The sequence below is a fragment of the Chenopodium quinoa genome, unplaced genomic scaffold, assembly GCF_001683475.1.
Source record: "Chenopodium quinoa cultivar QQ74 unplaced genomic scaffold, ASM168347v1, whole genome shotgun sequence".
Lineage (NCBI taxonomy): Eukaryota > Viridiplantae > Streptophyta > Magnoliopsida > Caryophyllales > Amaranthaceae > Chenopodium > Chenopodium quinoa.
In genome coordinates this window covers 6874548-6939839 of record NW_018742205.1, presented here as the reverse complement: position 1 = coordinate 6939839, position 65292 = coordinate 6874548, and the positions used below count along the sequence as shown (strand labels likewise).

The 65292-nt window shown below is 32.8% G+C and overlaps 7 protein-coding genes and 1 long non-coding RNA gene across 10 annotated transcripts in view; 5 read left to right on the top strand and 3 right to left on the bottom strand.

Annotated features, from left to right (window-relative positions):
- Window positions 1–11209: 11209 nt before the first annotated feature.
- On the top strand, window positions 11210–12443 carry LOC110725943. The gene is made up of 2 exons (XM_021905419.1): window positions 11210–11246; window positions 11351–12443. The coding sequence occupies exon 2, from the start codon at window positions 11587–11589 to the stop codon at window positions 12397–12399; it is 813 nt and encodes a 270-aa protein (XP_021761111.1). The 5' UTR covers window positions 11210–11246; window positions 11351–11586; the 3' UTR covers window positions 12400–12443.
- A 425-nt stretch (window positions 12444–12868) lies between these two features.
- LOC110731054 lies at window positions 12869–13846 on the top strand. Of its 2 annotated transcripts, XR_002513249.1 has the most exons (4): window positions 12869–13111; window positions 13210–13281; window positions 13433–13665; window positions 13762–13846. XR_002513249.1 is itself a non-coding variant. In XM_021910908.1 (3 exons), the coding sequence occupies exons 1-3, from the start codon at window positions 12910–12912 to the stop codon at window positions 13528–13530; spliced, it is 372 nt and encodes a 123-aa protein (XP_021766600.1). In that variant the 5' UTR covers window positions 12869–12909; the 3' UTR covers window positions 13531–13840. The 2 variants fall into 2 exon arrangements, 1 of the variants encoding a protein (XP_021766600.1); XM_021910908.1 differs by having other exon boundaries at window positions 13433–13840.
- LOC110732810 lies at window positions 13569–15639 on the top strand. Its single transcript, XM_021912816.1, has 8 exons — window positions 13569–13665; window positions 13762–13906; window positions 14212–14256; window positions 14487–14570; window positions 14656–14790; window positions 14872–15031; window positions 15144–15272; window positions 15353–15639. The coding sequence occupies exons 1-8, from the start codon at window positions 13569–13571 to the stop codon at window positions 15548–15550; spliced, it is 993 nt and encodes a 330-aa protein (XP_021768508.1). The 3' UTR covers window positions 15551–15639.
- A 5109-nt stretch (window positions 15640–20748) lies between these two features.
- LOC110731046 (40S ribosomal protein S26-1-like) lies at window positions 20749–22980 on the top strand. Its single transcript, XM_021910901.1, has 5 exons — window positions 20749–20952; window positions 21039–21131; window positions 21667–21751; window positions 21862–21992; window positions 22634–22980. Exons 1-5 carry the CDS (start codon window positions 20950–20952, stop codon window positions 22694–22696), a joined length of 375 nt encoding a protein of 124 aa, XP_021766593.1. The 5' UTR covers window positions 20749–20949; the 3' UTR covers window positions 22697–22980.
- Window positions 22981–23160: 180 nt separating this feature from the next.
- On the bottom strand, window positions 23161–25122 carry LOC110732800 (peroxidase A2-like). Its single transcript, XM_021912809.1, has 5 exons — window positions 25094–25122; window positions 24735–24975; window positions 24447–24635; window positions 23985–24150; window positions 23161–23701 (listed from the first exon to the last, which is right to left on the bottom strand). Exons 1-5 carry the CDS (start codon window positions 25120–25122, stop codon window positions 23283–23285), a joined length of 1044 nt encoding a protein of 347 aa, XP_021768501.1. The 3' UTR covers window positions 23161–23282.
- A 1523-nt stretch (window positions 25123–26645) lies between these two features.
- LOC110725939 lies at window positions 26646–29038 on the bottom strand. Its single transcript, XR_002512264.1, has 3 exons — window positions 28297–29038; window positions 27740–27989; window positions 26646–26881 (listed from the first exon to the last, which is right to left on the bottom strand). It is a non-coding gene; the product is annotated as an uncharacterized LOC110725939 (long non-coding RNA).
- A 9208-nt stretch (window positions 29039–38246) lies between these two features.
- LOC110731037 lies at window positions 38247–50582 on the bottom strand. Its single transcript, XM_021910892.1, has 9 exons — window positions 50326–50582; window positions 50162–50224; window positions 49945–50000; window positions 48030–48123; window positions 46363–46423; window positions 42387–42468; window positions 39369–39424; window positions 38677–38740; window positions 38247–38553 (listed from the first exon to the last, which is right to left on the bottom strand). The coding sequence occupies exons 1-9, from the start codon at window positions 50449–50451 to the stop codon at window positions 38493–38495; spliced, it is 663 nt and encodes a 220-aa protein (XP_021766584.1). The 5' UTR covers window positions 50452–50582; the 3' UTR covers window positions 38247–38492.
- Window positions 50583–55888: 5306 nt separating this feature from the next.
- Window positions 55889–65292, top strand: part of LOC110731027 — a 12873-nt gene continuing 3469 nt past the window's right edge. Inside the window, exons 1-4 of one of the 2 annotated variants that reach the window (XM_021910885.1) lie at window positions 55889–56783; window positions 61670–61855; window positions 64101–64193; window positions 65190–65292. The exon at window positions 65190–65292 is cut by the window's right edge and continues 80 nt beyond it. In XM_021910885.1, coding sequence (XP_021766577.1) covers window positions 56556–56783; window positions 61670–61855; window positions 64101–64193; window positions 65190–65292 — 610 coding nt within the window. In that variant the 5' untranslated portion in view covers window positions 55889–56555. The remainder of the gene's footprint in view (window positions 56784–61669; window positions 61856–64100; window positions 64194–65189) is intronic. The other variant, XM_021910884.1, reaches the window with a different exon arrangement.

The window sequence follows — 65292 nt, the reverse complement described above, 5'->3', positions numbered from 1 at the left end:
TTACAATTATGGGCACAATTGAGACACTGTAGTAAAAGTATATTAGCTGAATTTATTTTATTAGTTAGTGGGCAAACTTTTCTTGCTTGTACAATCAATAGTAAAGTAAAAGCTACTGATGGATCAAAGTTAAATTATTTGTTAGTATTTGACTATTTGTTAATACAATCTCATAGTCTCTTTGTCACAAAAAGAAGCTAAATATATTTATAACACTTATTAACACTGAATAATATAATATACAACCACATGAGATGTACGTGTCTTAACTCCTTGTGACAAATATAGTCATAATCCTGGCCTGTGGAGTACGTGTTTCAGCTTAGGAATGGTTACACTAACACGATTGTCCGGAGCTCCGGACAAGGTTCATATGAGATCCGATCAAACGATGAACAACAATGGCGCATAACAACCGGACTAGGTTCATATGAGGTCTAATCAAACAATGAACAACAAAGGCGTATAACAAAAACTGTGCTTGAATTGAGAAACATACATACACCGCGTATATGAACAGTTGTGAGGTTATTTGAGTGCGTGACAAAATCATTGGTGTATTCACCGTTTTATTTTATTGCTCTCTTTGTAAATTGTGTGAGATTATCTTACCCTATAATTGGAATTTCTTATCTAAAATTATCTTTTTACAATTTTCACAAAATACGTAGAGTTTTAGCAGCACATACATGCACTTTTGAGTGAAAGATTGTTGCGGACAACGACGAATATCACCTAAATGCATGTTGTATGTGGGCTTGTGGGGGTGCCGGGTGGTGGTAGGAGCTAAATTGCTAATCGTCGTGGTGGTAGCTATATTAGGTGCTACTCGCGACATTGATACATAATGTGACTTTTAATTTCAGATAGAGGCTAGCGGGACTATATGGTCAAAGTATAATCCACATAATTATTTTTTAAATATTCCGATATACTTTGTATATATCTTGTCTATAGAGAGCAAAAAAGTAGGATGTTGGAACGAGAAACATTTGTATAAAATTGTCTTATCATCATAAGACCAATTTTGTGAGCTACTGTAAGCAATTGACCCATCCCAGTTTTTCTCGTCTCTTGGCCCAACCCACTTATTAGGTGATTTTATGATGGTAACATGATCATATTTACAAATTTGTACGTTCGGAGAAAGGTGTTTCATGAGTATTGGAATCTTTATCTTCTTATTATGAGTAATGTTGTCTCAAAATAGGAGATTGCATTGTGCGGAAGTTAGGAGACCGGCTTATATATAACGCTAATGTGCTATCATATAGATACGGAGTATAAGATATGCTAAGGATGTTATAATTTCCAAATGTATGTGTCACAGTCACAAGCATTATATGTATATAGTTACATACTGTTAATTCATGCTGTTCATATCAAAAATGCTTCCGGAATTTCTTCACTGTTGATGATGGCGGACCAGATTAGTGAGTACCATGATATTTGATCAAAATCTCCAATATCTCACTATGACGGACATTATTCGACATTGACTCGATCTGTTGTAAATTTCCTAAATTGTGCATTTCGTTTGTACCAATTTTAAGTAGTCGCATCCTTGCGGGGTACATTAGATCGTGGTTTTTATCTATGTTACTCAGGCGTCTTTAAATTGACCTATACTGATCACCTTATTTGAATTACACCCTTTAAATTTCAAAAATATCGAGAATTACAAGGTAACTAATGATATCAAACCAACAAACTCATTATAAAAATTACTTTTATATGGCAACTAAGTACACCAATTGCATTATTCCAGGTGTACATCACCTGTAACAATTATAAGTCAATAAAGGATAGACTGCTACTCAGATACGAAGTATGAGTCTATGTGTAAAATGCATGACCCAATTTAAACGTTTTGTTTTTAACCTTCTTCACCTATTGTCAAGCATAGTATGAAAAAATCTTACGAAAACTACTTTAATCATTAATATCTTTCAATAATATTCCGTATCGTACCTAATTTTGAAAATAAAGTTTATAATAATCAGATTAAATTCTGAAATGTAATTCTATCACTTAAAGCCCTAAAGGTCAATATAACTTTTATAAATTATGACCATTTAATCAAAAATACCTATTTCCCCACTTCTAAATCAAAGTTAGCAATTGTTGTACTCCTATCATTTTATACAGAAGTATAGAACTTTGAATTTAGATTGAACCCATCATTGCCTTAAGATAACTAATTAACCTACACGATTACTCATATATTACTTAATTAATTTTATTTGTTCATTATTTAAAATGTCATGTTAAAGAAAGAATATACTCTAAGTATATTATATTACAAAAATACCTAAAAATAAAAGCACTTACCTGAAGGTACCATATTTGTACGGCGTGCAAATTTAAAACAACTGTGCATGTCCAATAAATAGCTCTTAACATGATAAAACAAGAACAATAGGACAAGAATTTATTCTTTTTTTGGAATTTATTTTTTTAAAAAAGTGAACAGTAGAAAGTAATTTTCTTTATTTATATTCTTTTCTTTATTTATTTACATAGTTATTTATTGTTAAAAACAGTACAAATTACTATTGTGGTTTATGAAGAAAAGGAAGATGAATCACATAATATGATTTTGATGTGATCGTTTAATGATATGATGCAAAGCTGTCAAATTTACATTAATACTAATATAAGTAACTAGGCCACTATTTAAGAACAATTTAGCCCTCCCTTTTAGAGCTTATTCTGCCATGTACACGAATTATTGTACATCCATGCATGCATCTTGGCTAGTAATAAGCATTGTAAATATTGAATAAATTATTATGTATACAGTATTACAGTAGATTAAAATGGCTTTTTTGTACACTAATTGTATCGTGTTAGCGATCCTAACATGAACTGAAATTCTTATCTTGGTTTATGCATTAACATATACTTGTATTATATACTCCCTTCGTCCCTATTTTTTTGCTCCCTTGCCACAATATGGGTCAAACTTAGAAAACTTTGACTATAGAGTTCTGTTGTTCTACTAAATGAAATATAGTCATGTGTGATCTTGTTTGGTTCATCTCATTGTAAATTTAATTAATATCAACTTTTTATAATTTTTACGCGTATGAAAATGGAGATATAAACGTTTTAACACATGTCTTGGAAACCGCGCACAGTCAAATAGGGCAAAAATAAAGGGATAGAGGGAGTAGTATATTTCAAAGACTATGGACATAACACAACACATAGTAGTTTATTTATTTATCTATTTTAAAATTCATTCAACTACAAAAATGATCTTACATTAATGTATGATTGGAGTATGCTTGCAATTTTATATGTTAATAAGTTTTGATCTATATATATTTAAGATCAGGATTTGCATTATGCATAGGATTAAAAAAAGATATATAGGATTTAAAAAATATATTGATTTGTTCAAAAGCGATTTTGTGTAGCATATAGGATATAAAATTGTTGTACTCGATAATTATTAATAAATTATGTCCTAAAAAATGGTATACTACTTGCCACTTATATTACAAGACTGTCAACTTCAGTATGGGCAGTTCACTTCATGTGGATGAAAATATTATATAGTCCACAAAATACTTTATATATAACTGTGTAATGAAAAGTAGAAATTTTGAATGATATAGGATGTCACTTGCTACCTTTTTAGTGCTTCCTATAGAGGTGTAAGTGTGTTTTTGGGTCAATTTCATGTTCATCACCCATTGTGGCTTTGACATGTTTATTTGGTTGTCCAGAATCTCGGCGAAAAGGTGAGGCTTGAAAAAAGAGATAATTCCGAACTCTATTTTAATTTTTTTTTTGTTTATGATAAGCGATAATAATAATACGGTTTTCACATAATAAAATATTTCTTCCTTTTTTATTTACTTGTAACACACCATTTCGCTATGCACTTTAAGGAAAATAAAAAATTAGATAACGGATAAATTAATTGATATAGTTTATTTAGCACATAAGAATAAAATTGTTAAGTTCTTATACTATATCTGTTAAATATTAGTTGTAACTTTAGAATTTTCTATACCTCACAAATAATATCCCAAAGTTTCAACTAATATTTAACGGAAGTAGTAGCTTAATTCGTCCATTTACCTTTTCAAATTACTTTTTCAAATAACGTGTCAAAAAGATGTGTTCTAAATATAAAAAACAGAGGAAGTATTTGACTTGTTTTTTTTGACTTTAGCTAACTCTCGTTGCCAATGATATAATATTCAATTAAAAATGTGGAATTTATAGTCATTGCAAAAGCTAAGTGTGTTCGTTACATTCTTAATTTTCTTAGGGAAAATTGGTCACCATTATTGCTAGCTAATTAAGAAATTCAACTTTTTTCATCCAACATAATAGAGGCAGTTGTTTACTTAGCCTCTTTCATATTAGTGTGATTTGCTCGTGGAAGTTCTACTTAATTAATTAATGTGATCAACTAAATTATGATTAACATTTCCATTATAGTGAAAGCTCTAGAAATTACAACTTCTTAAGTTATTTGTAATGGGTGTGTAACTGTATGTGTACTATGAAAGTTTTTGTGCGTGTTTGTTCATAGTGGTTTAAATGACAATTACACACAAAAAATTCGATCAACTTCTCATATTCATTATGCTCCGTAATCTTTTTCTCCTAGACGGAGATTGATCACCAAATAAAATCTCAATAATAATAAGTAGGTAGAACTTTCTACGAATATCGCACCAAAAAAAAATATAATATTATAAATATATATATATATATATATATATATATATATATATATATATATATATATATATATATATATATATATATATATATATATATATATATATATATATATATATATATACTTCATGTCTTCTCCACCCAGTCACTTATAAACTACTGAACTACTCCATTCTAAATAATATTTTTTTGCTGATGTTAAAAAGGGTTTCACCTTATAACTTTGAATGAAATCACGAATTCAATCCCTACCAATTATAATATCAAGGAGTGAAAAAAAAAATAAAAATAGGATTCTCTTATCCTCCCCTCTAATTTCCACGAGACGAAAACTAGGAGACGAAAACACCAAAAGGCTGGATTTATAATACAGTATCAATAGATTCGACAAATCAAGCTTCCACCATTAGTTGTTTTTGTCGTGATCCATGATTACGTTATTAAGTTCATTAATTAAGTAATTAAAGTCTATTTTTAGAGGAATCTGCGGGGAAAAAGTCCGTACATACAGTTACATACACACTAGAGCTCTAAAGTCTAAAGAGTCACCAGCAAATAATACGATGATTAAAAGGGTTGGATCAGCTTCAGTAAGCTCATGGAGAGTATGAAGAGTCAAGTAATTATTTCATGACCTCAAAATTAATAACAATGAAGATCAGCCACTATTCCACCCTTCCATTTTTAATTTATGGAAGGTAATATAATTATTATCATAATTGAATAACTACCTACACTTTAATAATTAAAGACACCATAGTATAAATGTTTTTGAATTTAAATCAATTAAGTACAATACTATTATACATGTGTTACGCTGATATTATCGATCTCTACCTAGCTTGTTTAGTGGACTGGCCAGTACCTAAGACCTTAAATTGAATTCCGTCTGATATAATTTCCCTACATGCCCAATCTATACACCAAATAAAAACAATACTATAAAGATACATCTCATACCTAAGCATACAATACAATTTCTAGTAAAAAAAAAAAAAAAAAAGCATACAATAAAATTTTGCTCAACATTATAATCATCCTTACAATAGTTATATAGCTATTCCAATTCATCATCATCAATCATTCAATCTTAGTAACGTAACTAGTACTCCGTATGTTATACATGCTTATACTTTCACGAATAAATGAAAAGATAAGGAAGACATGATATGGTGCACTATCCACAAAAACTGCCCAAGTTTGATTCAATTTATATTGGGCCTTTGCCCCATGAAAAAATGTTATAGCATTTTCACATGTTTCAGCTCACCTATAGCTAAAACGGGCAAGTAACTCATTTCGACCATGTCAATTCGATCTGGGTATTGTTGTTAAGTCAATCAAATTAAGTTCGCATCTAATTCTAATCATATACAAACTATTGTTCATTCATTTGTTTATGAAAACAACTATGAAGTACAAATCTTAGTCTTACAATTTTCAAATGAGGTTGATATAAATCTTAGTCTTAAAAATTTCAAACGAGGTTCCTACAAGTAGTGTCAATTTTGTCAGATCTACCCATTTCTTAAGAGTGGGGTTATACATTAGTCCGAAACCGGACTAGTCCGGACCAGAACCGGATTGGGCCGGGACCGAAATCTTACAAATTCTTTTATGGACCCTGGTCCATCTAGATTAGCTGGACCCTTGCTAAACGCATTCCTATATGAATGAAACACGGCTTAATTTACTTCTCCTCTTCCTGCCATCTTAACTTCTTATTCTTTTTTTTTTTTTTTTTTTTGGTTGATTTATTGTTTCCTTCTTTACAGAATCTCTCTTTCTGTTTTTTAATCTGATCTCTTTTTATTTCTTGAATTTAATTCATTCTTTTTTTTTCAAATTCTTATTTTCTCTCTCCTTTGTTCTTTGATTTTTTTTTCCCATTAATTTTTTCCATTGATTTTCTGCATTTAACGTGATGGAAATTGTCAATATTCCCGAAGAGATCAATCCAGGTTAGTTATTATGAATTCATTGTGATCAATATTATTATTTTTTTTATTTTTTATTTTATTTTATTTTGAGATGAATTTGTGGATGAAATCATTGTTTTAATATCAATTGAAATTGTTGAAGCTAATCCGATCGATTTCAATTCGTAATCCATTATGATCGATTAATTGATATTTTTTATTGTTCTCATTAATTTGATCGATTAATTTAGTAAAAAAATCCGAACATCGCAAATTTTGAACATTTAGTAAAAATATCTGAACAATCGCAATGTACCACGCCTATACTTTTGAACATTTAGTAAAAAAATTTGAACAGTTGTAAATTTTGAGCATTTAGTAAAAAAAATCTCAACATCGAAAATTTTGAACATTTAGTAAAAATATCTGAGAAATCGCAATGTACCACGCCTATACTTCTGAACATTCAATTAAAAAATCTGAACAATTGCAAATTTTGAACATTTAGTAAAAAATTCGAACATCGCAAATTTTAAACATTTAGTAAAAATATCTGAACAATCGCAATGTACCACGCCTATACTTTTGAACATTTAGTAAAAAAATCTGAACAATTGCAAATTTTGAACATTAGTAAAAAAAATTCGGACGTCGCAAATTTTGAACATTTAGAAAAATATCTGAACAATCGCAATGTACCATGCCTATACTTTTAAACATTTAGTAAAAAAAATCTGAACAATTGCAAATTTTGAACATTTAGTAAAAAAAAACCCGAACACTGCACCACCCCTATACTTTTAAACATTTAGTAAAAAAATCTGAACAATCGCCTATGGTCTAGCTATTCTAGATGGACCAGGGTGCACGATAGACTTATTGCCGGAATCTATGTTTTTCGAGGGTCGGAGACTGGACCTGAAATGTCCGTTCCGATTCCGGTCTAGACCTGAAAAAAACACGTTAACCGGACCTGAATCTACGGGTCAGAAATCTGATCGAACCTGAAACTAGGAATCCCCTATTTTTTAGAGCCGGGAACCAGACCTGAATCTACGAATCGGGTCCAATTCGGTCCAAACAGGTTCGATTCACGTCGGGTTTCATGTCCGGGTCTAAAAGTGAACAAATTTACAAAATGCAAATTCTAGTCCTACTTTTTACTTACGAGTACTACCGAAGCCATACATGCAAAATCTAGTCCAAAATTTACCACTACTCTCACAAATTTTAATTGTTTATGGCTAGACTCTAGTTTAGCCATTTATACCTACACCCCCCTAAACGACGCCGTACCACACATTCCAGTAACTTCCCCCTAAAACTGCCAGTAACTTCCCACTACCCCACCCATATATATATATAATTAAAAAAAAAAAAAAAAACTTTTCAAATAATCACATTTTTCTTTCTCATCCTCTTTCTCCAATTTCTCACTCAACCTCCATTTTCTCTCTCTACTCCATTTTCGTACATGCAATTAGCAAGTAAAATTGTCTAAAATGTCCGACATAAGAGACGATATTGCACAATCTCGACAAATTTCAACAACAACAAACCAAAAATCTAATGAGTAAGTATGTTTTACATGTTTAGTGTAAAATTAATTGAAAATTGCGAAACAAAACCCTAATTTTTTGGTATTTTTTCTTTTTGATGATGCTTCAGGAAAAAAATTGAAAATACTGGAGTTCCAGAACAATCAAAGTAAGTATTACTATTTTTTTTGGAATTATAAGCATAAATTTATTTAAATTTGCTCATATTTAAACAAGTTACTGTTTAATTTCAAAATAAACATAATTTTCCTCTATTTCTGAGACGATAATAAAAATTTAAACAAGTTACTGTTAATATTGGAATGTATGCATAATTTTGATTAAATGATCAACCAAAAAAAATATAAAGTATAGTATTGTGAAATATAATGAACAAATACAAAACAGTATATGTTCAAATTGGATTGTGTGCATATATGTGTGCATATATATGTATACATATGTTCAAATTTGTATATTATGTGTACAGCATGCAATTTATGTTTGTTTCTAAATTGTTCATTTCTAAATTTATGTGTATACATTTACTGACATATTAATTGTTCATGTCTAAATTCCATTTTGTACAAATAGAAAACATATACTTTATTCATCTGTGTAGTAAAATGAACATTTACAAAACACTATATTGTCAAAATTCATATTATGTTATATATATCCATATATGTGTATACAAATGTTCATTGCTACAACTATATTGATCATTTATATGAACTATTATGTACATTTGTCTAACATAGAAACATCATGTCAATTTTTATGATTTACAATATTAATTTACATTGTAGTGATGTACCATTTAAAATGATACACTTGATGCAATTTGACAATGGAATGTTCAATCCTTATCCTATAATTCATGAGAGAAAAGAATGTTCTGAAATAGACAACAAATTGGATAGAAATGAAGTTATAAAAAAGTGGGAACCCTATTTATTAGGAGACAACCTACATCCCAAGTAAGTTGATATACTTACAAATATTCATATATGTAATATTTAATGTACAATCATTTACTTCAATACTTAATCTCATAATTGAAATAATTTGTAAAATTTTAGTGAACCAAAAAAGTTGAAAGTGAAATTTATAATGTCAAGATCAAGGCCAGAGAAAAATCAATCAATAAGGTATAAATACTTAATAAAAATTCAATAATTAATTTTTATACAGTTACATAATCATACTTTTATGTATTAACATTCGAAAAATTTCAGTGAACAAGAGAAAGAAACTTCAAAAATAGATGATGCATCAACAAATCAAGGGTATATTCTACCTCAATGTGTTTAATGTTCATTTATTTCTTAGTTGTCATACATAATCTAATGATTTGCATTCTCAGAAAAAAAAACAACTGAAGAGGAAGCAAAAACTGATCACCTACAACAAGAAAAGGCTGGATCAGAATAAGTGAATACAGGGTATTTGATTCCCATAATGTTCATTTTCATATTACTTAATAAACATTTTTAATTATTTGAAATTAATTGATTTTCAGAAATCAATCACCTAAGAAAGACACAAGAGAGGTTGAACAACTACAACCAAAAAAGGATGCAGCAGGGTATTTTCAGAAATCAACTAATGTTCATTTTCATATTAGTTGATAAACATTTTTAATCATTTTCAATTTTTAATTTTCAGAAATCAATCAACTGAAGATGAGCCTCCAAAAGAGGCTACAGCAAAGGATCAGCCTACACAACAAGTGAAGGCTATAGCAGAGGATGAGCCTCCAGCAGAGGAAGAGCCTCCAAAAGAGGATGAGCCTCCAGCAGCAGTTGAAGAAACACATTCATACATAATGCAAAAGTATGAACATATATAACTTATTAAATGTTTCTATTCCACATTTACAATATTATTGATCATAAATTATCTGTTGCCAGGAAAAAATTAAAAGTGTCAACTCAAGGAATACTAAAAAAACTGACAAAAAACTGGAAAACTGCTCCTGTTAGCAAGGTCATTGATGCTAAAAAGGCCCCTGCTACAACTGTTGATACTGCTGGAAAAGCCACTGCTGCTGAAATGGCCCCAGCTACAACTACTGAAAAGTCCTCTGCTGCAGAAAAATCCCATGCAGCAAGTTCTGCAAATGCACAACAAAAGGCCCCTGCTGAGATTAAAAAAATCCTATTAGGTAATGTACATAATTGTTAAATTAAATATTAAATTTTTTTAATCAATAACACTTATACTGAAAATGTTCATTTACCAATTTGTAAATGATCTAAATGTATAGGTGGTGAAGAAATTGAGATTGAGGATGAAACAGAAGAAGAATTGGAAAGACAAGAAGAATTGCAAAGGGATGAGGAGTTGACAAGAATATTGAGAGGTATAAAACCTGTTGAAGAGTTAAATTTGTCTCAAAAGAGTGAAGAATCTTCACAAAATTCAAAGCAACCAAGAAGGAAAATGCTTGCAAGGAAAAATCAAAAGAAAAAAGGATTGGAAGAAAATCAGAAAAAACAGGAAAATGATTAATCACCAGCAAGAAGAACAAGAAGTAAATCACGAGGTAAATAAAATGTACAATTTCTAATATAACAATGATCATATTAAATAAAATATTACAACTATATTAATATTTATATAACAATGTTTATTTGCAGATGTTAAGTTGCCTGGCATATCAGCTATAGCAACAGCTGCTGCAGCAATTGCTGAAAACCTACCAGCAGCAACAACACCCAAAAAACCTGGGCGTCCAAGGGCTGCAACTGCAGTTGCAGAGAAACCTGTTGAGAAAACAGGGCGTACAAGGGCTGCAGTTATTGGGAAAGCAGGCTAAAAAGGTAAAAGAACATATCTAAAACAATAAATGTTCAATTACAATCTTACACTTTTAAAATGTTTATTTTACTTAATGTAATTGATCAAATAATTAGGTGGTCAGAAAAGACCTGCTGCATCAGCCAAAAGTCCTGCAAAAAAAAGAAAAGTCATAGATCAAGTGCCTTATAATGAACCATCAGAGGATGAAGAACAAGAAGAAGTCCCTGCAACAAGTTCTGCTCTTGCAGAAAAGAAAATTCTTAAAAAGTAGAACAAAAAGGTAATGTACATATTAATAAAGTTAAATGTTCAAATACAAACTAGCAATTTCCACTTTCATATATATATGTTCATTTTACATATTATAATTGATCAAATGTTTAGGTGGCCAGAAGAGGCCTTCTGCATCAGCTAAAGGCCCTTTGAAGAAAACAAAAATCATTGAAGAACAATCAAAGGAGGAAAATGAAGAAGATGATAAAAGTAATACTGATAGTGGATCAGACAGTGAGGATCCAGCTTTTGATGCTGAAAAAGAAGAAGATGAAGAAAGTGAGGAGGTGGAAGTAGTTCAAGAAAAGAAAACAACATTGAAAAAACCAAAAGCTGAAGAAAAAAGAATGGTTCTGTATGAGAGGGAACCAATAAAAAAGATTGTGAAGAGGAAAACTGAATTTTCAGTGGCTAAAAAAAAAGAAGAGGAGGAAGAAAAGAATGAAGAGGAAGTTGGAAGTTCGACAAGAGGAGGCCATGTCAAATTCATGCATTGGGTTAAGAAAATGAGTGATACACAGAAGAAATTAGTGCATGAAATAGGACTGGGGCCGTTGTTGGATATAGAACTTCCTCAGCTTGACAAACAATTCAGCCATTGGGTTTTAGATAGCTTTGAAGTCAGTAGTTGTAGTTTTGAGCTGCCTAAAGGTGAGAAAATTGAAATTGAGGTGGAGGATGTGATAATTGTATATGGTTTGCCAATGGGAGACATTCCCATTGTTGAAGCCAAATCAGACAGAGCAAGTGAAGATTTTGGTGTGTTTATAAAAAATTGGAGGTCAAAATGGCAAGGCAAAACACCATCTGTAAACCAAATTATTGCTCAATATACAAGTGATAAATTCAAAAACCAAAGGCCAGCAGAAGAAGATTTTCTCACCAACTTTTTGGTAGTTGTTGTGAATTGTTTGATGAAGTGTATTTCAAACAACCAATGCCATTTCAAGTTTCTGTTTTCTATGATGGACAAAGAAAAAATAAAAAACTTGAATTGGTGTCAGTACGTGTTTGACTCTCTCATCAGTTGCCATGTGACATGGAGAAAGAGTGGAGGAAAAGGATTCTACAATGGACCACTGCAATTTCTGATGGTAAGTTTACAACACACAATAGTAAATTATAAAATGTTCATTTTAGTAATAATGAATGTTCATTAACAAAATGTTAAATATCGATTTCGTCTAAAATTTTAATCTTTTATATTAATTGTTCATTTGTATTATATTATATGTTCATTTATAGTAATGGGTTTTGGTGCAGCTGTTCTACTTTGACAGAGTTCAAAGATTGAACAAAAAACAACCAAGAACAATTCTAATAATTTCTTGTTGGAAAAGGGATATGTCACTTGAAAGGATAAAAACAGAAAATGATTTGAACTATGGATATGGAAAAGTCCTTCCAAGAATAGAAGAAAAGCCTGCAGACAATCCTAAGGTACAAAATGATCATTTATAAATTATGAAATGTTCAATATCAAAACACATAATGTCTTATATGATTTTTCTTATATGTTCTATAAATGACAGGTCTTTATGAATGAATTTGCATCAATGGTACAAGAAGTTGGTGCATCTTTGGCAAGACTTTCTACCAAATTGGTTAAGGCAAAAGAGTTCTTCCCTGGGAATCAGTTGGTCAAGAAGGTAGATGAAGTGTTGGGAAAGATGGCAAGAGAACCATCAATTCTCAGCCAAGATGAAGAAATATTTGGATCAGAGGATTTTTTGAATGCCATAGCTCAAATTGAGAAGGAACTGATAGAGGCAAATGAAGCGGAAAAAAAGAAAATAGGAAATGAGAAGGAATATGATATAAGGAAGGCATTCAGTTTGGGTTGCAACTTAACTCCCCCAACTCCAACAACTGGTAAATATGCTTAATTAAAAACTGTCATTAATTTGAATATCCTTACTTAAAGAGTATAATATAATTAAAGAATTAAAATTTAATTTATTTGAACACAGAAGCACAGATTAATGTTGCAGCCACAACTTCAACAACAACTGATGCAAATGTTTCTTCTAAGCCAGAAGAGGGTAAAGCTTTAATATCTATGTACAATTATGAAAAGTATAATGTTCATTTATAAAATAATAAGTTTGTTTAGTCTAAATATTCAAAAAAGTATATATTCAGAATAACAAATGTTCATTTACATTAACAATTTCATATATTTTAAATCAACAGAAAGAGTTGGAGGTTCAAATTCTGAAGAACCACAAGATGGAGGAAATTCAAAAAAAGGTAAAAAGTTCACTTATATAGTATTAAATGAATATTTGTGATTGTAAGATATTCTTCTTTAATGATACTAAGTCTATATATGTGTGAATGCAAATTAATACAAAAAGCATTAAACAAAGGTGAAGGTTCAAAATCTGAAGCATTAGAAGAAAATGTTGAAGGAAATTCAAAGAGTGGTACAATGTTCACATATTACAAATAAATGATCAAATTATTAAGTATAATGTTCATTTCTAGTTATATTAAATTTTTTTCATGTATTTTGTTTGCAGCATCTGATTCAAAAGTTGGTGATCCCAAGACACCAACTGAAAATAGGGAAGCTGCTGGAGATATTTCTACAATCTTGAAATCTCCAACATGTTCAAGTATGGAAGATATCCTTGATAAATCAAACAAGAAAGGAGGAAGCATGGGGTAAACATGGAAGACCTATCTTGTTAGAAAATATATAATTTTGAATGGACATGTAGAATAAATTTGGTTATAAAGTGTAATTATTTTGGACAGTTTTTGTTTATGAAGTTAGTAATGGATATGTATTATAAAATCAGAAGGGAATATTTTGCTTTAGGGTAGGAATGCACAATTTAAGATATGTAAATTATGTATTTTAATTTAAATGTTTTAGTAATATTTTAAGTGTTTATTGTTCAAAAAAGGAGAATAATGTTTTTTTTATATTAATTACTTTTCATTACTAACCATGATTAATATTTCAGAGAAGACAAGAAGAAACAGATATATGCTTCAAATGTGAAGGAAAGGTAAATGATTATTCCACATATACATGTTCTTTTACATTAAACTGAATAATCATTTATACTATATTTATATTCAGTGAGACAAAAAAGGATTCAAAAGAAATTGAAACAGAGAAGATTCAAATTTTCAAAAACACAACAGGACAAAGGTAAATGGTCTTTACATGTGTATAGATTTATAATGTTCATTATCAATATACTAAATGATCATTCATAATTCAATATTTATTCAGTGACAGAGAGAAGACTTTGGAAAGAAAAAAATCAAGAGAAGCTGAGAAGGCAAAAACTGAGATTGCAAAGGAAAAAGAGATAAGGTATTACTATTTGTTCTTTATATAAATTATTTGTTCATTATTAAAAAAATTCATATTTGTATTAATATATGGTCACATTAACTAGGCCACAAAGGGAAATCCCAAATGTTCCTCTTGCTTTCCGATCTCCATACATGGTCAAGTACAAGGATTTGTTCAAAGATGAAGACACAATGAACAAACTTGTAACAGACTATGCTTATAGTGGAAAAGATCAAAGGTATACATCACTTACTTCATTAAAACTTTAACATTATGTTTGTTGTAAACTCATAAAATTTAAAAAATTGATATTTTGCAGTGAGCTACTATACTATGATGGAGTGAATTCGATCAATAGGGAAGAGATGAAAACTCTTGAAGGGGATACATTAGTAGTTAACAATGTGATCGATTCATGGGCAGTACTTCTGAATCAAAAAAGGTCAAAGAACAAGTTATACTTTTCAACATTTCCACATGTAAGTCTTTATTGAAATTACACATGTATACATTGGTGTACTAAAATGATCAATTCACTTATACTAGATGATCATTATGAATATTAAAATGATCCTTGTGCATTATTTGCAGCAAATTATGTATGCAAATACAGTGTGTCCTGAAGGATCATCAATGGAGCTTAGAATTGCATACTTCAAAGAAAGAATAACAAATGAATTGAGGTTATACAAAATCAAGAGTGCAGTTGGATATCAACAGGTATTAATGAACAATATGGAATTATAATATGTTCATTTACATTAATGTGTATATATAATAATATTGTGTACTATGTACAGATTTTTTTTCCAGTGGCCATATATGCACATTTCTATCTTCTATGCATTGATCATATCAATGAGACAATGCATATAATTGACAACAGGAAACTGCCAAAACATCAAACAATTGCAACAAAGTATGAAAACCAACCCCAATTGGTGGTAAGTATATTGTTTAATAGATATATAAATGATCAATTTGTTTATACAAAATGATCAATATTGAAAATTAAAATGATCAATATTAATATGATCCTTTGAATTTTTTTTTTCTGTATATGTTGCAGTTAAAAGGATATGCAGAATATTTGAAAGGGTTGGGGTATGAAGATGCAGATTCTATTGAGAAATATAAGGTGGTTTTGCAAAAAATGAAGTGGAGGAGCAACGAAGATTACACCAACTGTGGAGTTTACATTATGAAACATATGGAAACTTTCACTGCTGATCCCAATGAAGAATGGGTTTGTGACCTAAAACCAAACAATGTAAGTAAATTTCAACAAAACAAAAAAATATACTTCATGATCACTTTATAATACATAATGATCATTTATATCCCATTAATGTTCATGTTTATAATAACTTATTTTCTTGGAACAGGTGAACCAAATCAGAAAGCTCAGAGTACAATACACTGCTGAACTAATGCTGAATGAAGGAAACGGGCAGTCACAGAACAATAGAAGAGCAACAAGAAGATTTGCACAAGCTTAATACAATATTTTCATATATAGACATATATATGATCATACTTGCTTTCAGTATTTGTATGGACATAAGTTTTTGTTGTTGTTCAAGTAAAGACAAAATTTATTATCTTTTTAATATTTACAAATAGTAAAGTGTTACATTATAATTGCCAGTTTTAAATCATCTAATATAATTATTCCAATTTAATAATGGTTCTTACTATTTAAAATAGTATATGATCACTTCCAAAAGCAAAAATAATCATTTATAGAACATTTAAGAATAGTTTGAAAAAAAAAAGATTCAAATTACTTAATAAATCAAAATATAAAAACCTTAAAGCACTTGAATCTCTATAAAGTTGAGACAACTAAAAATGTTGATAGTTAAACACCAAAACATAATTGCATATTGATTTACTCTCTTATTTACCATTTGTAGCCAATCTCTTAGCCACACTAGTATCAAAAAACGCTAATAACCTATCATATTTGGTTGAAATCTGTGGAGAACCTCCTTGAGTACTTCTTGAAACAGTAGGAGATCCTTGAACATTCATTGAAACACTAGGAGAAAGTAGAACATTCCTTGAAACACTAGGATAAACTTGCACATTCCTTGAATTTCCTTGAGTACTTCTTGGAACATTAGGAACATCATGCACATTTCTTGAAATACTAGAATCAACTTGAACATTCCGAAAACAGCCTTGAGGACTTCTTGGAACATTAGAAGGAGCTTGAACTTTCTTCGGAACACTAGAATGAACTTGAACATTTCTTGGAGCTTTTGGAGGATTTTGAACAATGCTAGAAACTTTAGAAGGAGCTTGAGCATTGATTTGAGCATGCGCAACTGTGGGAAATTGTACATTTCTTGGTTTCTTTGGTGGCAATTGAGAACTTGTTGGAAAATTATCAACATCATGAGCAATTGCAGCTGTTTTACCCTAATGATCAAAATTAAAATAATTAATGATCAAATTCAAAATTCATAATGACCTTATACAAAATTAAAAGGTAGATGATTAATATTTCACCTTAACAATAGAAGATATGTCTGGATCAACAGTAACGTTTGATTGCATAGAGCTATATCCATATTCCTATAATAAAATGAAAATTATAAAAACATTATAATCACAACTTAAACTACTAAAATGAACAACTACAATTACATACATAATCATTTACATAATACCTGTTCAAAGTCATTTGAAACACTATCATCTGAAGGGATATCTTCTACAATGGCAGTCTTTTTATTACAAACCTTGAAAAAAAATTAAAAGTAAAAATGTTTAATATTCTAAAGAATTTGATAAAAATAGATAAAAAAAAAAGAAAATAAGTTTTTACCTGAGCACTTGGATCTTCAATCACAATTAACTCATTAGGATCAGCCAAAGAATTAGCATAAGATATAGGACACCCATTCTCGTCCAATTCCTAAGGCAAAACAAAAATGTTCAATTCTTGAACATAAATGATCAATAACAAAAACATAAATGTGCATTATTACCTGAACTACTGCTTGACCTTTAGATCTTTTATAAGGAGTGTATACTGACTTTTTCTTCAACCACTGACCCCTGGCTTTGTTATAAGCCTTCTCTAAATTACTCTTAGGCCTATAATTCCTCTCTCCAATAGGTCTTGATTTTGCCGGATTCTTAACTTCATGATCAACAATTTCAATACCTTCAACCGGTTCATTAAAATCAATAGTACCAGTAACACTCTCAATCTTTTCTTTTAAAAGATTGAAATAACATTCAACCTCTGCTCTAGCATTCAAAGAGTGTTGACAACTTGTTACCAACTTAACAAATTTCCTTAGTGTTTGTGTCCTCCAAACACTTGTAGATACTACATTGGTTTTCATTGTAGGTTCATCAAGGCCATGACTACACATAGCAGCCTTAGTCCACCTCTTACATATATAGTCATCTGGAATCTTATGAACACAATTCATATGATAAATTCGAAGAGCATGACAACAAAGCAAACCCATTTCACTAAACAACATGCATGTACAACATATTGCATGTGTTTCTTTATTAAAAACAACCTCGTGCTTGATCATATCTTTCCCAGGTCTCCACAAATGATGATAATATTCAGGAAAATTCACACCAGCATCCTTATGATCACAAGCAGTACCCTTAATGAACTCTTCCTCAAAAAGCACATAAGCTTGAATAGTATACAATGATCTAGCATGAACAAGAATCCCAATGTATGCAAAAGCCAAATGACGATTACCTCTGATTGTATTATAATCTTTCCCTTTTTCTTTGCTTCTCCACTCTTGAACCACATCGAGAAACACTTGATAGAAATCACATAGACCTTGTGTCTTGTTAAGCCTTTGAGAAACTGATTTGTTAGTTGTCTCACTACGTTGAGATGAAAGCACACCTCCTGACCAAAATTTCTTTGAAAAAGTTGGACACCACATCTCTTTGATTTTATACAAATCATTCAACCAATCAACATTTGCACAGTCATATTTCAAACAACATTCTGTAAATGAAACATGATCATTAAGCATAACAGTTATGATCATTATAAATAAACATTTATAAAAAACTAAATGTTCATTTCTGTAAAAATTATTTAAGAAGCTAAACAAGTATAAAGCAGAAGTACCTTTTCCAATAATGCTCAAATTCTGGTGGAGTTTCACATTACTTCAGTAAATAACCAAATAAATCAGTGAAACCATCCAAAGCTCTCAACGCCCCAATGTGTTTCTTAGAATTTTGTTCAATATGCCACACACATAATCTATGATGAACACCTTTGGGGAAAATATTTCTTATCCCAGCTGCAATTGCTTGAGCTTGATCAGTCATAATAGTAATAGGACTTCTCCTTCCCATAGAAGTTAGAAAAGTATCAAATAACCACTCAAATGATTCTGTTCTTTCATTAAGTATAAATCCCATGCCAAACATCACATTATTTGCATGATGATTCATACCCACAAATGGAGCACAAATCATACCATATTTGTTAGTCCTATAAGTAGTATCAAAAACTAACAAATCACCAAAGTAATGATAATCTCTCATCATCCTTCCATCTCTCCAAAAGAAATTAACCAATGCACCATTTTCATCTTGTTCAAAATCATAATAGAAATCTGCTTCATCAATTTGTCTCTTAGCAAAAAATTTGATTAGTTGATTGCTGTCACCTCCCCCAAGTTTAGCTGTCTTTTCAACAGAAATAGCATTATAAGCATCAGGAGCTGTAAAACAAAGGTTAGGAGACCCTCCAACCTCCTTCTTCAAAGCTCTCAAAGAATCAGAAACTTTAACTCCACTCAATCTAAGTGTAGAAATGAAATTAATATGTTCCTTAGAAATATCCCTTTGAGACCTTATTAAATGTCTCTTGTCAACAGGAATCATTTCATGATTATGAACCATCTCATGTCTTGTACATGTATATACACCTGAACGGTCAATGCTAAACTGCACAAAAGCTAAGCAACCAGTCCTTATGTTAAGTCTCTCATACAACCTATTATTCCTGCACTTATCATCTTTTAAACCCTCATTTGTACAAACAAATCTTTTCATAGAGAATGAATCATCTCTTCGCCTCTTACTTTTTCCAATTCTAATTCCAAAGCCCTTTCTAAATGCATATTCATTAAACATTTCATAAGCCACATTTTCAGAAGGAAATTGTTTCCCATAAAATTCAGAACTAGCTGCTTCCTCAAATAAAATAGCATTCTTTTTTTCCACTGCAATATTAAAATGTAACAAATGAACACAAATAATAGCAATAATGTACAATAACCACATGTAAACTGTTGATGATCATTTATCATTACATAAATGAACATATATCAAAATGATAATAAAACATATAAATGAACATTTATGATTACATAGATAAATGTAAATTACAGTAATTACACCTATGTTAACGTAAATGTACATATAATATAGCATACATGAGCATTAATTGAATGCCAAATTTTATAAAACTATAGACAATCATTAAAATGCAGAAAACTGGAAAAAACATCAATCGAATAACAACATTACAAAGAAAAACAATAAAATCACAACAATACATCACAAACTATAAATTAAAATAATCATAAATAAAAATGAAATCAAATATTATAATCGACCATAATTTTGATTTTAATTCATACAATAAGCAATAACAATTAGCTAAACAATAAAATAAAAAATTATAATTGAGCATTATATAAACTATAGTTCATACAATTAGCAAAACTATGAAATCAAAAATCAAAATCGAACTATTACACGCGAAAAACAGAGCATAATCAAAATCGAATGATTGAGGAAAAAATTACTCACATTGTTTCGAAAACGAGTCGACTAAACCAACTCCAGCAGAAAAAATAGAATCACAATCACGATCAAAAGCAATTAAGCTAGAATCACTGTCACGATCAAACGCAATTGAGCTAGAAATTTCCATGGAAGAAGAGAGATAAAAATTTGGGGAAAAATAAAAAATGCAGGAGAGAGAAAATGAAATAAGTAAAATATGAGATAAATAAAATGGAAATTAGGTTAAGAAAATCATTATATAGTTGCTTGAATAGAAAGTTAACAAAAATGAAAAAAGATGAAGAAAAAAACAAATGGCAGAATGGTTCAATATAAAACGACGTAGTAGCATGGGGGTGTAGGAAAAGCTGGCTACCCTAAAGTCTAGGTAAAAATTTGTACACAAATTTACAAAACTGGGCTTAATAAGCACAGCCCAAAATATTCGTAACCCAATCTCCAAAATCCAACCCACCACTTCATCTTAAAACACAACCTCTTTCCATTTACCTTCTTCATTCAAAAACCCTAATAAAATTGCTCAGCCGTTGAGTTTTCAGATCGACATTGTTAGGGTTTTGAAGCTTTCATCGCCATGGTTCGTCATTTTTCCATTTTCTCTCTCCTATTTTTCTGTTGATTTTTTCATTGATTTCTTTCTCTATTGTTATTTCTGTGATTCAGACGTTCAAGAGGAGAAATGGAGGTCGCAACAAACACGGCCGTGGTCATGTCAATTTCATTCGTTGCTCCAATTGCGGCAAATGCTGCCCTAAGGTCTTCCTTTTTTTTTTTCTTCATAATTTCACTATTTTTTTCTTAATTTTGATGTTAATTATACTACTTTTAGTTGGCAATTTTCTTATAAAAGCTCTCCAATTTTATGTGTTTATATATAATGCTGAGATTTAGTTTGATATTTTGATTTTTGAGCTGTTTATTTATTTATAAATTGATGTTTTAGCTTGTTTGATCCAAAGATTGTATTATTTTGAGCATGTTAATTTTAATTTTATTCATGTCAATAAGATGCATCAGTTATAGAACTGTTTCGATTTCATTGTTAAGATTTTGACGTTCTTTACTGAATATATGGGAATGTAGTTAAGCAATTGTTAATTTTAGTTTTTACATTCTTGCTATGCTCCATTTCTTTGACGGTTGCTTGTGACGATTCATGTTAGCTGACCCCAAATCATTTTGGGACTAAGGCTTTGTTGTTGTTGTAGTATTATTGCAAATTTAAGTAATGGTCATGATTTTGAAGTTAAATGTCTTTTTGAAATTCTGTTTTTTGTTGTTATTGTTAAAGGACAAGGCAATCAAGAGATTCCTTGTGAGGAACATTGTGGAGCAAGCTGCAGTTAGGGATGTCCAGGAAGCTTGTGTTTATGATGGTAATTTTTTTGTGTCGATGTCGTTCTTGTGTGCTGGTTTTTCATCTTTTTGCCACTATTTTCCCTTCGGAGGAATGGACTAAATGTGAATTTTGATGTATGTATTTTAGGTTACACTCTTCCTAAGCTCTACACCAAGATGCAATACTGTGTCTCTTGTGCCATTCACTCACATGTTGTCAGAGTTCGATCACGTGAGAAGAGAAGAGTCCGTGAGCCACCACAACGTTACAGACGCAAGGTATTGTCTCTTGACTGGGCATTTAACCCTCAATAGTTTAGTCACTGCAAACTGTTGAGTCTTGTTTCTGTGCTAGTGTTTATGATAGTGCTTGAAATCTTGAATCATACTTGTTACATGTTCATTCAAATTATGCTTTACGCATATAAAATATGGCTGTTCTAATTTGCCTGTATTAATAAAGTCCTGAAGCATGACATTCTCTTCTTTAGGCTGTATAGCTTGTGTTGATGTGGCTTTTGGAATTTAGATAAATAGGTTTAATGCTGCCTTGCTTTCCTAGTGCAGTGACAGTCCTAGTTTGTAGCTTCTTAGGAGTTAGGAGGGTTGATACTTTTGTGTAACTTATCAGTTTGTTATATGTTTTTATCCCCCTATCTGATAGGGTGCTGGGCAATTGTAGAAACAGGATGGATTATATGTTTTTTTTTTTTTTACTTATCTGTTCTTTAATAAACACGCCTTTAGCTGGTTAACTGTTTTATTACTGTATAATGTGAACTGATATAACTTTAAACCTCATTTCCCTGCGGTCCTGCCTCCAAAGGTTTTGGTGGTGTTTGTCCATGTCTTTTTTAATGATAGTAGTTCAGTAGGATTTGGAAGATTATGAATAACATATGTTTCTTTTCATTGATCAGGAGGATGCACCTAAGACTGGTCAAGCACCACCTCGCCCTGGTGCACCACCTGCTAGAACTTGAGCAATTTTTGTCTCCTGAGGTCTCTTGTGAACAGTTGATTCTAGAAATCATGTTCTAATGCTTTCAGCTGACAATTTTGCAATGAGTTCAGCAGTACGTTACTCCAATTTGTTAGTTTTAAACTAGTTCCCGGTTTTGGGCATTTTTGTACTTCTGAAAGACTATTTTTCACTCATATTTTTGCTGGCTCTTTGGCCTATTTGTTTATCATTCCGTATTAGAAAATTACATCAAATACAGAGGTCTGCCTATTGGCGTATTGCAGTGCAGTAGTCTTTTGAAAACAGTGCCTATCTTCGACATATAGAGGCCTATAGAGTAAATGTGAAATTCATAATTAAAATTTTAAGCTCTCAATTTTCATAAATGACTTTAATTAATAAATTGTCTATTATCAAGAGTATACGTAGTACTAGTATATTGATATACAACATGAACTTATTATGCTTATGCATGAATGCATTTATTCTTTAACCTAGTGATAAAATGGTTCATTTTGGCGAGGCTGTTAGGGATAGTGGCATTCTTCTGTTTCGATGCTTCAAGCTCAAATGCAATAATGGAACACCATCTTTCAGGTTCTCTTCTAATTAGCATTATTGACCTTCCTGCAATTTAATCTTATTTCTCCATTGTTCCCAGTCAAGGGGTTGATATTGCCCATCTTGATCATTGAGTGGACGAATTGATCGAAAAACATGCTTTGGTTATGACTATAATTGTTGACAAGATATACAGTAGCGGGAGATCCAGAAGTTGAATATAGATCTTGATCTGTGATTAGGAGGCCTCCATTACTCTGAAGATTGATGAAATAGCTATTGTCAAATGTTCTGGGGCTTCCAAGATCAAGCTCTGTCTCAGGATCCATACCTCCATTTTCGGGACAAGTTTCTTGCAACTTCGACAAGTATAATGGATTCAAACCTGGACTTCCAGGAGGAGCAGAATTATATAGCCGAGGTTTCATTATCGAGCAGTGAACACGTCCAATTGTATGAGCACCTACACTCAATTTCTAGTTAATGACCTTACAGAAAAATGTTGATATATAACTCAGACCAGAATATAGATTTGGTGCAAGTGTGCAGCAAGCAACACGGCCTCTTATAAGATGTGTGTAAAGCGATGATAAAAATATTATAACAAATAGCAAAAGGGGTAAGTCGTAAAATAACACAAATTATAGGTCTGGTGTAACGAGCAACTATGGCTTAAACGCGCTATGATCCTTGACAGGAGGCTAATATTGGCATACGTGCGTCCGTGCGTATAGTGACAGACTTACCAGATAATGCAACAAGGTCAGTGAGATCGAGGCCTTTCTTGAAGAATTTGGAGGCAACATTGCTCAAGTTAACATAGGCAGAAGGAACATCTACGTCGGCTTTTGCTGGAAATGCCGCTGTACCATCCTTCCTTCCTAACATCACAGTCCATGAAGGCCCTCCTGACTGCAAGAGTGATTAAAATGTAGTAAGATCAACAATTTAACGAGCATATAACACGAGCACTTATTAGTGAGTGATGTATTTCATATTAAGATTTTATAGTGAATCGATTGAAATTTAGTACATCTTTCATGTTACTTCATCCAAAATCTTCATTCTTAATGTCTCTGCACTCTGTCGAGACATGTTAATGAACTTAATTAATTGAGTTTATAAATCAAAGTTGATTATTAATCGTAGATACGAGCTGAGTATGCATGCATAGAGCTTATATATGTATAGCTGATGCGATGTTTTACCAAGGAAACCGAAGTCTCAGCTGCTAGAGTCACGATATCAGCACAAGACACAACTCCAGGACAAGAAGCCTCGACAGCAGACTTGATCTTGTCAGTAACTTCGTAGCCTCTTGCAAACTTCAATGCTGGCGAATCTTTCTCACTTCTTATGGTAGGACTATTGTCCAACAAATTTGATGCATCACATCCCTACAACACCAACAACTTGCCATTAAGTGTTATAATCTATTTTTAGAAATATATCATGCACTAATTGTAAATGCAATATAAGTGCATGAATATGCATACATTATCAAAGAAATCATGGTAATGCTGTCGAAGGCGGGCAGCTGCAATGTCAGGATCAGATAACATTGCCTCTTGTACCACATTTCTAACGATAGTTTTAACGTTTGGGCATGAAGTAGCATAATAATCCGGCCTTAGTTGAGCAAATGAAGACGGCATGGTAAGCAACATTAACAACAGCAACATATTGGTAGCATCAATTGTTATGGAATTGAATGAACTCAATTTTATTTGCCTATGTCTTAATTAGATTGTATATATGTTGACATATGTATAGGACATTGAATTAGGTAAGTTTTTTTTGTTATGCTACTAATAATTATGGCTGTTCATGCAAATATTAACAATTTAAGTGCAACAATGCTTGGTTTGGTGTTTCACTTGGCATGTTGATGTTGGACCCAAAACAAGTGTATGCCCAATGTATTAGGCATCTTAATGAAATGACATGAATTGATATCTAGGTGCGGATTTTGGGTTTATTTGTTAGAACAATAAACTTGTACATAGATAGAATAATCTGTTTTATGTTTGTTTGTCGTTAAGCTAAACAAGTGAATTTCTATAGTATTTACAATTAATTTAGTAGCATAGGTGCGGATTTTATGTTTGTTTGACTTTTACCACCGTACCACAAAAAAACACGAAATTGTTTTTTACCATCATAATTTTTAAAAGTTTTAGTTTACCATCAAATAAAAATCTAAAAATTGTTTTTCACTAGTTGTCGATAATATATGAAAAAAATTTAGATTTTGCAAACATGTCAAAAATTAATGTCATGATTTAAATTTGTTGTGTAGGTTATAAAGTTTCATAGTATTAAATATTTTAAATTTTTTACTAATTAATATTTAAATATATTTTTTTGGATGTTTATAAATATTTAATTATTTATACCTAAGGTAAAACTAGTGTATTGACAAGTGTGTCAAGTTTGACAATATCATTTATTCCAAAACATATGTTGTATTTTCTGTGAGATACCACCATTGTTGAACATGATATTAAAGGTAAATGTGTGATTAAACTGTTGAGAATTCGAAGTTTAATGGAAAAGGATTATTGATCAGGATACATGATACATATATAGACTGTTTGTGATAATTCTATCAACAGTACAACAGCGACCCAAACAAGGTAATGAAGTAATATGTCATAGTGAGCTCTAAGGTTAAGCCAAGTGATCACTTTTCTTTGAAATTTCTCAATCTCTAAAATAAAATAAAATAATTTTTTTTTAAAAAAAAAAAAAAAAAAAAAAAAAAAAAAAAAAAAACTTCTTAGTAAATCTTTGTAGAAAATCAAAATATTGTGGATTGTGGTTATAATAGATAAGCTATATATCATATATGGAATGTGGACTTGCAGAGAACCAAGAGTTTAAATTGAAAAGGGTTGAGCATATGTTGCGACTATATCATCTTTAACTGCGGACTTTACGAAAGCCTCCGTTGCACGAGCAATGTTAAGGATTCGATCAAAAATGGGGCTGGACAAGTGATCATAGTCATTAGAGGATGGGTTCAGTGGCGGACCCAGGAATTTCCGACTGGTGAGTCACAATTGATAACCAAATATGTAAAAAGAAAAAATTTACCAAAATTCCCAAGAAAAATTATTTACAAAGATCATCCAAATAGAAAATTGACAAGATTACAGTACTAACTAATAATTAACAAGTTTAAAATTGACAAGACTAAAATTAACAAACTAATAATTAACAAGCTAATAATTGACAACATGACAAGCTTATCTCTCTAATAATTAACAAACTAATAATTGACAAGATTAAAATTTGTACAAGCATTAGGTTCACATTTCATCAAAAACCCAACAACATTAACAAAAGGTTCAAAGTTAGTATTTTTTTTTTAAAAAAAAAAACTTAAAAAATAATTTATTTTTTTATTTTTTTTAAAAAACTTAAAAAATATTTTGGGCCCTGGTGAGTCATTTGACCCACCAGGCATAAGGCCAAGTCCGCCAATGGATGAGTTGGCTCGCAACCCCTCGTTTACTAGATCTTTCCATGCGTCATCAATAATTTTCGTAAATATTTGCAACACTTCTTCCTAACTCGTATTATAATCCTTCATGTAGCATTCCACACTTGAGGCAAGGCGCACACCTCTAGCTAGCTCTGCCTGTTATCAGTAGATACATGTTAAAAAGCATCACCAGAGTTTAAATACAATATAATACATCCCATTAGAAGAATACATGAATGAAATTTTATAATGTTCTTAACAAAAATTGTTTTTGTCCGTTCATAATACTCTTAATATATCGATCTACTTTAATTTATTCCATTTTTGATAATTTTCTTTTACTACATTACCTCTTGTACCCCCACAATGTAATCTAAAAAATATACACATTTTCATTCTCTTACTTTATCGACCTATTTTTTTTAACATACACCCACTTTTTTACACACTTTTTCTCTCTTACTTCATCTATTTTTTTTTCTTCTTTATCCACCCAACTTTCCCCAAACTCCCACTTCCCTTAATTCTTATGCTAACATTAAAGGTTAATTACATTACGAAATAACATTAGTACATCCAAATCAAAGACCTGAAATTGCAAAATAGACATTAAATATTCATTCAACTAAAAACTTAAACTGGTGATTGAAGTTCTGAATTAATTTATTAACTTTATCGTGCGGCCCCTTTATATGAGAGTTAGTTAGACTTAAAATGTGGATACAAAATGAGTCTCCCCATACTCAGCGTTAAATATTTCACTAGAAATGAGGGGTATAGTGGTCAGTCTATGAGTTTTGAACCGCCCGTGACCTTTATTGTCATGCTAATTCTTGGTAACATATATAGACCATCTCAACCAAAATTAAAGTTTAAGCTGATGATGGTTGAAACCCAAAATTAGTTTATTTACTCTATCAATAGAGAGACAAATTAGTGTTGTGCAGTTACTAAAGTTAAGCATTCAAAGGATTGATAATGTAAGGAACGATGTTCAATGAATTAATTTCTTACCTCGCAAGTGGTCATGTCATCCATGAGTCGGCCAATGTTTGCAGTAGCCATGGTCGTCGTATTATACTGCATTAACTGTATATAAAGGTTTAACTTCTGTAATCTCTTCCATACCCATCAAGCATAGAGTTTCAATTAACTGCGAGCAGGAGGTATTCCTCCCATTGAACATGTATTCTTCAAATGTTGGCACATATTTTGACTTGACCCATTTCACCTCAGTAAAGTAGTTTCTTATCAATCTCTGCACCTGAAATCAACGTACAAAATTGTTAAATTTCATTGATCGTTAAAGCCTTCAAGGTTCATGTATACGTTGCACACCTTGCACACCTTGCACTCAACACCCATATATAAAGAGATGGAGCATTGGACAAGTTATAATACTACCTCCCTTTCACATTTTGGGCAATTATTGAATTTTTTATGTCTCACAAAAAACACCCAATTGCTGCACATAATGTGAAACGGAAGTAGTATAAGCCTAATTGAGGATCCACTGGAATCACGACAATATATTAAAATCAAGAATTACTCTTATTAACATAAGGCATTACTTGTTCTCTTGCAAAAATACCAGCGTATGGCTTTCCAATGCTGGTCATCTCCTTGGCAACATCATCTAAAGTATTAATGACAAACTCGTACATGACTTTCATATAATTTGCGGGAAATTTCTCCATTGAACTCAAGTCCCACCTGTGGAATAAGCATGTATACACGATTAGTCAGGCTTTGGCATATAGTTTTGGAGCGACGACAACTAGTACATAAAAATTCATTTGCTATACAACAAATGCTACGATATCATATAAAAGCAGCACTTCATAATTTGTTAATTTTTTATAGAAAAATGTTATTCATATCCCTAAAAGAAAAAAATATTAATATAATATCTTCATTAATTACACTGATTTGCGAGTAATTTTTCATACATTCCTAAATTAATACTCCCTTCGTTCCCTTTTATTTTTTACGTTTCCATCTTAGGTGTTCTTTTTTATTCTTTACATTTAGTATCTTTCCTTTTTTAGTCATAAATTATAAACAAAATTAGCCTTGCTTTACAATTTAAATACTCAAATATCTTTACTTTTCCAAGTGCATTTGTACTTTTAGTACTATTTTAATGGTTTTCTAATACTTATTATTACTTTCTCTCCTCTCTCTTCTTTTTCCTTCTTACTTTCTTCACCCCACATATACAATATTATTTTTTTTAAAGTAAAATTGTACTTTTAATCATTGAATTATTCCAATATACCTCTACTTTACACAATTTTTTAATAACCGCGCATAATTTCAAACGTCAAAATTAAAAGGGAACGGAGGGAGTACCATATAAGGAAACATATTTAATGCTTATTTGTACCCATAAAGGCTACATATAACATTTTTTTATAGGTAAGAAGAACAACCCTATTGATGCAGAACCTTTCACAAGTCACCAAGGTCCGAAATTGTGGTCAAGACACTTTAAGAATGGAATAGCGTTGAAGGATAAGTGGATCCACACAGTCAAAGTTGGAAGGTTACGTTCTTTCCTAACCACTAGGCCAACACTTGTCTAGTTGTATTTCAAATTTTCAACAATATTGAACTAGTAAAAACTCGACATATATTCATTCATCTCAAATAGTATGTACCTCTCAAATGCATCGGTGAGACACTCGAGTTCCTCGAACATATGCGTCATATGTATCATCTAATACCCCGAGAAGAACGTTAAATTTTGGCTAATAATATTCTGGCAAAAGAATATTGAGGCCCGTAATGCACAATAGTTGAGAAGTAGTGACATTCAACATTTCTCTGTCTTATATGAGGAAATTTTCTTGCCAAATCTAAGTCTTTGCACCATCTGTTGAATAGGAAAAGTCATCAATAATTGATTAGAATTGAGGATGATGGAGTAATTTTTAGAAATTCTAGGTTCTTTTGACCCTTTCTTTCTTCTTTGATTCTAGTCAACATACCTAACAAGTTAACAGTAATATATACTTCCTATGTCTCTTTTTTATCTTTATATTTTTGACCATTTATCTCGCTCTCATAAAAATAATTTCAAATGTAATGATTAATAAGAAACATAGGGATTATTTTTTTATTATTATTAGAATAAAATATGCTTTTTTGGGAAACTAAAAGGAGATCATAATTTGACGTGCCTAGTGTATGAGGGGGAAAATAATCCATAGGAAGCATTATTACCCTCGTTTTGAGGATCTATTAATCTAGCGGGATGATGGATAAGTATATTATTATTACCACAAATTAGATTACTAATCCCCATATTAGCTTTGGTGATAAGTTCAATAAGGTCTAATAAGTTCAATAAGGTTTAATAAGTTTCAATAAGTTAAATAGGTCTGATAAGTTCCAATAAGTTAAATAAGGTCTAATAAGTTCCAATCAAGTCTAATAATAATAAGGTTTGATAACGTCCAATAAGTTTCAATAAGGTCCAATATAATAAGTTCTAACAAGTTCAATAAGGTTAACAAGTTCCAATAAGTTCCATAAGGTCTAATAATTAAGTTTAATAAGGTCTAATAATAGGTTAATAAGGTCTAATAAATTTAGATAAGTTCAGTTCAGATTTTTTTTTTTTTTTTTGCCTCATTTGACTTTTATAGTCTCCAATACTAGGCTACTCAAAACAAATACAACTCTATTTCTTTGCACGTAAAAATTAAAAAAACTTTATATTAATAAAATATGCAATGAGAAGAATCCAACAATAAAATCCCACATGATTATATTATTTTTGTTTTTTTTTTGAAACATATATTATTTCTTATGGATCAACAACAATTAATTGTCAAAATTTTAAAAGTTTGACATATTAAGCAACGAGGCAAAAATTTAGAAACGAAAGAAATATAAGTTTTAAAATTAACAAGATATTGGGGATTGGGAGAACAAACGTAAATAAAAATATTAATGGGGAAATGAAATTTCATTTGAAGATTTTTTTTTTTTAGGAAAAATACATTGAAACCTTTAATTACCAAAATAAATAAATAAATAAATAAGAGGAGCAAAAATACAGTAAAGAAAATATTAACAATATTTGGGTCAAATTTTTAAAAAATTTGACTAAACGTTCTCATTAATCTATACTATAATAGATTAATATAGTCATGTGGAATCTTGTTTAATTCGTCTCATTATATTTTTTATTACTATAAAACTTTTATAATTTCCAGATATATAAAAATGAAGGTATTAAGTATTTACGTGTTAAGACGCGTTTTAAAGACCATAAAAAGTAAAAAATAAGGCAATAAAAATAAGGGAGGGGGAGCAATAATCTATTATATTCCTTTTGTTTCACGAAGATTGGTACTCTAACTAGTAATAGTGGTTACCCATATTGCCCTCCTAAATGAAAACTTTAAACAAGAATAGCTGGAAGATAAGCCATTAACCTTCACCTACCCAAAAATAATACAGTAGTATTATCATTTAGCGTGCACATTAGTATCCAGATAATTAACCATATCGACCAAACAACTAATAGTTCAAGATTTACACATTGCCATTCATACCTTCAATTAAAAGTTCAACTATGAATAAGTATAAATTATAGAAATAATATGTAGGAAACTCACCTTGTGATTTTGAGGTCATGAGTTCGAGCCCCATCAATTACATATGTTTGGGAATAGAGGATTATCTTTCCTCCCCTCTACTCTCAAGCATTGACCTGCGGAGATTGACCGGCTTAACCTGTAAAAGTGTCAATTCAGTAAAGTCATTCATCTTACCTTAAAAAAATATATATTAAACAAATTGAACTTAACAAAATTCCAACTATATTTTATGTTAAAACAAAAAATGGCTATCACTTCGATGTCGTCTAAACAAATTAAATCAGATTGAACATTATTGCTGGTAGTAGAACTAGAGTATGGGTCGACTCTATACTCGCAGTCTCGTACCGTAACACTAATTGCATACGACGCCGACACTCGTATTATTTCTGCCTATTTTGGCACATTGGCGATTGTAGGTGCTTAAAATTTAGTGCCCCTCAAACGAAAGCACAAAACTACCACGGAAACAATTATAAGGAGTAAAAATTTACAACAATATGAAAACTGTTTGAACTGTTTTGATTAATTTGTTTTTAATTTAACTTCTCTATCATCTTTCTAAATTTGTGTGTCATGCATGGATTATGTCGTGACTTAAATAAATGAAGTATAACAAATATAATTGATGTTTGTTGAATGATTTTTAAAAAAGCTAAGTGTAACCTCGCCTAATCAAAGTAAGATTCAATGAAACATTCTTATTATAATTTTTGAATATCAATCACCATTGTAATATCTAAGATTCAATTATCTAACTTATTAATTAAAATGTACCTCTTTTCCTTTTTCCATTTGTTCTGGTTTTGAGCAATAATTTTGATCATCAAATAACTATTTGAAACGTCTAAATCAAACAAAAATTAATGATAATTATAGCTATAACATTGTTTGATCAACTAAGTTCTCGATAGTAAGTAACTAACAAGCTAGATCGAGCTAACTAGCTCGTTCACACGAAATTGTCAAATTAATCTTGTAAGAATTTAACAATAATGAGACCAATTTGGTACCCTAATAATAATAATAATAATAATAATAATAATAATAATAATTAGTGGTTACCCTTACTGCCCTCCAAACTTGAAAACTTGAAACAAGAATAGCTGGAAGAGTGGAAGATAAGGTACTTTGACCTTCACCTACCCAAAAATAATAGTATTATCATTTAGCATGCACAAATTGCACACTAGCAAGTTTTGAATAATTCAAACGAAGTACTTGTCAAATTAAGCACACATTTTCAATATTCTCATTCATCGTTATGGAATATTTATACAAAGTATATGACTTGGGGAATAATTCTCCTCACAAGATAATATCACAAGATCACAAAATATATTCTATATTCTATCATATAATAAGATATATTCTATCTTAACATCGATCCCCCCTCAAGTTGGAGCATGTAGATCTCGAATGCCCAACTTGTCAAGTAGGAACTAACTCAAACTAAGCCTTTCCCAACGCCTTCGTAAATATGTCAGCCAATTGCATCTTTGTAGGAACATACGAAGGTGAAATCAAACCATCTTTAATCGCATCTCTCACAATATGCATATCAACTTCAATATGTTTTGTTCTCTCATGAAACACCGGATTTTGAGCAATGTACAAAGCTCATTGACTATCACAGAATAAATTCATACCCTGCGAATGTTGCATACCCAAATCTCGTAATAGTTGTTTCAACCATTTTAATTCACAAGTCACGCCCGCCATTGACCTATATTCCGCTTCCGAAGATGATTTAGACACAGTAGGCTGCTTCTTAGTTTTCCATGACACTGGGGAAAAACCAAGCAACACAAACTAACCTGTCAACAACCGTCTAGTCAAAGGATAACTCGCCCAACCAGAATCACACCACCCTTCAAGCCTCAATTCACTATCATATTGAAGAAGTATCCCTTGACCCGGATTCTTCTTCAAATATCGAACTACATGAAGTGCAGCTTTCCAATGTTCTTCTCTCGAACTCTGCATAAACTGAGACAATATATGAACAGAATACACAAGATCTGGTCGAGTCACAGATAAATAAATTAGGCGCCCAACAAGCCTCCTATACTTCTCGACATCCTCTAACATCCTCCCTTCTGCAAGGGCCAACTTGTGATTTTGTTCCATCGGGAACCTGCAGACTTAGCACACAATAATCCAGTCTCGGAAATAATGTCAAGGGAATATTTCCGTTGACAAATATAGAACCCCTATTTGCTTCGAGCTACCTCAAGGCCTAGGAAGTATTTCAACATTCCCAAATCTTTCATCTTAAAACAATTTCCCAAATATTCCTTGAATTTCGACAAGGTATTTTTATCATTCCCTACAACAATCAAGTCATCAACATAGATTAACACATTCAACTGCAATTTTTCTCTGGTCAATGTGAGCGGATTATTTAAATCCATATTTCTTCAAAGCTGCAGTCAATTTAGCAAACCAACATCTAGGAGCCTGTTTTAGACCATACAATGATTTCTTCATCCTGCACACATAATCATAATTGGTTTTATTGAAACCGGGAGGAATTTTCATGTATATTTCTTCCTCTAGGTCTCCATGTAAGAATGCATTATGCACATCCATCTGATGTACTTCCTAATTCTTCACAGTTGCAATTGTCAGAAATGTTCTAACTGTCGCCATCTTCGCTACTGGAGCGAAGGTCTCATTGTAATCTAGACCTTCAACTTGATGATTGCCCAAGATTACCAATCTCGCCTTCTGCAAATTACCATGCTTATCTCACTTCTCTATATACACCAACTTGCTACCAAGTGCTTTCTTTCCAGGCTAAAGCTTCTCAAGAACCCACGTGCCTTGCTCTTCAAGAGCTTTAATCTCGACAACCATTGCATCTCTCCACCCTGCATGCTTCATAGCCTCTTTAAAAATTTTAGGCTCATGACCTGCTGTTATAGCTGCTATGTACTTTCTATGTTTTTCTGAAAAACGTGATCAATCAACAGAATATGTGAAAGGATGAGGAGTACCCGAGGAGAATGAAATAAGTGTAGCTTTGTTGGATGGACTGTTTTTCCGTATCGTATGCGTCACATAATCTCGCAATTTCATCAACGGAATTTTTGGCCGCTTCCCTTTTCCTAACTCCTCAACCTCACTCCTTTGTTTACGCCCCATCGCAATCCCCTCACTCTCACAAGGCTGCTACACGCAACAAGCCCCTGCGTTGCCTATCTGCTGCTCGCACTGCTGTGCGTCCCCAAGTGGTTGTTGGCTGCTACCACCATCGCCTGCTGGATCCTTAGCAAGCTGGACAGTATTGCGTAGGATGCCAGCAATCCCCTCCGCATGCGGGCTGCGGTCTAAGCCTTCTGGTCGCGGCCTGGCTGCGGTGTGGTCTGTCCTACGCCCCTCATTGCCACGTACATCACTTGCCCCATTGTACCACTCGTCATCACTGCCATACCCTTCCACCATGCTTGGGTGTCTGTCCCTAGATGTAACCTCACAGACCGGGGTAGTAAACGGGAAAATAGTCTACAAAAATCGCACATCTCGAGAAACAAAAATTTCTTTGGTTTCCAAATCAAACACTCTCCAACCTTTCTTCCCAAATAGATACCCCAAAAACACACACTTTCTACTCCGAATAGCAAATTTATCACCCTTACTCCTTTGATTATGAGCATAGCACGAACAACCAAAAACACGAATATAGTCATAAGAAGGTGGTTTATTGAACAAAATTTCAAACGGGGTTTTATTTCCAAGCAAAAGTGTCGGGTTATTAAATGACAAGCTGATAAAACACACTCTCCACAAAACTTCAATGGAAAATTTCCTTGGAATCTCAATGCTTTCGCCACAATTAATATATGTTGATGTTTTCTCTCGACTCTCCCATTTTGTTGTGGTGTTCCCACACACGATGTCTCAAATATTATGCCACTTTTACAAAAATAATCACGCAAGCAGTTAAACTCCATTCCATTATCACTTCTAACAATGTTAACCACTTGATCAAATTGACGTTTAATCATAGCAATAAAGCTCAAGAACATTTTTTCAACGTCGGGTTATTTTTCAATAAATAAATCCAAATTCTTCTAGAAAAATCATCAACTATTGTTAAAAAATAATGTGCTCCACAAGAAGAAGGTGCTTTATACGAACCCCACAAATCTATATGAATAAGTTCGTATATACGACTTGCATTATTCTCACTAATTGGAAAACTACATCTAGTTTGTTTAGCACGGGGACAAACATCACATGTTTTATTATTATGTCACCTAGAAGAACTACTCACAATCAGAATCATCTTCAACACCGTCTCTGAAGGGCGACCCATCCGTTGATGCCATAAATTGATCGAAGACTCTCCATCCACCGTTAGAACCTTCACTTGAGGAACACCACGGAAAAGGTACAGTCCATCTTCACGTTCAGCCACACTAATCACCCTCCTCGTTTGAAGGTCCTGTATAACACATATTTTGTTAGTAAATTGCATCACACACTTAGACTCATCACTCAATTGAGTTACAGTTACTAAATTGCAAGTTAATTGAGGCACATAAAGAACATTATCAAGCCGTAATCCACCGGGCAATATCACCGTTCCCAATTGATCTGCATTCACCGATTTCCATCGGGCAAACCAATGGGACAATTTTGAACTCGCTTCACATCTTTGAGCATCGAAAAATCACATGTCACATGATTAGATGCCCTCGTATCTACAATCCAAGGGATAGTAATTTCCTTACCGTGCTTGAATCCAAAATTTGCTGAATTTGGGTAGCATTCACCTTAACCAAGCTCGTTGCACCATTAGGGGATACCTTCGATTGTTGCCCATTATTCGAACCACCAGCCACCTTGTTTGCACGCACATTCTGCGAAGAAGGAGGGGTAGCTGCTGCCGAGCCACTACTATTATTGCGTGACCCACGACCTCCATTGCTACGCCCCCCACCACGACCACCACCATGGCCAGGACCTCTTCCGCCACGTCCCCTATCTCCCCACCATTCGAAATAGCCATGGATTTGAAAACACCCCTCTTCATCATGACCTTCCCGATTACAATGGTTACAAAATTTGTCACTTTTATCAACGTATTTCTGTTTTGATCGTGCATCCAATCTAAATGCACTCACTTATTTTCCTTGAGTGTGACACCATCACGGAGTCGCTCAGTCATCATAATATTTTGATAGGCAATGTCAATCGTCGAAAAAGGTTTTTGAGCGAGAAGATGAGCACGAATTGCTGCATAATGATCATCCAACCCAATCAAAAAATAATGAAGACAATCTTCTTCTCTGATCTCCTCAACTTGAGAAACAATGTTGCAAGTACACTTCCCACACGCACACTTGGGCACACACATGAATGTGAGAAGCTCCTTCCACACCTTCGAAACTCTGCCAAAGTAATCAACCATAGACTCGTTGGAACTTTACTTGCATTCACCTAAAGAAGTCTTCAATTGGCACACACGAGTACCACTCACCACACAAAATCGATTCTTTAAATTTGTCCAAAGAATACTCACATCATCATAGTCACCAATCGTCGATCGCACCTTCGGATCAAGAGTATTTGTGATCACAACACTAGCATAGATTGCACAGTAATCCAATCGTCCACCTTCGAAGCTGGTTCTGTGGGTTTTGCAATTGTTCCATCTACAAAACCGAATTTTCGCTTAGCCATCAAAACCCTTCGAATAGCTTGTGACCATTCATCATAATTCTCACCATGCAATTGTATAGGCGTGATCACATTATCGGGACTATCACTCGACCCTAGGTAATACGTTAAATCAATCGGAGTTTTATCACCCATACCTCACACATTAATCTCACACGGCTAAAAAAAAAAAAAAAAAAAAAAAAAAAAATAAATAAATAAATAATAATAATAATAATAATAATAATAATAATAATAATAATAATAATAATAATAATAATTAGGGTTTTAACCTTAGCTCATGATACCATGTCAAATTGAGCATACATTCTCAATATTCTCATTCAACATTATGGAATATTTATACAAAGTATATGACTTGGGGAATAATTCTCCTCACAAGATAATATCACAAGATCACAAAATATATTCTATATTCTATCATATAATAAGATATATTCTATCTTAACGGTACTCGACTACTCGTATATTACACCAGCTACCATCACCGAGTGATAATTGAATTGACAAAAACAAGGAACCTCTAAAATAGTGTAGGTAATTATTGAAATTTCTATGGTATATCCGAAAAGATAAATGTCACTAGTTTAACAATTATTGTTTTAATCTCAATTTTTTTTTATCTTTTTTATTTTTGAAGGGATCTCATTGTAAATTTTTAAATATCAGCTTTTTAACTTTTTAATATATATAATTAAAAGTTTTTAATAGTGAATATTATACATTGGCAACAAAAAAAAATGAAAATAATGTATATAAAGTATATTGTAAACATGAGAGTGAGGAATAGCTTATATGATAGAGCTTCTCTTTCGATTCTAAGAGATTCAAGGATCGATTCTCATCACCCGCCCTTGTAGCTCTTTAAACACCAAAAAAAAAAAAATATCGTAAACATAGATTTTAAAAAAAACATTCAAAAAAAAAAACAATAGATTTTAGAAATTACCCCGTATTAGATAGCCACGACACCAGTTTACTACATGTACATCTTCGTATACTTGCATACGAAGTATACATGTGAATTGAAAATTTATTTGATTACTACATCCATTCAAGTTTACTTGCACTACTTTCTTATTTTGGGTGTTCTGATTTACTTGCTCCATTTTACATTTATCAATTTTTTTCTATGTATTTTTTTAACTTGCATAGAATCGGTGAAATTACTGCAAATGACTGCAGAAGAAGTTAAGTAAATTGGGTTGGCCGGAGACTGGGAGTAGCTTGCATACAATTTGAGTAATGGTCAGAATCAGATTTTTTGGGCGACGGATTTTGTTCCAATTATACTAAGGAGACCTGAAAATAAGTACACAAAGTCTATCTCAGCTCTTATACTTTTATACATAACCCTGTAAAGTGTGACGTTGTCTTTTGAGCATAACCATGTCGATGATTTACAACCACAGAAATTGCTAACAACAGATAAAACTACAGCTATGAAGTATAATTCTTTGAGATTTCCATTATTCGACTTTCTCCACTCCACCTGCCATATTGTTATCTGCAACAGTTTCTCTCACAAACCTGGAACATCATAACATATATCAAACTAGAACGTGAGGACATCGTTTGAGAGATGATGAATAGATTTTGAAGCATATTTATAATCTCAGTGACTGTGAATCAAAAGGCAGCAGGATATTGTACCTTGCTATCTTCTCCTTAGAAGATTGCAAAATGTAGATGGACAAAACAACTGATAGCATAAGACCTGTTAAAAAGCACCAAAAGTCAGTATAATGATTGTATGGCTAGATACACCCTCCCAATAGAATAGGCCACTTTGTATTGCCCTTATTGATACCTTAAAAAAGAGTTGTAAATCAAAACTATATTGGTGTAAGAAGATATATATTAAATAGTCATAGTAAGGGATAATTTTAGTAACTCAATCATAAACTAACCCCAGGAAAATATGGTGCATTATTTAGAGAGAGGAGGGTTCTAGTTTGATGTGTCAAACAGCTTGCCAATAAACTGCATATAATTGCAACAATGTAAAAGAACTCATATAGAGAGTGTCTCCTGACCATGCTGCCTACAAAAGAAAAAGAAACCAAATCTATTCTACTTCGCATGAAGGGGACTTGGCCACCCTTGATATGCTTAAATCGAGTAGGTTTTCTTGATTCATTGCTAAAAGTAAGAGTTGATTATTAACTCCACAGAAACCACACAAATTTTTAATTAACATGCTGCAAAGTAAGTTGTATATAACTTCACAGTGTTTGGTGTCAATTTTGTTGTTGTGCTCTAGTTAAAGGATTGGACACTGGAGCTTTTACTTGATTCACTTTGAGAATGCACAAAAAGCAGTTGATAGAATCCAAAATAAATACCTGAACCAAAGAGAACAAAAAATCCAGAACTGACATCTATCTCAGAGTGTTCTTCCCTGCAATGCATCACAAAGCACATAAATCAATCAAAAGGAAAACTTAAGACACATTGGGAATCCAAAATTAAGCTGAACAAGATAGATCATCTAGAATAACAAATCAACACAACGCAACAGAAACAGCTAGGATGATAAGCCCAATTAAAATCAATTGACCATAAGGAAAAAAAAAAAGGGGAATACGTTATTTATTCAGAAAAAAGTAAAACACGATTTTGAAGGGGCCTACAAACGTAGGTAGGCTATTTATGTAAGGTAAAACCCAGATGAATACATCCGAATTATACAGTTGGAACTATCAAGCATCTATTGTGGGTTTCATAACATATAATGGCATCATTTATTCGAAAGAGGGATAATCAGCTGTAATTCAATTTGTTGTAGTTTATAACTGCAGTAGTTATTCAATTTGATGATTGTGTGTCTTCTTGCACTGATGATCATTACAGTTATCCAGGAAGTCAGGTTCTCAACAAGTATATCTCTGAAGATCAAAAGGAAATCTAGAGTGCGTGTCTGTAGGGGATAATTAGAGGACATTTCGAGCTTTGGTCTCTCTCAAGAAGAGCAAAGCTTCTAAAGGGAAAAAAAGCAGTCTTAGTACATGTATTGGATACTATTGTTTCCTTCTCTCAATCTGGCAGCTAGCTTGGGGGTATACCATGAAAGGAATTAGTGAAAATGGCAGGAGGTGTCTAATCAACTAGAGCAGCAATCTTTTTTATTTTTATAACAATAATGAGGCCACAAAAGAAAGCAATATCAGACTCATTTCACAGTACAACATTACTAATAAGTGCCCCAAGCTCAAAGCTAATAAGGTCTAAAATGCTACTGGTAAGTAGATCTCGATTTATCACCATCACAAATATCCTTTCCTCCAAATGGGCAACATTCTGCTACATCAAGAGACAAGAGTAACCAAGAAAATGAAGAATTATTATGAGGTGCTTCCCAACCCTATATTACCCAACAGAGTGGACTTTGTGAAAGCCTATGATTTTAAGTTATAACAATGGGAACTTCATTTTGGATATGCTCTTTTGCTTTTTAGAAGATTGTCTAGTACAGAACACTTGAGTCTTCTGCAACAAAGACACAATAGTATCCTTTTATAAGAGAGTAAAGCACAAACACAATCCCTCAATTTTGGAATAAGTAGCATTTTAGTCCCTCATCTTTAAGTGTGGCAAAAAACTGACCACCTGAATGACTAATCAAAGTTGAAGGACTTTCCTGATGACTAAGCAAAGTTTAGGGATGTAAATGTTGACTTGGACAAATAAATAAATAAAAAAGATACAAATTTTGAAGGACCTTTAGGCTTACGTGGCAAGAAATAAAATTTAAATAAGAAAGTTGAGGGACTTATAGGCTTGCGTGGCAAAAAACAACATTTGTTGATGGGTGGAGGACTAATGTTTGGCCTACATCTTCCGGTCTCTCTCCTCAGACAACCGTGAACGATGCTCCCTCGTCTGTAAACGGTGGTTCCTCATCGAAGGTCAAAGTCATTGTCGCCTCTACCTCAACTTGGAGATCTCAACTTACCTTCCCTCGCGATTTGGTTTGGTTATGAAGCTTGCTCTTCGATGCGACCGTCAATCCATCAATGCAAGCGACGATGCCCTTGTCCTAGTCTCTCTTGGATGCCCAGAACCCGACTCGCTTGAAACTCCAGGGTTGCCACAGGCTCACCGGCCTCAGAACGCCGCGTTCGCACAGTATTATAATTCCCTAAACGCTGTCTTTAAACACTATGTTTTGCTAGAGGAGATTTCGATTAAGTGTCTATGTGGGATTAACAACAATGGCGATTCAGAGGCCGGCACCTAGCCTATCGGGCCTAGGCTTGCATCTAAGTTTTTGAAGAGTATTGTCTCATTGAGATTCAATTTCTTCCTAGTCCTCTTAATTAGTTTGCTTAATAATTAAGAGATGAATATCAAAGACTTTATATCAAAAGAAACGAATTTCAATTCAAGTTTAAGATAATAAGTAAATAATTTATTTTAAAAAAAAAGGTGGTTTAGAATTTCATTTTTCACCAAGCCAAATTTCCTAGTTAGGTATTTAATAATCAATTCTCCTAAAGTGGATAAATTTTTCTGATAAAATTAATTTTGGACTTTTATTTGTCCAAGTGTGAGGCTAAGCCCTTGAAGTTTCCTTTGTAATGGTGTTTTTTGCCATCTCAGACTATAAGTCCCCCAACTTTCTTATTTAATTTCTATCCCTTACCATGTAAACATAGAGGTCCCTAAAATTTATATATATTATTTAATTATTTGTCCAAGTCAGAATTTACATCCCTAAACTTTGCTTAGTCATCTTATTCCATGTGATCAGAAGGACCTTTATGCCACACTTGAAAAATGAGGGACTAAAATGCTACTATTACCAAAGTTTGAGGAACTGAATTTGTGCTTTACTCTTTTATATGAGATCAAAGTTCTTAATGCTACCTCTGTTTCATATTATGTGCAACATAATAAAAATTTCTACACATTAAATGCAACAAATGTTTTCTTTCCTTTTAAACTTGACATCTCTCTCTCTCTCTCTCTCTCTCTCTCTCTCTCCCCTCATCACATGCATCTTTATCTTTCTCTCTCCATTTAACACTTACAAAAAAAATTTGCCCAGGAGTCCATGCAAACTCATTTGTTGTAAATAGTATGAAACAGAGGTAGTAAATTAATAATAAAAAGGTGGAAAATACATTAATAGGAAAGAAGATATATGGAGAAATTAAAACTGACCACATGAGTGGAAATACACTCAAAATTTTATTACAAGGTGACATATGAACCAAATAATACCTTGGAAAGGTTTGTTAAACTTTAAAGCCTACAAACATGTACAATTAAAAAACAAAACAAAATCTTAAACAAATAGGGAAAAGATTTGAAACCTAGAAAGAGAAATTATCTTCCTAAGTTTAGAAACCAATACTAACCAAGTATATCTGACAAGCACATGTTTTGGCCAATGCTGAGGGTCCCAGAATTGCTTACGTATGTCTGGATGAATTTCAACATCTGTGGGGAAAAAAGGTTAGAGATGTAAAATATCAAGAGAAATCCATGAAGAGCTTAATTTCATTCTTCCATCATCTAGCAAGAACATTTTAATCTAATAAGAAAAGTTGCTGGACGTCACTATGACAATCCATTATTCCAGGCAGTCATCACTTGATGTACAGATCAGGGTCACGAGATAAATGGATGATATCATAGCGTAAAGGTGGTTGTCAAGGAGTGTTCCAAAAATTAATATAATAGATAATTAAAACTGTGTTCTGAAGCTTTATTATACCAAATTCAATTCATATATCCATGCAATTGACGACAATGTGAATGGAAAATTTGCCTCGCGCTTTGGGAGGCAACAATACAGTCAATAGTGCATTGCATTTTATTGGCAAATTTTCAAAAAAAAAAGTAAAATATAAATAAATAAAAACAAGCACACTGAAGCACGGTACCAGATTGGATTACAGAATTCTGTCCTTTAGGATTACAAACTTGGAAATTACCACAGGGGCAATAAATATTCATCAGAATACTTTTAGTATGACAAGAACAACAAACTCTCTTGAATAGACTCTCTTACTTCTATGAAGCACTTATATTGGGTTTCTATTCTAAACTTCTAACTATCTAACAGGGTGTTAAGTGGATGGCTAATGGATAGTCATCTTCAAATTCACAAGACATTCCCTAATTTTTCTTCCATCAAACAAGAGATTTTGTCTTGCTGATAACTTGAAACCAATCTCTTACGAAGTTTCAGATATATATTATAAAGATGCTTGATTGCTAATGCCAAACCCTGTCCTTACAAAAATAATTTTTATGAGGCATCACTCTCAATGATTTCATGTTAAGGTCATATATCCATTAGAAGTCAAGCTACAGCCTTAAACCACCAAAGCCATTTCTCTGCCTAAAACAGTTTTACAATTTGCCGACAAACAAGTCCCAGGCTCTTAGTTCACAGAATGATTTTACCACATATACATCACAACTTGACATAACAAGGAATGCTGGACAAGCAACTGCAAAAGATTACACTTAAACTCCCTCTTAAAACTTCCTTCATCTAAACTTTAAGACTCTACCTTGATTTAATGCCCAAAAGAGAAGGGAAAAAAACCTTCAAGTTCGCACCAAATGATATCCTAAAACTTAGAAAGCTTCGGACAAATGTCTTAATACAGAATAAAAATCTACAAAAGATTCTTAAATGAGGTATCAACATTGATCAATGACACTAGATGTAATGAGCTCAAATATCAAGCGACATGTGCCAGTGCACCTATCTCTAAGTCATCCAAAGTCTAGGTATTTAGAAAGTGTATCAAACGTATTATTAATTTGTAATGACACTTCATCTCATCCCACCATATGAAAACAGAAAATGAACCAGCAATACGATCATACTCTTCTCCCCTAAACTTAAAATCCTAAAGCCATTTGAAAAAGAGGCTTATAATCTTTAATCACAACAGAACAATCATCACCTAGAATCAAGCAGACAGAAGCATAATGTACAATCTACTTCACTACCCCATACTTATTTAACCAGATATCATCTTCATAAGTTTAAATAAATTCTACATGTGTAGTGTGTAATTTGTAATGTATAAAAGACCTAAAGACCTATTTATCTCACAATCAAACACATGTATCAATGTATGATCTCTTTTTTAAAAGCTTCCCTCTCCAATCCCTGCAACACCTAAATAGGGCTCAAGTCATACCCTCTCAACATATGTCAAAAGATTCTTCCATGAAAAGGTGATTTGGCCAACATTAGCCTTTGGCGTCCAAGTCAAACAATTATCTTCCTACACCTATCATCATCCAAGAATTGACTACCCACATCAGAAGTAACTCCACCGGAATATTCTTCAAGCAAGCCACTCTCTCAAACTCATCATTTAACAATCCATCATCTTCATGAATTATCATCAACGTTCAAGTCCCTCCTTTTTGGATTCTGATATCAATAACGCTTCCACAGTCCACTACTGTGACTTCTCCTAAACATACTCCAACTTCCTAATGCCAACCAGACATCTCACAATCACTCCAGCATTTCCAAAACAAAATTTCTTTTACTCAAGCTGAGACGCTATAAGTCTAGAAACACCAAAAATTACAGCACTGAGCTTAGCTAAACACAACTTTGCGCAAACTTTTGAGATGGAGACGAGGGGGCTTCTAGAATAGGGATTAACGTAGTTTTCTATCAAAATAGTAATTCCATAGATCAGGGCATTCTGACTTGCAACAAAGTCCTAGTTAGAGCTACACATTGTTGCACATGCAGGAGGAGAACTAATACTAAGTCAAAGACATTTCAAAAATCAATAATTCATTTCCATAGGGAATGCAATGTTGAGGAAAATGATTTCTTTTACCATGTCGGTGATAGGAAGGGGAGGAAAGTACTTTACATTTATACTACTAAGTTCATATACTCTAATACTTCCTCTGCTTTTTTAATCTTGTAACACACCTTCTTGGCACGCTATTTGAGGAAATAATTAGAAAAGGTAAACGAACCATTTAGGTATAAAATTAAAACCATATCAACTTAAAACTTTCTTCTTATCGATGGTAAACCCATTTCAGCTAATTAACCCGTTTACGTCTAATATCCTTTCTCAAACTCCATGCCAAAGTGGTGTGTTGCAAGTAAATATACACGGAGGTCTCAGCTATTGAAAATTCACAAGAATCTGGGGCAGTTTGCATGTGCCTAATGAGACTTATGAAAGTAGTGAAGGCAATGTTGAGAACATTGAGAGAAGTTAGTCATGTAGGACTGAGAGAAGGCTATAAGAATTATTATTTTGAATCATAATCATTGCAAAGAATGAGCAATCAAACAACAGGAATTTAAGAAGACACGTAGGCAGCAGCTGATGCCCCTGGCTGAAATTGTAAGGGAACCATAAGATTTCCACATGTTAAAAAGAGTTCACATTCTAGTCCATCCCGCCACATAACACTCTCACATTCAACAGATCTTATGCTACGTCATCCACATATAATTTAAAGAAAATACAAACAAGGTCAATACAAGATTTAAACTCGTGACCCCTCCAGTTTAAACATTCAAGACCTATTCACTGAGCTATGATTTTTACATATTATCATCTCAAAAGAAAATAAGAAATACTTGTATATTAAATGATAAAATAGGAAAGAATTTAGTTAAAAATTTCAGTTATAGATTTCACGCATAATGTCACAAACCCACAACTATTGTCCATATAATGAAGTTAGATTCAAATAAACTAGTTACTCCAGCTTCTTGATGCGGAACAACTTTGTCATTCAATTGGCTTACTACAATGTCATTTACTTTACATACACCCATACAGGAACATAAAGGAAACACCAGTAAGCAATTCATTGAATATTGAGTTTCCAATTTTAAAAGAGCTAAAGATATAGATACAAGATACATTTTGTAAGGGTTGAAAGTGGCATCATAATTACCGGGTAAATCAGACCACCTTTTATAAAAAATTTAAATATCTACAAAATATAGAAATAAATACAATAAATTAACAACCCTTATAAAGCCACTGCGTCCTTCATAGGGAAGATTCTTAAGGAAGCCATATGAGGAAGAACTGACTGATATCATAACAATTAATAATAGGATCACTTTTCATGCTCAATAACTCAACATGAACCACTGTCTATTCAACATATTGAGCATCTAAGGCATGCAAACACCTATTAATGTCAAACTGGAAGCAATTAAACCAAGAACGAAAATAAGGACTCGAGTCCATGAAACTATGTGTGAAAAATCTGCTAAAATAAACCGGTAAACCATTCAAAACAAAATAGAGTGATACAATCAGCACAAAACAGTTATACGGGTATAGATGAAAGGAAAATGTAACGTACAATGGTGAGGCATATCAACAACTTTTGCAGTTATGCCAAGCAGATCACCTCCTGAATACCTCTGCATCAGAAAACATCAGGAAGACAATGGTCAAAGGTTTTTCCGATTGGGACAAGCTCCGTGATAGAAACTTGAAATTGCAACTCCACTCATGATGCCAATCACCAAGCCTTTCTCTCACCAACACCTCAACTCCTTAAGTATTAGTTTTACAAATAACCAGCCAACTTACAACTTAAGAAGTGTTGATGAAGAAAGTGAATGTGAAAGTTGGCCAAAACCATGAGTCCATGACAGTCGTACCAAAACAGCACGGTAATTAACATGTTTAGGTTGAGTTTACAACCCAATTAATCAAGTGGCTTCACACACTCAAAGAAGCATCAAAACATCTATTTGAATAGATTAAAGTAGCATTAGCCTAAACATAAGCTGCTTCAACCAATTACCCAATAATTAAAAATAAAAAAGAGGCCCCCAAAGAAATAATAAAGGTGAATGTGGAAGTTAGCTAAGAAACGAAAGGAATGCTAAAGATGGACCATGCTTTACAAGATACTATAAATACATATGTGCCTTTTAGATTCAGCTAAATCACCATAATTTCCATGCAAATAAAAATATGTTCAGACAAAAAAAATGAACAAATAAAGTAAAATGAACAGTTGAACAACTAAGGTTCAAGTAACCTGCTTCAGGTCGATCCACTTTGATTCAGGGTTGACATTTTGATCCCTTGAAATAGATAGGCTTTGTTAGAATTAAGGGGTGTCAACCCATTTGTTATTAAAAGAGCAAAAACTGTTTAAGGCAATCTCTTTGCTAGCTCTAAGTCTATTCTGAGAGACAGACTACATCAAATGCAAGTAAAACATAGTGACAGAAACATCAAGAAGTAGTTAAAGACAAAATTTGGCACAAGCTTAGACACTGACGCATTGTATGTGCACTGTAAGTGGGCAATGTGCTCCATAAGACCATATACTTGATTAAAAAAAAAATTGTTTAAGATAATTGTTGATAAGCTTTACATTTTTTGGTGGTGTTACACATAAATCTTATAATTGATGTAAAAGCTTGAAAGATTGTATCTTGAAATTGATTACATATGTTATTTTTCAAAATTATACGTCCACGTAAGGACTTATGATTTTCTATTGATGTCAAAAATTTCAGCGTAGAGCCGTAGAGTCAATAGAGGGGCAAGAGCATGAAAAATCTTGTTGGAAGAAAAGCAAATGTATTGAGAGCTTAGTTTTTTTTGGATAATTATAAGAAGAATCATTTTCAATTTCCCTTTTTCCCTTCATAATTTTTTAGGGATATTAATAGAGGTATTTTGGGAAGTAAAAACAATAGTACCAAAAAGATCTTTTGGCTTTACATCTAACACATGACATAGATTTACTCACACAAGCCAACTAAGTATCAGAAAAAGATTAATTCAACTGTCTCACTGAGCTTTACGATTTTTTTTCCTTTTATTATATGGGAGCCTAGCTTTCCTCAAAAAAAAATATGGGAGCCTAGCTATGCCCTGGCAATCAATTCTAAAAAACATCATCTCTATGATTACCAGGTATGGCCACAAAAACTGCACCTGCCACCTTCTCAAACTCCGAAAATGGAAGCCTCATCCAAGGCACTAGTAATAATCGGTACGTACCAAATGCATGTCAATCATTGGAACCTCAGAACTCTTCCGATTTATGATGTAAAGCCAGGGAAGCTGAAATTTTTCTTTCCCAACTTGGAACGTTCTACAGAAAGCAATAAGAAATCAGAGTGGGTAACACCCCAAGTAGTAATAACAGTTACAAATCAGGAACTCAATTACAGGACAATCAATCAACAAGAAAATACAATCTAGAACAATAGATGACAGACAGTCTAATGAATTACTAGCCAACCAACAATCTTGACAAGTGTTGGAGCACCCAAAATATCCAGTGTTAAAAAGGCATGATGTCCACTGAGAAGGTAGATCATGAACTCTAGATCTTAAGTGTATGAAGTGAGGATGTGTACCAGCCAAAGCAAGTTGCACAGCTCAAATGTTGAAGGATATTCATCATGCACATGATATATATTGAGTAAACAAGCTATACAATCATAAAATGTTTCAAATAGACCATCAGCGTAGGAAGTATTGCAGCACATTATCCAAATGTAGATCAGGAGCTTTTTCCACCTAAATAAATTCTAAGCGCGCTTGCAATATTTGTCAAGTTTAGAGCAAAGAGCCATCGTGTCATGTTTTGAATGTTTTAACACTCAAACCATGTGGTGCTCACTTGTCTTCTGATGACAAGGATGCAACTTCGATGCAGGAAAGGGCTTGTAAATGTGTAGTGAGCACATGCGGCGCTTTGAAATGAGAAGAGGAACTCTTGCCTATTGGTGTGTTAAGTAATGAACAAGAGCTTAGCAGGCACAACTGCTGAGATGGCAAGAGGAGGACTTTGCTTAAGCACAAATCGTATATTGGTCTAACAACACTCAGGTAAATAAAGCAAGTGGTGTGAACTATTCATAAATCCCCCAAAAAGAGGATTATTTGCGAGATAACTTCACAGCAGTAACGTTATGGAATATTAAGCTTAGGAAACTTCAAAGAACACTACAAGGCATAAAGTTAAGTATATAAATGCAAAATTGAGGTGGGTTCTAACACATCTCCTCTTGCACCAAGTATGCCTAACAGCCTAAGTGCCCCTCAATACATCGCTTAATTGAAATTGGGACCCAAGAAAGTGATTGGTTCAAAATTGCCTTCAAATGCTATAATACATACCTATAAGTACCTAACACAAGAATACAGAACATTCTAGAATATCTCAGAATCCTCAACCAGCTATAGGCTTACACAGATATACCTTCAGCTAACACCAAATTCCACCCAATTGAGCCTAAAGAACTTCTCTTTTCGTCCTGTTAAAAATCTACTTGTATTCCTGTTAGGGATGTCCAAAATTTCTTGTCACTTTATAAATTAAAAAATTAACCCACTCAATCCATGTGATGTGGAACCTCAAACCCCCCCCCCCAACCCCCCTAAGGGCATTTTTTTTACTTTACTTAAATAACTTATTACTAATTATTACTACATCGTCAAAATCAGATCAGACTAGACCATAGTGCAAAGCATTTGGTCTTTAGAAAAACAAAATAAAAATAACAATTTTTGAACACCTGAACCACAAAAGGCTTCCTGCAATCCTGCACAATCAAGTCTCCGCCATCTTGCTGCCTCCTGCCTACTAACCAGGCTGTTTACTAAATCTCTGAAGCTGATTTGCTGATTGTTAAATTTCTTGGTGCTAAATTACTATACAATTCACTAATTTGGCCTCACCCAAAACCTCATTAGCCATTTATCTACCCGATTTCACTCATAGAATCCAGTTCTACAGTAACTTGCAAGAAAAGGGCTTAATTGCACTTAAACAACACAAATCAAGCTCACAAGAAATTACTCAATAAATGGAATAGGAAACCTAAAAACTCAATATTCGAAACATGAAAAACATGAAATATAGAGTTGCTACTTAAACAAGCATTGAAAGTGAAATTAAGCTTACATTTTATAAGGATCAGCACCAGTGTATCCAGTTGGTTTCGGAATAGGAATCAAAACCTATGCAACATTCAAATCGTGAAATTACAAACTCAGCAACAAAAATCATCACCCAAATTATTCAAAGCAAAAGTTGATTAATTAAACAAAAAACAGAAAAAAAAAATAAATAAATAAAATAAAATAAAATAACTAAATAAAAGAAAAGGGCATGAAATTACCTCTCGATTAACAGCAAAAATGGGGCAATGACGACCAACTATATCATGCCAAACAGTCCTCGACTACAATCAAAAATCAATCAAGAAATTCGAAGAAAAAATCAGAAACCATCGACAAAAATTGCAGTAGTTTTGACATAAAATAGGAGAGAGAGAAAACTGACGGAGTGGTATTGACCCATCCTACTCAAAGGGACGATGTCGCCAGGTCTATATGCAGCAGAAAGAGTAGCCATTGATAGCAACATCATTGAGATTGCAGCAAAGATTGCTGCTCCATCTTCCGCCATTGTTGCGATTTCCAGAGCTCGCTCCTTGAACTTGGCGATCTTCTCTGCTTTTTTTTGTTTGAGCCTGAATTTACATTTGTCTTCGGGCCTTCGGCTTGGTTCGAGTTTTTGAGGTTCGGGGTCGAATGTGTTAAGTAGTGTGTGGTCCGATAATAGCATCTTTTGCATTTTAGCGTGTTTTTTTTGGTCAGCTGACACACCAAAACACTAATCGAGTAACCATTAACCGATCAAATAATTCCTAATTAAGAATAACCTCTGAATGGGTAACTTCTAACCGGATAACCCCTAATCGACCGCATAATTCCTGGCCGACGGAATAACCCTTGACCGAGTATCCTCTGGCCAACCGAGTAACCCCTGACCAAGCAACTTCGGCCACACGATGTGGTCGGCCACATATGAAACTTACTTATATATGTGGCTGACCATACCGTATGACCAACCATCATATGGGTTAATTCGTTAGTGTTATGGGGGTTATTTGGTCATTGTTATAGGGGTTACTCGATCAGTGTTGAAAGAGTTACTTAGTCAATATTTCATAGGTTACTAGGTCAGTGTTATAGGGGCTACTTAGTTTTTTTACAAGCTGCTACATGTTGTGGCTAGCCGCATACAAAAAACGCTAATTGTTGATATGTACTATGTATTTTTTTTATACAATAAAAAACATTTTATTATGACAGTTTAATGGTGTGGACTCGTTTTTTTTTTAATTATTATTATATAGTATAGAGAATAGATAATGATGCAAAAAAATGAAATTCCAGGCATATATGTCTCTGAATTACTTATTCGACAATGAGAATAGTACACGTACCTTCATAATTAGAAAAAATTATGTGAATGAAATTTAAGAATAAAGATATCGCCTACATTATTAGATTAAATCAAGTTATGAAGTTACTAATTTTTCTTTTATTGTTCAATTGTTTGTAATGATAACGTTTTGCGTGAGACTGGACTCATCATGAGTTCAATATATCTGATATTAACAATTAATAATCTAATATATGACATTAATAATCTAATGTCTGACATTAATAATAATATAATATTAATCTAATATTTGAAAATTATTAATCTAATATTAATCTAATATCTGACATTAATAATCTAATAATCTAATGTCAGATATATTAGACTCACTGTGAGTCCAATTCACCCAATTATAAATAAGAATTATGCACTATTTCAAAAAAAAGAAAAAATAAAAGAATTATGCACCTTGTACAAAAATATTTGTAATTTTATAGAATTAGAATTTCATCAAAATTATGATATGATATCTGTTCAATGTCTCCTAATACATATTTCAATGTAGGAGTCCATTTATTAGTGTGCTATTAACAATTGTTTCATTTTTTAAAGATAAATTGATAGATTGTAGTTGTAATGTAGAAGTTTCTAATATTCAAATTTCAAAATTGTTAAATATGTTAGCTAAAAAAAATGGCATCACCCTTGTATTTAGGCGGGAAAAAATTTATTACGTGAGTGACATGTGGACAGTGATGATGTCGGCCACGTTTTGTTTTAGTAATAGTTAATAGATTGGATAGAAATGAAGTATATAAAAAAAAAATCAGGTTAAAAATATATATATATATATATATATATATAATAGTTGTGAAATTTTTAATGACTTAATCTAAAAATCATATTATTCTATGAGATTCTAAATAAAATAATAAAATATCAAAAGATGTTCCTCACATTTTTAAAAAATTATTTTTATTATAAATACAATCTTCTTACTCCGATAATATTTAAAAAATAATTGTTTAAAAGGATGTATTAATTGTATTGCACCTTTTGATTTGTGTCAGTACAATGCATAATAACCGCTATTCTAAAAAAATGCATGTTCTCTCTTAAAACCTAGCCACCATAGTTAAATCTATGGATTACTATATTGTATTGATGGATGGTAAGCTTTAAATTCTACTTCAGTTTTAATTTCTTTAGTCTATAAAGATCACTATGTTAATCCCTCCATGTAGGGTTTAGACATTTTCCTTAGGAAATTGTGCCGGTTGGTATAACTTTGCAGAATTGAAAGTCGATCTTGAGCCTCGTTCAACTTTTATCACTTTTACAACTATATATAAATCAATGGAGCTCCATAACGATACAAAACATCTAAAATTATTTATAAATAGTTCAAAAATGATTATTAATTTAGGAGTGTTTAATACTTGCATTGATAATTTAAATTTCGTAAGAGATAAGTGTAATTGACTTATAACTTTTGTTATATAATACGGAGTAATAAAATCATTCTCTAGCTGTCTCACTCACACACATAAACTAGCTATTCTATATTTTATGTTGGATGACATTCTAAATCACTTGCTATTGGTCAATTGATTATTGCTTATGAGAAAGTTTTACAATATTTTGTGCTATTTACAAATGCAAGCTTCATGCCATGCCTATTTATAGGAAAACAACTAATTTCTAGAGCTTTTAAATCTTCTCATCATTGAACTACAATAGGATGTGCCACCATGCAGTGGCGGATCTTGACAATTTTCTTAAGGGGGCCAATTTACCTTAATATTAATAATTATACAAATACCATAATACTTATATATCAAAGTATATTATTACCTTAATATTATTAATTATTATACAAATACCATAAAAATAAAATAATCATTGATATAATTCTATTTCAATAAGTAATTAACCTGGGTGGATAGATAAAGGTATTATTTGTTATGAGACTTATGACTAATAAATAAAAATCAAATAATACTAAAAAGTCTGGCACAACAAAAAAAAAATTGAAGAGAAACTAATAATTAAAGGCATTGGAATTTTGGATAAAAATAATGCATAAATAGAATAACAAAAAGAGATAATTAAAAGGGTAATATTGTATTTTTGTGTAGTGCAAATAGCTAGTAGTAACGTGAGATTCATTTGCTTTGGGATTTGTGCAACAGAGTAAAGTGAAAAAGTCATACAAGTATATTGTAGTACAAGTATGACATATACAGATATACTCCTAGTAAGCTTGGACGTTTGGTACCAATTTCTTTAGGTAATTTTTGGGCTTTTACTGGACATTGAATATAGAAAAAAATTGGGCCAAATTTTGAGGGGGGGGCAAGCCCTTGCCCGTCCCTTTAAAGGTCCGCCCCTGCCACCATGTATAATATTCTACACTCGTACAAACATCAAGTATGTGGTAGATAGTTAAACTATTTTCCTTTATTTTTATATCTTTTAAGGGCATCCTTCGATGCTTGTAAGTTTCGATCCCTTATTTGAACAACCATTTATTCCAAGTCCACGACTATACTCCCTCCATTTTGCATTAATCGCAATGGTAGGGTTGGCTCAAAGTTTAAGAAAATTATAGACTAACACTTATAAGCTTATAATATAAAGTATTATTAGTAAGAGAGATATATAATAAAAAAGTAGTGTGTGTGGGGTTGGTAGGAAAGAAAAATAATAAAATATTTGTGAAAGTGGGGTTAGTGGGAGAGAGAAATAAATAATGGTGGGTCCTTTCCAAATATAGCAGTGTTGCATTTAATATAAATGGATGTAAAAGGAAAGTGTTGCGATTAATACGAAATGGAGAGAGTATTAGATAATTAGGTGATTTGGATTAGTTTCCTTGGCATCAGTTGACACCATATTACCATCATCATTCAAATGTATTAAGAATGATGATGCAGGATCTAGGAGATGTAGGGATGGTTCCCCCAAGTGATGGGGGTTCGATTCCTCATCCCCCTATTCATGTGATAGGATGGGGGGCCCTCTCCCGTATCTTACCGTTATAAAAAAAATCAAGTGTATTGACAAATTTATCTAGTCGTATTCTTTTACATATTTTTTGCGTGATAAAGCTTATTTTATAATGATAGTGTTTTAAAGGAAGCAAAATGCAACCCAATTGGCACTAATACATAATATTGATACGTTGATTCTTACTAGTCACTAGATCGTATTTGAATTGTGACAATTTGCTACATCAACACAGTTTATAGGATCAAAGTATTATTATCAATTTGCTACATCAACACAGTTTATAGGATAATTACATCAACATGGTGTATTTAGACGAATGCCGACATGGATCGATTACACGTACGTTGTACTTATATTTGGAGCAAAATAAAAATGGACCCAACCCAGGTTGAAGATATGATCATTGTTACAGGATTTATAGAAGCCCAATAAAGACACGTCAAAATTCCACAAAATTTGACCAAAAACGGTGGGTGTCATAACAAATCAGAAGAACCCATAAAGCCCCAAAATTAAAAATTGGAGAGATAGGGTCATAGGAATGGGGCTAGGTAGGTGGGAGGACAAAACATGACAAAACAAAATTTGTATAGTTATATTATTATGATATTCATCAGATAGCCATAGTTTTTATAATTAATGAATTTTTCATCAAACAACCATAAATTAGCATTTAGTTGTACTACCACATTAATAACAAGCATTTGGATTCTGGTTCTCAGTGACAGTTAGTACTACTGTAGTATATTAGACTTAAACTCATTTCATATTAGCCATATAATTTATATGTTGAGTAATCATTAATCCAAAGGTGAATTGTAATTCACCACACATTAAAAATGGTTGGCTCGTAGCAACTTATATAGACCAAAGGGAGTAATTAATTTAAAAACAATAACCAATTAAGATAATTAGAAGATCTTTATCGCACAACCAGTATACTACTTATACCATCATGTAAGGCATAGCTAATGTTATAGAGTAATTTTTTTCCCACCCATGTATTCACAAGGTGCAAACTCATAGAGAAAACACAGGGTTAGTGTCAAGGGTGCACGACCCATTTCATTAAATTGGTCAACACGATCCGATAAGTTTAATTGAGGGTTTGTTTGGTATCGTTGTAATTTTTTGTTTTTCTAAATCATATAATATATGTCATATAATGAATAGAAAATTAGTCTAACTTATTAAAATCATGATAATTTTGAAAACTGACAACAAAAAAGTGGTAACATCTTTTTCTTGTTTCCTATTTTTGGTTTTTTGTTAAAAAAAAACAGAAAACTGAAAACAAAAAACGATGTCAAACAAGCCTTAAACAAATTGGGTTGTGTTGAGATTTCCAACATGAAACTAGCACGAATCAACTAGCCTAAAAAAATAACTATTTATTTATCAAATTAATGATTAATATTCTGAACAAGACTAACTTTAAAATATAACACGACAACGCGACACAAATCAGAGAGTAAAAAAATTTAGTGTCAGGGGTTTATGCCAAACGAGTCAACATGATACATACTGTAATACTATTTGATTAAATGGCTTGAGTTAGGGCTAAGGTTTTTCAACCAGTTTATCATTTAACAAAAGCACGAGCACGAGTACAAAACGATATGACACGTTTAGACACATTACGGAGTATAAATTAACCAATTAGGCGATTACGCAATATGAAGACCTAATTTACGCAAGGCCGAATGGTAAACAAAGAAGAATTAAAAAAACCCAGAAAATTGGGGTCAAGGTGTGAAAATTAGACAAAGAGGAAAAAAATTGAAAAGAAGGTTAAACACTAAACAGGGACAAAGACAAGGACACAGACAACAACGGAGGAAATTAAAGAGGGCAAAAATTTTATACCCAAAAAAATTAAAAAAAAAAGAAAAAAAAATCGAGAAAAAAATCGAGGAGAGAGAAAAAGATCGAGAAAGATAGAGAGAGAAGAGGAGAATCGAGACAGATTGATGGGATTTGTATGCTGCTTCTGCTGATGATAAGTTTGTATACAACAACAAAAAAAATTTAATACCCTTTTTTTATTTGGATTCGACATTCGATCTTTTTTTATATTTGTATGATTAATTTTAGGTAAATAATTCGACATTTTGAGCTAGTGCCCAGATTCGATTCCGTTGATAATTCCCTCTTTTGCATCAAACCCTTATCCAAAAATCCGATTTTTAATTGACCCATTTGCAAGAATTTGATTTATATAGTTTTGCTGGGTTGATGAATTTTTCTGGGTTTGTGTTTTTTTTGGGGGTTTTGAGGTTGTAGGTTTTTTTCCTTAATTTTTTTGGGGGAAAATAAGGTTATTCTACTGAATGGGTGATTTTCGGGAACCAAACGGTGTCGTTTTGGAAGAATCTCCGGTACCATCATCATCTTCTTCTCTTTCTCTCTCCTCTTTTAGCCTGGAAGTGTGGGCCCGGGCCGAGCAGGCTACCCATGAAATAATATTGCAGGTTCAACCCACTGTTGTTTCTGAGGAGAGGAGACGAGATGTTGTTGATTATGTTCAAAGGCTTCTTAGAAATTGTCTTGGTTGTGAGGTTAGATATTTTCTGCATTTTTTTTCTTTGCTTAATCAATTAATTGATTGGTTGATTAATTAATCCCTACTATTTAAGTTTTTTAAATAGTGTATGTAAATTGATTGTACTTGTGTTTTTGTTAGTTTTGCTGATTGTGTATTTTTGTTCAATTTGTGGGATGTTTGTGAATGCTGGAAAAAGGGTTGAGTGATGAATATGAGTAGGGTTTTAGATAAGAAATTAGTAGTTAATAATAAGTTCGAGGAAGAAATTCGATGATTGGCAGCTGAGGATGGATTTATTTTGAACAGCTATTGTTGTTACAGTAGGTTATCATTGGGTGAGTGATTTGTTGAGATGGTTTATGAATGTAATTATTCACGAGTGTGTGTTAAGTGCGTGGTAATCTGCTGAAAGGGCGGTACTGGGTGTCCTTCGGGGTTCTTCAGCTTGTTTTGCCAAGTTATCCTGCATGATTTTACGAGGATCATGACACATGTGTGATGTGTATGTGATGGTTATTGGCTAGACCCTTCATGAGAATATGGTTCTTAAGCATAGATATATGCTTTTGAAGTCTTGCATGGTGATTGATTATGGTTGGAGTCATAATGTGTTTGACGATGAATGAGGGAATTAAACTGGGATTGATTGAATCAGTGGCCATGGCATGCTATCCTGTACTAGATATGTGTGTTCTTGACTGAGTGTTCTATCGAAGGGAAAAGGATTTAAGACCGAGTGTTCTATTGAAGGGAAAAGGATAATCTTGCGTATTTAAGATAATTATTAAAGGTCCTTGGTTAGGAAAATATACTGTCAGAATGAAATTTCTGAGATATCCCTTTTTCATATGATATTCACCCCTCTCCCAAGATTCTTCTTGATTGAGTTTGGATCTATGGCTGAAACAATGTATGGATCTTCTGATAATGTTCATTTTTGGTGAGTTTGGTTGGATAATTTTTTGTCAAATCCTTTCCTCCATTGGCTCCATATGAACTTTACTGTAGGGCGCATGTTTCCTGATAGAAATTGGTTTTGTAGAGGATTTAGATAGGTTTGCAAGGAAACCTGAGCCTCTCCATTGGGACTTATGATTGAGCTTTTTTTAAATATAAAATAATTCTAGAATTGTGGCTTTATGTTGAAAGTTCCGCATTGGAACCTAATTAAGAGAAGCTCTATATATTGAACTTTTAACTTGTTGATACAGTGGTAAGATGACTGCGCTCTCAATACTTGCGGTATTGCTTGGAAAAAAAGAATTTAGTCTTCATGCATTGTATTCTGTCGTTAACTCTTGCATTATTCTAATAGTTCCTATATTCTAACCAAGTAAAACCCTATTGCACTTGTAGTCCTACCTACAGAAATATCTAAGTCATCTTCCCTTGGATTGCTTCCTGTAACACATGTTTGAGAGCACCTTTATATAATATGGATTTTCATGGCTGTAGCGTTTGTGGGTTTTTGGTAGCAAGGGATATCTATCTATGGCCCAATGAGCATGTAGTATTTGATGGGAGTCATTATACTATATTTTAGTTCAATAGGTTTTTTTGATTTACAAAATTGGTTAAATGGTCCTTTAATCACATCGCTTACAAGTCAGAAGCTTAAAAATCATTGAAAGATTGCTTTGAAGATAACATAATTAATGGTGAAACGAATAACAGTGAAACATTGGATGATTAAAAGTCACTATGCTGGAGGGATGTGGTGGAATTACTTAGGTTAATATTAGGGGTACAGCAGGAGCTTGGAGTAAATATACAGTGAAGTAGAGGTCATTCACTCGGTGAAACTCATAGCTATTGCTTGTTGATGCTGATCCATGGATTTTATAGAACACAATGGTGCTGAAAATTCACTGAAAAGTATATGTTTGTAGCCTTTTAACCAATTTTATGTCATCATCATGGTATGCTAAAGGAATTGTTGTCCGTATAAAATTAAGAAGCGGTGTAAAGCTAATAAATTTTACTGGAAAATGTGCCAATTCTGTGACGTTTCAGTTTTTTTAGACACTTTCATATACAGCTTCCATTCGTCAATGTTCTTGGCAATTACTATTCTTGTAAGAACTAAGACAAGAAGAGGAGAATGGAATAGTGGGCTACATGTGGCAAATGCATGGAATCGGGGCAATTAATGATAAGCAATTGAATAAGTGGGGTGGTTGTGTGGGGTAAGGGAGGATAGAATAATAGTGGGTGATTGTGTCGGGTAGATAAAATAATGAACAATCATTGCCAAAAAAGGAATAAAGTAAAAGTGAAAAGAACAATAAGGAATTGACTTGTGTGGAAAGCGTAAAGAACAAAAAGGGACAGAGGTAGTATAAAACTGCCTATGTTCGAATTCTGGCCAATGGAATCCCTAACTTTTTGCCCGAGTAAAATTGAAGGCTATGTAAGTATCTTCTCCCCTTTTAATGTTGAGATCTAATTTTATCTTGAAATGCATTAATTCTCTTCCTTCTCATTATTGACCACCATTTAATTCACATTACTCTCTCCTAATCTATATTAATATCAAACTCTCAATCTATAGACAACCAATCGATCATTGTTGGGCTGTCATCAATATTCAAGTACTATGTTTAATTGATGGGGACTAAGGGTTTCCCCCCCCCCCCCCCCCCCTTTCTGGAAAGGAACCAGTTTCGTTGTTAAATATAAATCCCTTTTCTAAATTTTGGCATCTTTATATTATAAATCATTTATCAATTTATTAGGTTTTTGTTTATTTTTGCAACTTTAGCAAATTAGAAGGGAGACAAAAGGGTTCTCTACAGCAAGGAAGTTTATGCAACTGCTAATGTTGACCACTCCTATGGTTTCATAGATTATAATATTGAATACATTAATTGATGTTAAGGGGTGCTGGGTGATTACTAGGGGTGATATGGTGGTGTTACGGGTGATGAGAGAAGATACAATTGAGCTTTGAGAGAGAGAGAGAGAGTAAGCGTTTAATTACTCAAATGTATCAACAGTTGGAGAAAAAGAGAGAGAGAGAGAGAGAGACAGAAAGAGAGAGAGAGAGAGAGAGAGAGAGAGAAGCAATGTGAGAGGTTTTGGAATTATGACTTTGTGGTTTTAAGAAGTTGAATATTAGATTTAAAGTTAATATGGGAGAGAGATGCTTGATTAGCTCTTGACTGAACACAAGCAACTGATTATGGTTTTTTTAAGCCAAGGTAGTGTTAAAATGTATAAGTGAACTAGCTGGCATTTTTAGCTTATACTTTGAGAAGTTTGTAAGTCACAATATTCCCTATTAGAAAATTAGTAATTGGCAAATATGACAAATTTTTTCCCTTTGAATAGATGTCAAATTACCAGGTCCTCTAAACAATGATTCTATGTGAAGGCTTTTAGCATTTATGGAAACAGGTTCAATCGTTCAAGTGGGCATTAAATTTTTTTTCTTACTTTCTATTTGAAGCCAGCAAACCACCCATCTTATTTTCTCCATCTTCTTTGACATACCGGAGTGTATCTAATGTGTTAGAACTTAGAAGTGTGTCCCAAAGCATGTGCATAATGTTCAATGTTTTGCAGGAAAACATGTTATAGTAATATTGTTGGAAGGAGTGTCATAAGGAGCACTTGTTCCTTTACAAGCTTAGGTGGATATAATTATATCTGAACATGGATAGATCTGCTCCCTCAGTTGTACCATTTGGCTGGATGAGGTTAAGTATTTATCTTTGAATATCAAATTATATTCCTTAAAGGTTTATATCTTGAATCTACTTGAGGCTTTACCAACCAGGTTGTTCAGATACAGAATCATTGTTAGGAAACTTTAGCATTGATGGTTTATGAAGGAAGCACCCGTATTTTTTCTTGCTTTGGCAACATTGATAGTAAGATAGCCTGAAAGAATTATCTCTTGAATCTACTTAAGGCTTTACCAACTAAGTGGGTCAGCTACAAAATCATTGCTAGGAAACTTTAGCATTGTTGGTTCATGAAGGAAGCACCGTATTTTTTCTTGCTTTGGTGACATGGCTAGTTTTCACTCTTTTATTTTATAATTCCTTACTCTTCCCCCTTTCGCCTTTGTTCTGGCCGGGGCAGGGGAGCTGGTAATTAGACAAAATCAGTTTTTTTTTTTTTTAATAATTTTTTTTTTTTTTTGGTGGTTGGTTCCCTTCATCTAATGAAGAGAATAATTTTTCTTCAATCCTTCTCCATATTGGAAAATTCCTACTGCATTTTGTAGTTATGGTGTTTTGGTGATTGTTAATTGCTATGACTTGAACATTAGGCCGATTAGGGCAAAAGGCTTGTTACTGTGTACATTAGATTGGGAGGGACAGCATAATCAAAAAGGATGAAGTACAGACTGAAGTGCTAGTTGTAAGTAAAGTCATTGTGAAATTAAAGATTTAGAAATCAAAATATTATGTGTAGGAGGACACAGTTTTTGTGTAATTAATATAATTAAGTTGTATGTATTAATTGGGAAATCAAGAAGCTAATTGCTTCCAGTACAATTAGTTTATTATTTTCTCAAGAAAGTAAGGATTACTCTTGCTCTTGATGTGCAAAGATGCAGATACTGATATCACATACAGATAACTATGCTTTAACATTGACTTCAGTATTGATCATACTTTTCTTACTGTCATACAAAAGGATGATATGTAAGTTGGAGCTATTGTAGAGGCTCGACTTAATTCTTACCTTAGTTGGAGCTATTCAAGAAGCTTTATGTTTATTGCACATAGGAGAGGCATACTATGCATGCCTTTTATTTATAATTTTAATTTTAAAATTTTTTTTTCGTTAATTGAACATCATGTTGTAATGTTTCTACAGCAGCAGCATGGTCTCACATACGTGATATTTAGCTGTCTAAAGCTAACTTCTACCTTTTGATGTTGTCAGATTTTCCCTTTCGGATCAGTACCATTGAAGACATATCTTCCTGATGGGGACATTGATCTTACTGCATTTTGTGCTTTTAATTTTGAGGAAGCGTTTGCAAATGATGTGTACTCTGTTCTAGTAGAAGCAGATCATAACCCTGCCTCCGAATTTGTTGTAAAGGATGTGCAGTATATTCGTGCAGAGGTCTATCTTCTTACTTAAAATTTTTATTTATGGCCTTTTTTATGTCCATAAGATTGATCGTTTTAATGCTGCTTTAGGAATAGATACCATGATTGTACAATGCAGTGAGTAAAACTTATACTCTTTTGTCTTTTTTCCCCCTATTGGAATCAATTATACTGTTCAATCATACTCTTTACATTCCATATCTATTCCCTTGCTGGTTACTTTCAATCACTTTGTTTTATGCATATTGTGTTCCATTAAGATTCTGGTGTTTTTTTAGTAAGATCTTTTATGTTCTGATGGTTTTCATGCTTTGTCTTTTTTCTGTATTTTTATGCCCAATCCATTGTTTTTAACCAAGTGTTTGTTCTTAACTAAGCGTGAATGATTAGTTACCAATCAAACTTGGTGGAGATGGTGGTAAATTCATCTTGTGACTTTGGGGTCACAAGTTTGAGCCTCACCTTCTACTTGTGCTTAGTAGTGGAGATTCCCTCACCTTCTCTCCATACTCTCAAGCGTCGACTCGTGTAGCTAGGTTCTTTGACCCTTGAGAGGTAACGGTTCACTATAAAGTGTGAACCATTGTTTGTTTATATAAAACAGAAGAAAAATAGAAAAGAGAAATGAGGTGGAAAGGCTATTTGGTCCTCGTTTATTTTCATTATGGATATGCAGTTTTCTCTCTCTATTACACACGTGCACACACACAAACACACTCGTGCGCGCGCGTACACATGCACAATATATATCATGTCATTTCTGATTATTGTAACAATACCTAATGATTAAAAATAATTAAAGGTTATCTTTACTTAGCTGCTATGTTTTCTTTCTTTTTAGTTGGATCATGGTAAATGAATTGTGATTAATGGAACAAACATGTCTGATTGAATATATGGGTTCTAATTCAAAATCATTTCATGGATGAAGGTTAAGAAAGACAAGTTTATCTACTTTCGAGAGAATAAATAGGTGTGGTTGTTCTGAAGGATCTTTAAAAAGGAAGTTTGCAGCTGACAAGTGAACACTTTTATGTCAAAAACAAAGCCTTAGTCCCAAAATAATTTGGGGTCGGCTAACATGAATCGTTTGAAGGAACCGTCCGAAAAGGAAAAAGAGCATAACAAGATAATCAATTGAATAAAACTTTTTTAAAAACAGGTGTTTAAAGTGAGAAACAGAAAGAGTACATATACAAATAAAATTTAAGAGAGTTTTAAAAGAGTGGTAAGGGGATAAAAAGGAGAGGGAAACATGTGAGTAAAAAACATAAAGGTTTGAGAAACGTTAGCAAAGGAAATATGTAAATTTCACAAAACACGAATTGAGTAAATAATAGAAGTAAGTACTAAAATAAATTAAACCAAAGTATATGTGTATATATATTAGATTATTACACATCCTGAATGTGAATTTTCTTCCTCCACTACACCCTATTCAACACCATATTTTCCTCAATCCTTGAAGCACTCATATCACTCTCAATCACCCTCTTCTAAGTTTTCTTAGGTCTTCCCCTACCCCTCGCGATCACAACACTTTGCCACTCTTCAAGCCTCCTTACCAGAGCTTCACTTGGTCTGCTTTTTACAAGTCAACACGTTTACAGAGTTAAAATTGGATTGCTGTTTTTGGTTTGGCATGCTCAATTAATTCCCCAGTGTGATGTGTCTCTTTTCTGAAGATGGATATCCAAGGACTTTTCATGGTTTTGTTGTCTAGAGACTCTTGAGTCTAGACACTACATGTTTTAGCATGACTAAAAGGATCGAGAGCTTACATATCCTTATTTTCCCTCTTCGCCTTGGTGCTGTGTATTGAGTTCTTTCCGTAGTTATTACCTTATATATGCATCATTATTGTTGTGAAGTTATTATAATGTGACTATTGTATAAATAGAAAGTGATTTCATAATGTGATGTTGTGGTAAAGTTTTGGTCTTTGAATAGTTTGTGATGCTGTTAGTTTAACTTCCTTTTGAAAGAGTAGTAGTTTAGGCAGTTTCAAAGGCAATACTGTAGAAAATTGGAAAAAAAATTGTTGTTGTTGGTTTTTTTTATTTTTATTTTTATTTTTAATATGGATGTTATTTAGCTTTACTTAAGCAACATGTGACACGCATTTTAGAAAATTTTTTCATCTTCAATCTCAAATTTTAGTTCCTGCTGTCCTAGAATATCTAATACCCTTTGCTTACCTTTTTTTTTTCCCCAAAAAAATATGTGATTTGTTTATGGTTTGGAATTTCTGATTGCAGGTTAAGCTTGTAAAATGCCTGGTACAGAATATTGTTGTAGACATATCGTTTAATCAAATAGGAGGGTTGTGCGCGCTATGTTTTCTTGAGGAGGTCTGTTCTTCTTAACCTTTGAGATTTCTAATGTCTTACGAGTCTGGAATGCAAATTTCTGTGAAAAGAGTATATTTGTTGTGAAAAGAGTATTCAATCTTTCAAGTCATCCTATTATATCCAATTGAAGTGCACAGTTCATTTTTGGGGTTCCCTGGACATGGATGCTTACGAAACATGGAAATTCCCATGAATGTCATGTTTCCAGTTTCCCAAACTTGGAACTCAAGGAAACTGTGGGGGTAAACATTTTCTTTGAATGAGTAGAATCGTTCAAGGATATTCAGTCGCCCAAAATGATAATTTAGTTCTGAAGTCTTTTTAAATAAGATTAGCTTTCATGCCTTTTGTCTTACAATATTTGTGGAAATTATACAAAACCATTTTGGATTTTAATCAAAATTTTTTGATTTAATGCTTAAGTTTTTGCATTTCCACATTTGTAATTGTACGGAAATCTCGTTTCCATGTTTCTACGTTATTATTTTCATTAACCTGTCTCTGAAGTACATACCACTGGGCTGCCTAGCTCATTCTTGGGTGAAGAGCATAAGGTTGCATACGTCTTAGTATCCTACTATCTTAAAAGGTCGCTTTGATTGGAACCTCAATGTGGTGGTAGTTGGTGATAGAAAATTTATGGTATCATTAGATGTATTTTGGTTCCCATTTTCTGCCAAGAAACTATAACAAATGATTATCATTTTGTGGTCAAATCTTGAAAGATTACTTTAAACATCTAGAATCCTCCATTTATGTTTCAAGGTATGTTTTCTGCTTTTTATACTGGAGTTGCTATTACTTTTGCATACTTCTCTGAGGACCATGGACATGTCAAATTGTCAGTTAGTTAATATTTAACTCAAATGTAAGGTGCTCACTTACTTGTAGGATAGTTCAACCTTTTTGTGTCATGATTTTTACTGCCATAAATTGACTTCTTGATTCGTTGTGACATAGTTTACTTCATATAAATTTATATTGATATCATTGCAGGTGGATCGATTAATTGGCAAAGATCATCTATTTAAGCGCAGTATCATTTTGATAAAGGCCTGGTGTTATTATGAGAGCCGTATACTGGGTGCACATCATGGTT

Coding starts and splice junctions, on each gene's coding strand:
- LOC110731054 (XM_021910908.1), top strand. CDS start 12,910: ATGGCAAGAGAACCATCAATTCTCAGCCAAGATGAAGAAATATTTGGA. Junction 13,112..13,209: donor TCCCCCAACTCCAACAACTG/GTAAATATGCTT, acceptor ATTTGAACACAG/AAGCACAGATTAATGTTGCA. Junction 13,282..13,432: donor TTCTTCTAAGCCAGAAGAGG/GTAAAGCTTTAA, acceptor TTAAATCAACAG/AAAGAGTTGGAGGTTCAAAT.
- LOC110732800 (XM_021912809.1), bottom strand. CDS start 25,122: ATGCCAAGTGAAACACCAAACCAAGCATT. Junction 24,636..24,734: donor ACCATGATTTCTTTGATAAT/GTATGCATATTC, acceptor TTGGTGTTGTAG/GGATGTGATGCATCAAATTT. Junction 24,151..24,446: donor CTGAGACTTCGGTTTCCTTG/GTAAAACATCGC, acceptor TCACTCTTGCAG/TCAGGAGGGCCTTCATGGAC.
- LOC110731037 (XM_021910892.1), bottom strand. CDS start 50,451: ATGGCGGAAGATGGAGCAGCAATCTTTGCTGCAATCTCAATGATGTTG. Junction 42,469..46,362: donor TGTTGATATGCCTCACCATT/GTACGTTACATT, acceptor TTTTCCCCACAG/ATGTTGAAATTCATCCAGAC. Junction 38,554..38,676: donor TCTAAGGAGAAGATAGCAAG/GTACAATATCCT, acceptor ATGATGTTCCAG/GTTTGTGAGAGAAACTGTTG.
- LOC110725943 (XM_021905419.1), top strand. CDS start 11,587: ATGGTTCTGTATGAGAGGGAACCAATAAAAAAGATTGTGAAGAGGAAA.
- LOC110732810 (XM_021912816.1), top strand. CDS start 13,569: ATGTGTGAATGCAAATTAATACAAAAAGCATTAAACAAAGGTGAAGGT. Junction 14,571..14,655: donor GCAAAGGAAAAAGAGATAAG/GTATTACTATTT, acceptor CACATTAACTAG/GCCACAAAGGGAAATCCCAA. Junction 15,273..15,352: donor GTGCAGTTGGATATCAACAG/GTATTAATGAAC, acceptor TACTATGTACAG/ATTTTTTTTCCAGTGGCCAT.
- LOC110731046 (XM_021910901.1), top strand. Junction 21,132..21,666: donor GCGGCAAATGCTGCCCTAAG/GTCTTCCTTTTT, acceptor TTATTGTTAAAG/GACAAGGCAATCAAGAGATT. Junction 21,752..21,861: donor GGAAGCTTGTGTTTATGATG/GTAATTTTTTTG, acceptor TATGTATTTTAG/GTTACACTCTTCCTAAGCTC.